Below are 72,089 nucleotides of genomic sequence, written 5' to 3' on the forward strand. Positions count from 1 at the left end.
CCCATCAAGGTGACTCAGACCTGTATTTCAGCTCTGCAGCCCTGGACAGTGGCCGAATGGTATCAGCGGGGAGTGACAATGGGAGCTGTATCTCGCCGAAAAGTCATCTCGACAGACGCGTCCAACACGGGTTGGGGCGCGGTCTGCGAGGGCTCTCCGGTTTTCGGCCTATGGTCAGTTCAGGAAAAGCTCCTTCACATAAATTGTCTGGAAATGATAGCGGTCGAGTATGCGCTCGTGCGCTTTCTCCCGGTCATTCAGGGTCACCACGTCCTGGTCCGTTCGGACAACAGATCTGTGGTATCCTACCTAAACCGTCAGGGCGGTGTCAGATCCAGGAACCTCTTCCATCTGACGAAACGCATACTGAGTTGGTCCCAGTGCCACCTGCGCTCGCTGAGGGCGACGCACGTGCCAGGCCACCTGAACGACGGCCCGGACATACTGTCCAGAGACAATATTCCCCCAGGGGAATGGTCCCTGTACGCTCAAACAGTCCAGACGTTATGGCACCTATTCGGCAGAGCAGAGATAGACCTCTTTGCGTCCAAAGAGAACTCTCACTGCCCAATATTTTTCTCGAAAAGCGAGGACGTGCTGGCCCAGGACTGGCCCAGACGCCCGCTTTACGCCTTCCCTCCCGTCTCGCTATTGCCACAGGTAATGCAGAGGATCAGGGAAACGCATCACTCGGTGCTCCTCATAGCCCCGTGTTGGGAGAATCAGACATGGTTCCCGGAGCTTACGCAGCTGTCACTGACAGCGCCGTGGCCCATCCCAGTGAGAGCAGATTTCCTCTCTCAAGCTCGCGGCACAATTTGGCATCCCCACCCAGAGCGCTGGGCGCTGCATGCGTGGGTGATCAACGACTACCCGTCGCTCTGCCAGGAGTAATAAACACCATCATACACGCTAGAGCCCCTTCCACGAGAAGACTCTATGCGTCAAAATGGTCTGTGTTCTCAAAATGGTTCACCGACCGAGACCTGGACCCGCGGACATGTGGGGTGTCGTCGCTGCTCGTATTTCTACAAGAGCTGCTGGATAAGGGCAGATCCCCATCCACGCTCAAAGTGTATGTGGCGGCCGTTGTGGCGTTCGCTGAACCCCTGCACGGCCAGTCATGGGGTAAAAACGAGTTGGTCATCCGCTTCCTCAGGGGAGCTAGAAGGATGAACCCCCCATCGGTTCCTATCTGGGATCTTTCTATAGTTCTCGAAACTATGAAAGCCCCCCCTTTCGAACCACTTCAATCCGTGGATTTGAAATACCTTTCACTCAAAACCGTTTTTCTGACTGCCCTGTCATCAGTCAAACGTGTGGGAGACCTTCACACGCTGTCTGTCAGCGCTGCGTGTCTTGAGTTTGGACCAAGTGACTCCAAGGTCATTTTAAAGCCTAGACACGGCTATGTTCCCAAGGTGATCGGTACTCCTTTCAGAGCACAGGTCATTTCCCTATCGGCGCTGCCAGCACCCGTTAGCGAACGTGACGCCAATCTCCTTTGCCCGGTCAGAGCACTGAGATTGTATACTGCGCGCTCCGCCGCTTTCAGACGCTCTGAGCAGCGTTTCGTTTCGTTCGGAGGGCGCACCAAAGGTCTCGCCGCATCGAAACAGACACTATCTAGATGGATAGTGGGACGCTATTGCTGCTACATATGCGTCAAAAGACCTGCCATGCCCGTTGGGCATTAGGGCTCACTCCACTAGAGGCATGGCATCCTCGTGGGCATGGTCCAGCAGGATTTCCATTCACGACATATGTGTGGCAGCGGGATGGACTTCCCCCTCCACCTTTGTCAGATTTTACAATATGGAAGTGCCCGCTCTGCAGGCAAAACTACTAGCGGTTTAATACGCTACAGCTCCCCTGGTGAGCTGCACTGATGGGACACATTCCACACAGACCGGCACCGCCGCTCTGTCGTTCCCTTCCCACTATGTGCTTTTGTATTACACAATCAATGACCCGCATTCTTGCCGGCCAAATATTATTTCCCCACTCATAAGGGCTCCCACGGGTCACCCCTTAATTCCCTGGGGCTCATACAGTGGATGCTTGGCACGCACGGCGTTGACAATGGGTTCCTGTAGCGTAAGCTAGCTTACGCAATACGAGAGAACCTCTCGTAAGAGAACGTATCGGTTACCTAACGTAACCTCGGTTCTCTCTAGATGAGGGAACGAGTATTGCGTAGCCGGCCGTGCTCGCGCCACGAGCGACTTTTCGCTTCAGTCAATGAAAACCAGGGTTCCAGCCTACTGAACTACGCTTATATGCACTCTAGTCACGCCCATTTTGGCGGGCTTTGTTGCAGTGAGCGCGCGGACGCCTCTCATTGGATGCGAGTTCGCCCAAGCTTGTCTATAGGCTGCAGCAGTTGCCGCAGAGCAACCTATGAGCTCGCTAGCTAGCCCGCTCAAGGTCTGCAGCTGCCGCACTGCGTTGACAATGGATACAAAAATTAAGGATAATTTTTTGGCTTCAATATCTCAGAAAAGATGAATCTTTCCCGTAGCGTAAGCTAGCTTACGCAATACTCGTTCCCTCATCTAGAGAGAACCGAGGTTACGTTAGGTAACCGATACGTTCTATTTCAAGTTTGGCCTTTTTAATGGCCAGCCTTTTCTCCTCTAGCTGAAGCTGTATAAGGTCCATGTCCATGTCAGTTTTTTAATTTGCCTTAATAGATGGACCTTATACACCTCCTTTGCAGACAACTAGGAAGGCAAAGTAAATAAGATGGTTAAAGAAGAAAATCTGCCACATAGTAACATTATGTAAATAAGGACAACCAGGGACAAGTTCTTACACTGCTAAGATTGTGTAGAGGTAGATGGACCCTCATCTGCATGTACATCTCCAGCTAGATTCTGTCACAGGACAAATGACACATTTTTCACTCCATCTAAAAAGCTATGCATTGTCCAGTATATGCATCATACCTCTGTGGATCTCCCAGCACTGTCTAATTCAGTCACAGCAGATGTGGTCTCTTCATCATCATTCTAGAGTGGAAATATGCAAGGTTACTTTGTCTGGCAGACAAAGTGAAAGATCTAAAAGCAACTGGTTCTTAAAATGCACCACTAACAATTGTGACAGACTGTGTGGTTTCAGGAGGATCCAATAATACAATGCGTCCATCAGCAACTGCAAGAAAAAAAAGATACTCAATGTGTAAATTACTAAAGTATGACAGACACTGAATAAAGGCATTAGGAACATGCAAGAATAAAAAAACAGATTACTGTATACAGCATGTGCTGTAAAATAGAATATGTATGCATAATGCACAAGTGAAACAATGACTGCATTTGGGAAGCATTTAGCCTTCTTCCTAATGACAAGAGTTAATGATCGTTTTGTCCAAACGTATGACTAAATAATCAGAAGTACTAATATGGTATACATTGTACCAAGTCACTTGAGTTGTTGTGGGAGGTAGCAAAGTCTGACGAAGTGCCCTCTGGAATACCATCGACCACAGGGCGACCTTTATTAAGTGAGAGGAGGTGGAGGTGGACCCCCGCCAGTTAGACGGGCCTCAGCCTTCTTTCTATTAGCTACACAGGAAGAATACTGTAAAAGTAACTTAAGACATTGATCTTACAACAGTTAAAATAAAATGTTACCTTTTTGGAGAATGTTTTTGTGTTTCATTTTGACTTGGGAAAGAGTTATTTTGGCTCCAGAAGGATTACACCTTATAAAACAAGAGGCCTAAATATTTCTTGTCAATATACATTGCACTGTATTCTTAAGAAACTGATGTAGAGAAAAGTAAATGCTTGTCGAGTCATGTCACATGCTCAAAAAGACAATTGTTCAACTTTGCAAATTAACAAAAGAAAGGCAAGCATATTTAAAATGTAATAAAAATAAAAAAAACATACGCATTTACTCTGTCAGTTATTTTTTGCCAAGCCAGTTGTCTTTCCCTCGCATATGCAGCATATGTATTTCTTTTTTTAATTATAATGGGCTTGAACTCCTCATAAGCCAACATTAAAACTTCTAACTCCGCTTCGGAGAAGTACGCGGCACATAACTTTTCACCCTTAGTTTCCATGGTGACTCCTGAATTCGGAGTTCCATTGAAAATGCCTTTATATGTTCGCCGTGCGCGCGCATTAACTCGAGGTTATTAGCAGTAGGTTGATTAAACTAACTCGACACAGGTGTTTTGGAACCGACATACCCTGAGTAAGCAGGTTTTGGGTTAATCAACCCATAGTTCAGGGTTAATCTGATGGTAAATTAACCCAGCTTTCTGGAATACACCCCTGGTCTCTTGGGCCAAACCAATCACAGCTTTTTTGCCAAGTATGCTTACACATTCAAGGAATTTGTCTTGGTGACAGGAGCTTCCAGTGCACAACAATACAATAAAGAAACAAGACATAGATAATAATAATAAAAAAAAAAATTGCATGAAAATAAAAATGAAATAGAAAATAAAGTATATACAGAATATACATTAAGACAAATATATATATATATATATATATATATATATATATATATATATATATATATATATATATATACTTATTTTCTGTGATGACAGTAGTGTCGTCTGCAAACTTCAGGAGCTTGACAGAGGGGTCCTTGGCGGTGCAGTCGTTTGTATACAGGGAGAAGAGTAGTGGGGAGGGCACACATCCCTGGGGGGCACCTGTGCTGATTGTACACGTGCTGGAAGTGAATTTCTTCCAGCACCAGGATTAGGTCAAGTACTCGCAAAAGACATGCGCCTTTAGATGTTTCTTGAAGGTGGCTAGAGAACCAGCTGCTTGTAGCGAGTGTAGATGGGGGGTGAGGAGCCAGTTGTTATAGGAGCCCCATTATATGTAGGGAATTAGCGACTTTGTGACAGGTTATATTTACAACCGCAAGCATTCATTACCAATTATATTTAGGGAATTTGCATAATGGTTAGCTTATGGCTTTAAGCTTATGCCTGCATCATTTTCCAATCACTAATATATGGAATTTATCTCAAAGGGAATCTTCATTCGATAAATAATATAATAATTAATTTTTACGTAAGATCAAAGTCTTCTGTTCAAAGACCAAAAACTAGGTGCTGGAATGATCAGGTGGGGCTTTGAAGAAATTACTTCGACATCTTTGGAGAAGTCAGACAGAATGGAGTTTGAAAACTCCCACAACGCTTTGGTTAATTTCCAGGAGGAATTTGTTTGGTTCGATGGATGGGTGATGGAATGAACAGGTAGAGCCCCAGAAGCTCTACCTGGTCTTCCCGGGACAGAGGTCAAAATGTGTGTATGCCATGGAGCAGAGAAGAGAGAGCTGTAGAGTTGATCAGGCTGGTCTTTTAACCCTTTCTGTTTGGTCACACCCTGAAGAGGCTCTGAGCCAATCAGAGGCGTCTTTTCAGAGGGCCTGTGGTCTCCCCTCAAGATAATTAATTTGAGTCTTTGTTCAAGTTTTACCACAAGTTCCAAATGACACCTCCTCAAAAGCCACCACTCTCCCCATCTCCGTGCACCACTCCCAAAATGGGGGCGATCCAGCTGACCTCCAACCCTTCAAAATAATCTGCCTGGCAATCATCACACTGGCCAGAACCCAACTGTCTATGTGTCTATTCCCCACATACTGTAGATGACCGCCCCATCACCCAAAGTCTTGGGCAAAATGAAACCCGAGTGCCCAAAATGTCACACACAAAATTCTGACCCTTCAACCAGAATTCCTGGATCTTAACACACCAGCAAAAAAATGTGCCGTGTCTCCATCCACCGACTGGCATCGCCAGCAGGTGGGTGTGTCTTTAAGACTAAGCCTATACAATCTAGAGGGGATCAAATAAAATCTATGTAAAATCTTGAATTATATAAGGCACACCCTTGCATATCTAGATGCAGACTTGCCATTTTTTAGAATCATAGCCAACACTCCCTCCTCCAATACCAAGTTGAAATCTTTCTCGCATGTGATAGAAGTTAAAGCTACATCCCCAAGATTCTGAATTAGCAGGGAGTAATACACTGATTACTCATGACCTTTTCCAAAAGCAGTAATCACCATTCTGAGTATCTGCCACTTTAAGGAGTTATATGCTACTCCCAGAAATAGTACAGAGCAGGTGACGCAGCTGTAAATACCTACAAAACTGAGATCTGGGAATCCCAAAATGTTGAACCAAATTTTCAAAAAATCTCAACACTTTCTCATATCGGTATAATATATCATACTCGGTCATCGAGTATATTAACCTCCCTCACAATCCACTCTGATCAGCAGAAAGGGGGTTATTAATACATAATTTTAGGATCTGCCATATGCTCTAGGCAACATTACAGAATTAAACACTCTGGACACTTTTGTCCATATCGAGTGCAAAATGTGAGATAACGGGGTGCAACTTAACTTCTCCGATTAGTTTGATATAAAGGCTTTGCAATGGCGAAATAGGGGCCAGAACTTCCTGTTCAATACAAAACCAGGGAGGGGCTCTCTCAGGTGGTAGCGAACAATGAGCCAAATGTCTGATACCAAATGCGTAATAATAATAAAACAAAATCTTGGGTAGGCCTAACCCACCTTTGTCAATCGGCTTATGTAACATATTGAAATGTAATCTGGGATGCTTACCATTCCAAATGAAGGACTTTGCTATGCTATGAAATTGCTTGAAATAAGAGAAAACTCTTTATTAAGGAGTCAAAATTAACTCTAACTAAACCAGACAAATTTGCTGGGAATAAAATGCCCAAATACTTAATGCCCTGTTGGGGCCACTAGAAAGCACATGGCTGAAAAGCCGTTATTGGACAGTACGCTGTCAGAGCCAAAGCTTCAGATTAAGACCAATTTAGACCAATTTAATCTGTATCCTGAGAATGTAGAAAAGGAATTAATAATTTGTGGAAGCAAGACATAGATCTAGAAGGGTCGGAGATGAATAACAAATTATCATTTGCGTAAAGCAGAAGCTTATGTGCCACACCTCCCGCCATCACTCATGATGGAAAATGGAAATTCATCCTCCTTCCTTATCACGGCTGCTAATGGTTCCAGGGCAAGAAAGAACAATAATGGGGAGAAAAAGGCAACACAGCAAGTGACCCAATCCAAAGTAAAAAAATCAGAAATGAATCCATTTCTTTGTACCGCCACTAACGGGTGTCTATAAAGTAACTTAATCGATCCAATAAACATACTCCCAAACCAATACATTTCCAAAATCTTATAAAAAAAAAAATATCAAAAAAGATAATCACATTCTACCATTCAAAAACCTTTTCCACATCAAGTGAGATGGCAGGGACCAGAGTCTGATAATTCGCCACTGACCACATGATATTGATGAAATGCCTAATGCTATAAGCGGCCCCAAATAAAACCCAACTGATCTATATGTAAAAGAGAAGTCATAACTTTAATTAATCGATTAGCCAAAATCTTTGACAATATTTTAACGTCTAGCTGGATCAAGGAAAATGGACGTTAACTCTTACACTTGCTTATATCTTTGTCTTTTTTAAGAATCAGTGCTTGTCTCATGGTTGGTGGAAGATTTCTTTTCTTTAAATATTCTGTGTAAACTTCTAGCAAAAGTGGAGCCATCTGGCCCCAGAGCCTTGCCTGTAGACAAGGCCTTAATTATCTCGCCAAGCTCCTCCAAGGTTATCTCAGAATCAAGAGAATTTCTTTCCTCAGTCATCAGTTTAGGGAGTTCTAATGGTTCCACAAAGTTTCTAATATCTTCATCAGTAGACAAAGATGTGGAACTATAGAGATCAAGATAGAAATCTTTAAAAGCATTATTAATATCAATGGCCAAGGTAAAATGGTAGAGAAAGACGTGATCTGAGACTAAGATGTTTCCAATGGAGCAGTAAACAACAGATAAAATGAGGGACTTAGATTTAAAAAACTAATCTATTCTAGAATAAATCTTATGGACTGATGAAAAGGATGTATAGTCCCTACCAGATGGGTTAAAAAGTCTCCAAATATCTGTAAGACCATGATTTTTACACATCCTTTGAGGTGTCAATGTTACTCTAGAGGGCTTACATGCTTTTGCTTCACTATGATCAAGGACTGAGACCATCAATAGATTAAAGTCTCCTCCCAATATTATACATTGAGGATCCCTTCAAGATATATAAAAAAGCCCTGAACATCAGTGTTAGGTGCGTAAATATTAGCCAAAATCAACCTTTGCCCCTGAATTTCTTCTAAAACAATAATAACTCTTCCTAATTTATCTTTACTCTGTTTGAAACATTAGAATTTTATATGTTTACTTATCAATGTAAATCTTCGGCGACACCGCTGGTGACTTCACCCAGCAGTTTTCGGCGATAAAGAGGCAGACAGAGGCTATTTCTCACATCATGCAGCGGCGCCGCCCCAGCGCAGCCCGCGCCACGTCTGCCCGCTGAGGGCATCCCCCTGCAGCTTCATCAGCCAGACAACAGGCAGCTCTCAGCCCCAGCATCGAGTGCCTCGCAGGCGGCGTACACCCCCCGTCTCCAGGACCCCCTCTAGGACTCGGAAGGCTCCTAAGTGCTCCTGAGACGGAAGACCCAGGCAGTCAGATGTTCGCTCTGGAGCTGGTACCAAGACCACTCTGTCCCCTGGTGGAGGGCCAGGAGGTAAATCCTTATTTGCCTTATTTTCTTTTGCCAAACCTCCTTCGGGCTACGGTAACCACATTGTCAATAAAAGAAGGATTTACACACTTCATTGGTCATCCAGCCGGTGTGCGCCGTTCTTACGGCACCCCGGCACCAAAAAAGCACAGCCCCGGTTCCCCAGACGCAGTTACTTTGCCTCCGGAGCCGCGACTACCCAACCCCGGTGAGCCGGTGCTGACGAGTTCCGAGGACGTCTTCACATGACCTCCTCCTCAGTCTCTAACCCGCCCCCTGCTGGGTGCTTGGAGCAAGGTAAGTGCTTTGAGTCTCTTCTCAGCACCCAGGCCTCGGGACGCGCCTTTGCCTCCTGACGCATTATTACCTGCTCCCCACTGCTAACAAGCCCCACCCTGTATGTCGCACGGTGCTTGGATTCATGGCTTTTGCTATCCAACCCATCTCGCTGGTTGGCCAGGACCATCCGACTCGGCTATGCGATTAAATTCGGCATTAAATTCGTTTCAACGGTATTTTCTCCACTTTGATGCATGGCAAAATTGCCAGCACCCTACGTACAGAGATCACAACTCTGCTACTCAAAGATGCGATAGAGCCTGTCCCTCCAGCTGAGATAACGAAGGGTTTCTACAGACCTTACAACATCATACCCAAAAAAGGCGGTGGGTTGCGGCCAATCTTGGACTTGCGAGTTCTCAACTGGGCTTTACACAAACTCCCGTTTAAAAAGATTGCAGCGGTAGATCTGAAGGATGCGTACTTCCACGATCCTGGGGCATATGGCATCCTTTTCTGTGGTTGCGCCTCTCGGGTTGTCAGTTGCTTCTCAACTGGGTTGGAGTGTCGTGTGCAACAGGCATGCAGCCGCTGGCTCCTGGAGAGGGCCCCCGCTGCGTTGGCACATCAGCTGGCTGTATTCCTTGCCCTGCGGAGGTTACTCCCGCTGATTCGGGGCAAGCATGTCTTGATCCGTTCAGATGGAGTCAGCGGCGCTGCACACCACTCATATGCCGGGCAAACTCAACACGACAGTGGACGCACTGTCGCGACAGGTCTCACTTAGTGGTGAGTGTAGGCTCCACCCCCAGGAGGTCCAGTGGATTTGGGACCTGTTCGGCATGGCACAGATAGATCTCTTTGCCTCCCAAGACAACTCCTACTGCCCGCAAACGCTCTGGCACACAGCTGGCCCCGGGGGCTGCGCAAGTACGCATATCCCCCATTGAGCCTACTAGCACTGGTGCTGTGCAAGGTCAGGGAGGACGGGGAACAAGTCACCTTAGTGGCTCCTTACTGGCTCGTACTTGGTTCTCAGATCTCACGCTCCTCGCAACAGCACCTCCCTGGCAAATTTCCCTGAGGAAGGACCTGCTTTCTCAGGGACAGGGCACCCTCTGAAGATCTGAGTGACCTACCACCTGTGGTCGTAGACACGATCAACCAAGCCAGAGCTCCCTCTACCAGGCAGCTTTACGCCCTAAAGTGGCGCTTGTTCGCAAATTAGTGTTCTTCCCAGTTTGATGACCTGCAGTGATGTGCATTTAGTCAGTATGTCAGTGCTTTCATTCCTGCAAGAGAGGCTGAAGGGAGGCTGTCCCCCTCCAACTTGAAGGTGTATGTAGCCACTATTTCGGCCCACCACGACTCGGTAAGTCCTTGGGCCATCTCCCTGGCCTACCAGACCCAGGCTATGCCCGCCCCTTTGTGGGATTGAGCGCACTCAACAAGAAGTGTGGCATCCTCGTGGGCAAGATGCCTTTTCTCAAATCCAGAGGTGTGTGAGGCTCTCAATAAAGACCCCTTGTGTCACAACATTCAACACATGTCTCGTTCCCTCCATCGGGGAATGGATGTTACAACAGTAACATGACGATTTTTGCCTTACAAGCACACTTTTTTCTGATATTCTCTCCTTTTTCTCCCCAATTTGGAATGCCCAACTACAAATGCACTCTAAGTCCTCGTGGTGGCGTAGTGACTTGCATCAATCCGAGTGGGGGAGGACGAATCTCTGTTGCCTCCGCGTCCTAGACATCAACCTGCGCATCTTATCACGTGACTTGTTGAGCGCGTTACCGTTGAAACGCCATCCACCGTGGCATCCATGCACAACTCATCACGTGCCCCACTGAGAGCGAACCACATTATAGCGACCACGAGGATGTTACCCCATGTGACTCTACCCTCCCTAGCTACCGGGACAATTTGGTTGCTTAGGAGACCTGGCTGGAGTCATTCAGCACACCCTGGGATTCGAACTTGTGAACTCCAGGGGTGGTAGATAGCATCTTTACTCGCTGAGCTACCCAGGCCCCCCTGCCTTACAAGCACACTTTTAAAATATTTTGTCCAAAAATACATTGAATAAACAGAAAAAACTGAGCTAATATGATGAAAATTCAAAAAGTAATGTGATACTTTACTAATTATATTACTTAAAGTAATCTGATTACATAATGCAAAGTTCTTGTAGCTTATTACCCCAACAATGCTGGAGGGTGGAGGGATGACTTGAAGTTTTAAGGATGTCATGGAGTCTATGAAAGGGCCATGATTTTACTTTGTCTGCTGAAGACTGATAGTGTCACAGTGTCCTTAAAAAGTCAGTAATGACTGCGCTATTGCTGCACAGTGTAGGATTACAGGGGGTGGCATGTTGAAAAGAACCTGCATCTCAATAATCTCTGTCCTTACAATGACCTCAATCACAAAAGACTGAGCACCAGGAGACATCATCATGGCTGACTGCTCTTCCATCTTGCTGCTTTTCCTTTACATCTGCCTTCCCTCACTCATATCATTCTTTTCTCCATGGATTGTAGTCAGGGGAACTGTCCCAGAAACAGCACTAGGAGGCCTGATCTCTCTCATCTGTCCTCTCCTGTTTCTCGAAGAAAGTCCAGGTGGACGACTCTAAAATAACTCAGCAGAAGGGCATGCTCTCCCATTTTCTTGTAAAAATGACTGGGCATTCTCCTGGACACCTTGCGTCGAATATCTTTATACCAGTGATATGAGAGCAGGTGATTGTCTTTCAGTGAGATTAATATAGAAATTAAATTAACTCTGGCTTTCATATAACTCACCAAAGCCGTAGTGTGTATGAACACATCCAAGCTTCATCCTAGAATACCTGTCCTCTCACCTCTGTTCACGGCAGAGCTGGGACAGTGCTCAATTGCATATTCATTAGCTCCAGAGAGAACCATATCATTTGAGAATATCCGATGTAAGCTTGTGCTAAAATGAATATTGACATATATTTTAAGTACAAAGGCTGTGACCCTAAAAAGGGGGTGGAGACCTCATTAAAGCTGCCTACTGGGATATATACATATCACAAATGCACTGTAGTCCCCTTTCTTCGCTAAGCATTTCAAACCTAAGACTGTGATCCAGCTGACATTAGTTGCATGACTTTAGTTTAAAGTTTAAAGCAGCTGACTTAAAGTGGATTAAAAAATGTCACAAGAACAGAGTAGATCTCAACAAACTAATTTCCTGTGCTAACCAAACGAAGAGATTGTTATTTGCTAATTTTTATTACTTATGAGTTAATTATAACTATAATTATTTTAATTCACTCTTTTTTTTTACACAATAAGAATAAAGAATAAAGTCAGCTTTGTTTGCTTTAAAGCAGAGCTAATTAAAAAATCTTAAATCTCCTAACAGATTCCCCCACCCAACATTCAAATACAGTTTTAAAGATGGAGGAAGTAATGTACCCTGTTAAAACTACAGGTCCAAATATAAACCACAAGAGGATTTCACCAACACCAACACCAGTCTCAGTCTGACACCAACAGAGAATCTTTCCACAAAAAACTATTCTCTTGATCTTTTGGAAAACCATCTATGAATCCAATACACGAATCTGAGAGATTTCAAGTTGGAGTTGGAAGATGGAAGAGTATTGAACTATCATTAAGTAAAACTAATAAATCTATACATGAAAGGGCATCTAAACAGATCAAGTGTCTACACTAAGATCATTTACAGATAATTATTATAATGACTGCATTAGGATTAGCCATCACTCAGATCCAATACGGCCTCCATGGAGACTACGGCCCCTTTTATCAGGGCTGACAGCTTGTGTAGAGTCCAGGATGATGCTGGAGTGTGACAGATTGCATTAAATGGCCCATGAATCACTGGGGCAGAAATAGCAGGAGAATGCCTGTCAGAATAAACACAGGTTAACAGTCATGACTTCACCAATCCTGAGTTTGAACCCTGTCCATGCATTTGAACTTCGCCCCAATTACAGCTGCTCAGGTATATCAGGGTTGAACAGATTCAGGTTATGTCATGTAGAAGGAATATGACAAAACATGAGTCCCAGTGTCAGAAATTAACCTTGTAATTAAGGGGCAATATTTATTTATCTGAATATATATGGATGTTAATTTTAAATTCAAATCAACATTCAATACATTTTATAATATAATGTAATATATTATAATATAATGCATAAGATATCATCAACACAATAAATACACTACTAGAATACATTTGATATAATTTACCTTTTCACCAATGCAAGTGAATGGTGGCCAAAAGTTTTAAAGTCCATAAAGCAGGTAAAGGCAGTGTAAAAGTAATCCATACGACTCCAGTGGTTAAAATCATATCTTTAAAGTGATATGATAGGTGTGGCTGAGAAACATATTAATATTTAAGTCCTTTTTTACTGAGGGAAATGTTTTATTTTTGGTCGAACTATCCCTTAAAATAGCACCAGTAACAATGATAGTTTTCATCAGTCATTAAAAACATTCATGCATTACATAATGCTTAAAATAATATGAATAGGCACAGTTCTAAAATCTTATTGGATAAATATTTTTCAAAGCGGTTGTAAAATAGCTGATATGCGCACACTTCTAATCATACATCAGTTAAAATTCTCTGTTAATTAGCCAAGTCTATTTTTCTAACAATTTATTGGTGGAATTGTGAGCATAGCACTAGTAATGCTAAGGTCATGGGCTTGATTCCCAGGGAATGCACATAACGATAAACATCTTCCAAATGCATACATCTAATTTCTAAGAATAAATTACAGTTATGACTGTATTATCTGTGCATTGTAACTGTGTCAGTGCTCAAGCTTGACTTCCTCCTTGCTCTTTTAATGGTGAATATTCACCTACCATAATACTGTGGTAATACTGCGTGAGCGCAGCATCCCCCCTCACCCCTCATGGCTAAACAATTGGTTCTCGGGTCAGGGTGCTGCTCACAGGCTGAGTCACTCTCGTCCCGTGTTTTCTCAGGTCCGAGCCGGTAGAACTCGGTAACGTGGAACAACTGACCGGGTGTACCACTTACACCAAAGCGCCTTTGCCCTCCACTGAGACGATCACGTGCGCTTTTATCCCAGGAGATCCCACTAGCTCCCTGGATGACTCCTCCCTAGCCCTCTGGTCCACGAATTCAGCAGAGGAATTCCCCGACCAGACCCACTACGAGTACTGAAACTACTCTGTACTGGAATAGGTACTCCACAGGATGGGACCCCATGTGGATTAATCCCCCTGTGTGTATTTTCCGCGGTACAGTCCCCTTGCGAGCGGACCCGCGTCTCCCTTGGGCAGTCCCTGCTGCCCCTGGTCGCTGTGTTTGTAGCAACCCTTCCCTCTCAGCAGGTAGGATCTACCACCGCGCCATTTCCACATGTGGCCTGAAAATACATGTGATCTTTACCTCCCCCAGCCTGGGCAGGTGGTGGTCTCCGTGGGATCTTTTCCCCCTGAAAGAATAGGAGTTGGAAAAGAACGCCTTCCCTGATGCGTGTGATAACGTTAAGATGGCCCCCATGCGCGGCTTGCTCCCATGCTTGTCACGTCGACTTGTTCCCCCCTTCGGGGTGTTGAGAATCAGAAGGTTATGACAATTTTATGTGGCAGCGGATCAGTGCATGGCATGATTAAATATGGACCCCTAGTGTCGCTGCTTCGACACAATGTTGAAGTGAGCGACAGACGGGGAACATCTAGGTTACTATTGTAACCTCCCTTCCCTGATGGAGGGAACGATACGTTGTGTCCTCCCGGCCATGAGACTGAACAGAGCCACTGTTACGGCCGAACCTCATTCTCGGCTCCTCAGGGCAAAATCCTGAATGGACAGATGCATTTCCCTCCCTTTATACCCGTATGTCCGGGGCGGGACATGCAAATTCTTCCTGCCAATTTCTCATTGGCCTTTTCTCAAGTTCAGAGATGTGCGAGGCTCTCAAGAGAGACCCCTAGTGTCGCTTCTTCGACACAAAGTCTCGTTCCCTCCATCAGGGAACGTAGGTTACAATAGTAACCTAGACATTTCCTCTATCATTTAAAAAAAGGCAGATTGTAATTTGAGCAACTGACAATTTACTGGTACTACTGCAAAAATAAACTGCTAAAAAACAAAACAATGAGTTGCTTTTCGAATGTCAACTTTTGTTTTTAGCCTAATAGCAAATGCCTTGGGTTCAGGTGGCATCGTGATAGTGGTTTTCAAGGAAAATAAGTCATTTACGTACCTGTAGTTGCTTTCTTGCTGTAAGCATTCTCTAGGCACACTTCACAACACAACTTGCAGAGACAGTTTCTTACGAACCTTTCATTATAATCACCAACTCCTAATTACATTTATTCTGATTAATATATTGATGTTTTAGCCCTTTGAACACCAACACGGTTCCTCTAAAGGTTTATTTAGGGAGGAAGATAAATGCGTGTGTGTTCATGTGTAAATGGACGAGTGTACCCACAGAAAGGTCATCAACGGAATTAGCGTTGTAATGAATTATTGCACTTTGTTCCAGAATACAGAACAATATCCCATTTCTCATACTGACAATAACAAACAAAATCAGGGTGATATTCAGAAAGGTTCAGGGCACAGAAGTGAATACACATGGTCATGTAAAAGCTCTCCCAACAATTACACAAACTGACACTCTTTGTTGAGCTGTAGGGCACTGTCTTGTTGAACCCATTGACCAGCATTGAAGAGCTACCCTTTTTATGGGCTCTGATAGCACAGTTTAGTCCGTGTTTTATGTTCATGCCATGTTGAAAAATCCAGCTAATACAGTTTCTGATGGTAGCTGGTTTCTAGGTGGTCGGAGTTGATCATTAGATGGTCCAAGCTGTACTAACATATGGTGGGGCCCAAGGTTGACCTGTTAGGCCATATTGGACAACCTGAATTGGGCTTTTTGGCCACCTTGGCTAAGCTGGTGGGGACCCAGTTGAGTTGGTTAACCATGTTCTAAAACACAGCTTAAACTAGGTGACCAGTTTGACCACTTTAAGCTGGTATGATCTCGGTCCTCCAACAGAGCAACAGTAACCAAAAATAGATTATGAACCTGTGTGCCCCTGGGGCACCAACCTCTTTGAAGGCATCCTCTTGTCACCCCACTAGAGAACTGATGTAGATCTGCAGTATATTGTCATTAATTGCACATATACCTACTTTTATTGTCTGTAAAGCACACATACAGTGTACTTTGTCAGATTTATGATAATTTGTTGAAATATTTCTATTTATTGCCAAGGTCTACTGACAATGTGTTAGTTATGGAAGCCTATTTCAAAAGCATAATAATGGAATAATAAGTCAATATGTTTCGACAACAAAATTACACTGCAAATACAACATTGCAAAAACAACAAATTACTTTGGAAATATAAGAAAGAAAGTTTGATACTGAAATATAACCCTCTATGGTACGATGTATTGTAGACCATATTGTAATTTATTTTCTTTCACTTGTTTACCTTTCAGAAAAAGGAAAACATAATGCACTGTTGAAAATAAAAGGGCAGTCTTTAAAGTAAATTTCTCCAATACATTTTAACACAAGTGCTCCATCTCTGGCTAAATAGTCTCTGTTGGTACACAACTTCAAAGCTGCAAGAAAGTCTTCAGAAGCCACAGTTAGTGCTGATAAGATGCCTGGTCAAGTAACTTTTTCATTTTTTTCGTTGGCACACATTCAAGTGCTGTTTGTCTGTCTATATCAATTTTACATTCTGAGTGCCCTACTTCCAGGTGTCGGGCCACTGCAGGCGTCACAGCTTGAGGCCTCTGGCAGTCAGAGGTCCCGGGGCACTAGCCCCATTGGCCCGAGCTATAAACCCTTCTTGCTGCCAACGTCTGAGCACCGATGGTGTATTGAGTTCACCATTCACACTTAACCCACCATCTCCATCAACTTTCACTTCTGCTTCTCACTTACATGAAAAGAATGAGTTATTTACACCTGGGAACAATGCTAAGCAGAGAAGTGTATATATTAATATTGCAAACAATCATCTGAGGGCAGACTTGCTAGACGATCAGAGGCCATTGACTAAATATGCAGTGGAAGCAATAAATCTCAATCATTTATGTAACAAGCTGCGTGTACAAAGAGAATGTAGTTCATTCTCTTCTGACCTATTTCTCTTTGCCCTGCTCATCAATAATGGATGAAGACAATGAGGCTGCCTGGAATCCATCTGGAGAGGACCAGGCCTGCCTGGGTTCATTGGCTCCACTCATTTAAAAAAAAGAAGAAGAAGAAAGAAATGAAAAATAACAACTTTTTCTCCAGCTTTTTCTGAAGATGATCCAGATACTTGGTTTCATAAGGCGACCATCTCGACAAATTGCGAGACGCCTGTGGCGTAAATCAAAGACTCCATAGTGTTAAATGAGGATATGATGTGTTGCAGCATAGGGTGGTTTGTTTACTCGCTTGCTTGTTTGTTTGTTTAAATATGGCTCGGAAACTCGCTATAGCACGGTTCTCTTTTGTGAGAGCTATAGTGCTTGAGTTTGATCTTTCACGTGGTAATGAATGAGTCACAGACAAGAATAAGACAAAGAGGAGCACATTTTGCTTGGTGCTCATCGTATAATGATGTGAGCTGGTACAGTGTGAGCACTGTCAGGTTTCAGGGACTAAAAGAGATATATTTTATTCAAAGGCTACTTCTTGACAGAGAAAGAGAGGGAGAAACTTATTGAGAGAGTGTGAGGACAGAAAGAGTGGGAAATAAAAATAAAGATAAAGAGAACTAAAGAAAGGGAACAAGAGAAACAGAGAGAGAAGACAGAAAGACATAGTGTGAGAGAGAGAGATAATGATGAATCAGATTGTTGTAACCTGCATTTCCTCAGCTGAGCAGCTCTGTGATGTGTGTGCGTGAAGACAGTTTCCTCCTGTGTACAGTCACTGTTATTTTAAGACATGAAATCATGGCTTTTGTTCTAAAATTGGATGGCCTTAATGTGGGATGATGGCAGAGGACAAATATATACAATCCATGTTTATATTTTATGATCTCAAAAAGAGATATATTTTATTCAAAGGCTACTTCTTGACAGAGAAAAAGAGGGAGAAACTTATTGAGAGAGTGTGAGGACAGAAAGAGTGGGAAATAAAAATAAAGATAAAGAGAACTAAAGAAAGGGAACGAGAAACAGAGAGAGAAGACAGAAAGACATAGTGTGAGAGAGAGAGATAATGATGAAGCAGATTGTTGTAACCTGCATTTCCTCAGCTGAGCAGCTCTGTGATGTGTGTGCATGAAGACAGTTTCCTCCTGTGTACAGTCACTGTTATTTTAAGACATGAAATCATGGCTTTTGTTCTAAAATTGGATGGCCTTAATGTGGGATGATGGCAGAGGACAAATATATACAATCCATGTTTATATTTTATGATCTCAAAAAGTGTTCAGTCTTGGTCAACACTGACATCTCAAGATGTTCGCAAGCAGACCTCTTCTCATTGTATGGACCAGATTATTTTAACCAGAAATCCGTGTCATCAATCTAATATTTCCCCGGACATAACATAAAATGTTTCTCCTGTTTATCCACCTTTTTCCCGACTTCTCCATGGGCGGCGCCATTGTGGTTAGAGACTTCCTCTCAGCGCATGGCACGATTTAATTGGGACCCCTAATGTCGCTTCTTCTAGGTTACGTATGTAACCTCCGTTCCCCGATGGAGGGAACGAGACGTTGTGTCCTCCCTGCCACATCACTGAACCGAGCCATTGTTGTGGCCAGATCATTTCCGGCTCCTCAGAAAAATCCTGAATGAACTCATAGTATTTCCTCGCCTTTATACCCGTATGTCCAGGGGCGGGGTATGCAAATACTATCTGCCAACTTCTCATTGGCCTTTTTTCATAGATCAGAGGCATATTCGGCGCTCAAGAGAGACCCCTAGCGACACAACTTCTCGTTCCCTCCATCAGGGAACGGAGGTTACATACGTAACCTAGACGTTAATGCATCAGGAATCATGAACTAACAATGAATAATATATCTTTGTTTATGTAAGTTCATAAAAATACAAATTTTCATTGTAAGTTCATGTAAATTCATAGTACATGAAATTTTACATCATGGAGGGAATGAGACGTTGTGTTGAATGTAGTGACACAAGGTGTCTTTCTTGAGAACCTCGCGTACCTCTGAACTTGAGAAAAGGCCAATGAGAAATTGGCAGACAGAATTTGCATGTCCCGCCCCCGGACATACGGATATAAAGGGAAGCGGGCGTGCGTCTGTCAGTCAGGTTTTTGCACTGAGGAGCCGAGAATAAGGTATGGCCAATCACAGTGGTAGGTCTATTTTCGTGGCAAAGGGGACACAGGAAACGGAGGTTACAACAGTAACCATGATGTTGCCCTTCTGCCACTCACTCGACATTGTGTCGAATGTAGTGACACAAGGGCTCCCATTTCAAAGCGCCATGCACTAGACCGTGTTACGTGATCTGCTGACACAGGCGCAAGCAGGCAGCTGTGTGCTAGAAACAACTGTATCGGATGCACGTAACCCGCCGCCAGAAAAAGGTGTCATATACAGACCTCAGGTTCCCAGCAGCCCTGAGGGGGGAACAGGCACTACATGACCATCATGGGAGCAAGCACGCTAACCGCTGCCTTTTCACTCATATGTTTCTTGCATAGAGCATAAAGCACCTGGAGCTATCATGTGCATCAGGGAAGGTGGTCTTTCTCGGTCCTATTCTTTCAGGGGGAAAAGCAGAGATCACATCCTCCCCAGACTAGGGGGAGGTGATATGTGGCAAATACACCACATGTGTTGTCAAGCCACATGCGGGAGTGGCGTGGTGGCAGGTCCTACAAACACCGGGGGCAGAGGGTCTGCCCAAGGGAGACGCGCGTACCGTGGAAAATACATCATAGGGAGTTGCCTGAAGTGGGAGCTAAGCCTGAGGAGCCCTACCCCAGTCTCGCAAAGGTTGATGTGTCTACGACCGCAGGTGGTAGGTTACTCAGATCTTCCGCCACATCCAGGGAAGAGTCGTGGAGGGTCCGGGCGCGGATGCCAGAGGGTGCCCCATCCCTGGGAAAGAATGTCCTTCCTCATGGGGATTTGCCAGGGTCATGAGGAGTGTGAGATCCGAGAACCAAGTCCAAATGGGTCAGTAAGGAGCCACTAAGGTGACTGGGAAAATAAATGCCGTATGAGTTCCACCTGTGTGCCATGCTGGTCTCGCATTCCAGTGAGGGACGGTGAGAGTAATCTATCTCTTAAGGATCTATTCTGTTGTAGTTAGTGACTCGATCTAAAATTAATAGTAATTGTTTTGTGTAATTATTAATATTATTGATTCTCTCATTCTGTCTTTTCTCTCTCAAAGGTAATGGAACCTTTGGCCAAGGTTCTGGATGTACTGCAGTCCAATGTAATTGCCTACTCTGGAATTTTAATTCCAAACAACTCAATTCTTCTTGAAAAAATAGAGGAGATGAGGCATAATTCCAGCATACAATGGTGTTACCAGTTGGTGGATTCTATCATTAACGGGATGAGGTGAATATTTGTATACATATTTAAAGACAGAAGGCTGCTCATAGCTAGTGCAGCTCATTCTATGTTTAAACTGAAGTACATCCTCAACAACAAGAAAAATGACATTGTGTCAAACCTGAGGGAGGAGCTGAAACTGTTTCAGACTCAGTCCCTGGATCACCTAGAACCAGAGAGTGAGGACAACTGAGCTGATGATGAGGTAACAGAATACTTAAAAATAAAGAACTATGAAGTGGATACCTTCTTGGAGTCACTGTGTTCATCAGGTTCAACACTGGAGTGCAAGTGCTGCTTGTGAAAAACTCTTTAGTGCAGGAAAATTTATTTTTCGTCCAAAGAGAAACTGAATTTCAGATTAAAATTTGAAGAAACTGTCACTGTTTCGTGTGAACAAGCACCTCTTATTAGAAAGACACACATACCTTATACATATTGTCTTGACATGTTGATTGATTTAACATTTTATTCCTGTTACAGCTGTTTTGTTTTGGCAGTATTCAGTGTTTGTTGCTTAGAGTCAGGTTATATTGTATTTACCTGCCTTTCATAATCACAGACACACACACACAAACATAGAGAGAGAGGGAGAGAGAGAGCGAGAGAGAGAGAGAGAGAGAGAGAGAGAGAGGCTCACATGTTCTATTTATACTCTCTTAAAAACTGTTATATTCTTTTTAGAGCTAGTTATAGGTTTATAGCTATAATGCAGTTATATATCTTGAACTGAAGAGTTCTTTTGTGTGTCATCCTGCTTTATAAACCTGATTGCTACTGTTTTTATGGCTAATAGCAAGGGGTGTGCAGCAGAGCCATTATCTGTATTTGTATCTGTATCAGTTCATATCACAAAATTATCTGTATCCGTATTTGGATAGAACCGAGTGTGGACTGGGCTTATACCTGATATGCATCAAAACTAAATGAAATGCCCATTTTTAAGTATTACTCTCGCATATATAGTTTATATTGATAAAATATGCCTTGCATATGCCTTTTCATAATAATAGCCTAATAATAATAATATACAAATATTATTCTAAAAATATAATTTTATTCTTTTTTTTTTCTTACCAGATGAAGCTGAATTTGTTGGCTACAATAACTGTGGAATATGTTGTGGTTTCTCTGAGTATTTCAGATATTAATATCTGCATGATTTTTGTTTGTGCATGAATAACAACATTATTCTGGAGGCAGGAGGTGTCAAGCAAAATGTGAAATGTCAAGCAAACATTTTGCGGTGAATAATAAATACAAATTCAAACTTAAAATTAAATCAATATAGCCTACAAACAGGTGAAAGTCCCATAAGTCTATAAGGAATTTTTATGATAAGACACCATTATTTAGTTAAATAATAATAATAATGTTGCATTTATATATGTTATGTATACCTTGTCTAGTCTCACTGTTGCCCTTTGTTTGTCATTTTTGTCACTTTTGTAGTTCCTTAGTTTTCACTTTTGTCACCCTTGTAGCTCCATAGTCTTCTTGTTAGCCCTCGTGTTCGCTGTTCATTGTTTTCACCTGCCCTCGTTAGTTTCCCATTGGTTTCGGTTTATCACCTTGTCATCTCGTTTGAGTTCTGTTTGTTCATTGGCTCCCGTTTTCCCATGTCCATGTATTTTTACCTGGTTGTTTTCACTCCCCTCTATCAATCGTTGAATGTTGTCATGCCTGGTATGTGTTCCCTGCCCAAGTTCTCAGTTTTATTTCATCGTGTTTAGTTTCCTGTTTTCCCATTGTGGTTGTTTCTTTTGTGTTTATTCGTTAATAAAGTAAGTTGCATTTAGATCCTCTCTCCTCGTCTGCCTTCGCTGCCTCCATTCTTAACAGAACGATTGACCGCACATGGATCTAGCAGCCTATCCGGCGAATTACCGGCTCCTTTGTCTCGAGCAGGGGGACCGCCCTTTGGAGCACCACGTCCAAGATTTCCTGGAGCTGGCACACATCTCTGACTTCCCTGACCACGCCCTGGTGGCATTCTTCCGGGGTAACTTGCACGAGTCTCTGAGGGAGCGGTTGCCGCTGGCGAATCGTTGCTGGACACTCCTCAATTTCGTGGAGGAGACCCTGCGAGTCAGCGGATCGCCGCTCACTGTGGACGTTCTGGAAGATGACGCTACTGCTCCTCCCACGAAGATACTCCCCCTGTCCGCCACGATTCGTCTCTCCACGCCCGTCCTGACCTACACGCTGCCAACCTCGTCCGCTTCAGAGCCGGTGTGCCCCGCATCCGCGATCCTCAAGCCAGCATGCTCAGCCTCGTCCGGACGAAGGAGGAGGAAGAGAAGACAGGCTTCCGCCTTCCGGCCCACGCCTGCCCCGGTCTGCGAGCCAGAGCCCACACCTGTCACTGTAAGCAAGCCTGCGCCCACGTCAGCCACGGTGAGCGAGCCTGCGCCCACATCAGCCACGGTCAGTGAGCCTGAGCCCTCGTCAGCCACGGTCAGTGAGCCTGAGCCCTCGTCAGCCACGGTCAACGAGCCTGAGCCCTTGTCAGCCCCGGTCAACCAGCCAGAGCCATTAGCCCCCGATGTCAGTGAGCCAGCGCCTGTCGCCTCAGCCGTCAGTGAGCCAGCGCCTGTAACCTCGACGTCCCTGAGCCAGCGCCTGTAGCCTCGACCGTCCCTGAGCCAGCGCCAGTAGCCTCGACCGTCCCTGAGCCAGCGCCAGTAGCCATGACCGTCCAAGAGCCAGCGCCAGTAGACCGTCCAAGAGCCAGCGCCAGTGGTCGTGCCTGTCCTAGAGCCAGCGCCTCTCGAGCCTCCTAGGGCTCCGCCTCTCAAGCCTTCCAGGGCTCCTCCTCCCGAGCCTCCCAGGGCTCCGCCTCTCAAGTCCCTCGAGTCTTCCAGGGCTCCTCCTCCCGAGTCTTCCAGAGCTCCGCCTTCCGAGCCTTCCAGAGCTCCGCCTTCTGAGCTTTCCAGAGATCCGCCTTCCGAGCTTTCCAGAGCTCCACCTTCCGAGCCTTCCAGAGCTCCGCCTTCCGAGATTTCCAGAGCTCCGCCTTCCGAGCTTTCCAGAGGTCCGCCTTCCGAGCTTTCCAGAGCTCCACCTTCCGAGCTTCCTAGAACTCTGCCTTCCGAGCTTCCTGAGCTTTCCAGAGCTCCGCCTCCTGAGCTTTCCAGAGCTCCACCTCTCAAGCCTCTCGAGCCTTCCAGGGCTCCGCTCCTCAAGCCTCTCGAGCCTCCCAGGGCTCTGCCTCTAAAGTCCCTCGAGTCTTCCAGGGCTCCTCCTCCTGAGTCTTCCAGAGCTCCGCCTTCCGAGCCTTCCAGAGCTCTGCCTTCCGAGCCTTCCAGAGCTCCGCCTTCCGAGCTTTCCAGAGCTCTGCCTTCCGAGCTTTCCAGAGCTCCGCCTTCCAGAGCTCCGCCTTCCGAGCTTTCCAGAGCTCCGCCTTACGAGCTTTCCAGAGGTCTGCCTTCCGAGCTTTCCAGAGCTCCAACTTCCGAGCTTCCTAGAACTCTGCCTTCCGAGCTTCTTGAGCTTTCCAGAGCTCCGCCTCCCGAGCCTTCCAGAGCTCCACCTCTCAAGCCTCTCGAGCCTTCCAGGGCTCCGCTTCTAAAGCCTCTCAAGCCTTCCAGGGCTCCACCTCTCAAGCCTCTCGAGCCTTCCAGGGCTCTGCCTCTCGAGCCTTCCAGGGCTCCGCCCCTCAAGCCTCTCGTGCCTTCCAGGGCTCCGCCTCTCGAGCCTCTCGAGCCTCCCAGAGCTCCGCCTCTCGAGTCTCTCAAGCCTCCCAGGGCTCCGCCCCTCAAGCCTCTCGAGCCTCCCAGGGCTCCGCCTCTCGGTCTCTCCAGCCTCCCAGGGCTCCGCCCCTCAAGCCTCTCGAGCCTCCCAGGGCTCCGCCCCTCAAGCCTCTCGAGCCTCCCAGGGCTCCACCCCTCAAGCCTCTCGAGCCTCCCAGGGCTCCGCCTCTCGAGCCTCCCAGGGCTTCGCCTCTCGAGTCTCTCGAGCCTTCCAGGGCTCCGCCTCTCAAGCCTCTCGAGCCTTCCAGGGCTCCGCCTCTCAAGTCTCTCTCGAGCCTTCCTGGGCTCTGCCTCCCGAGCCTCCTATGGCTCCGCCTCCAGAGCCTTCCAGGTCTCCGCCCCTAAAGCCTCCTACGGCGCCCCCTTCCTCGGCTCTGCCTCCTGAGACTTCCTTGGCTCCCCCTCCTGAGCCTTCCTCAGTTCCGTCTCCTGAGCCTCCCTCGGCTCCACCTCCAGAGCCTTCCAGGCCTCCGCCTCTAGAGCCTCCTACGGCGCCACCTCCATCGGCTCCGCCGCCAGAGCCTTCCAGGTCTCCGCCTCTAGAGCCTCCTACGGCGCTACCTCCCTCGGCTCCGCCTCCTGAACCTTCCATGTCTCCGCCTCCCGAGCCCCCCTCTGCTCTGCCTCCTGAGCCTCCCATGGCTCCGCCCCCTGAGCCTCCCTCAGCTCCGCCTCTTGAGCCTCTAGAGCCTCCCTCAGCTCCGCCTTCTGAACCTCCAGAACCTCCTTCAGCTCCCCCTCCTGGGCCTCCCGCAGCTCCGCCTCCTGAGCCTCCAGGGCTTCCCTCGTCTATGCCTTCTACGGCTCCGCCCTCCGGACTGGTCCCTATCCTGCGGCCACCTCCCAGGTCCACCAAGCCAATCCACATCCCGTGGTCAACTTCCTGGCCCCCAGGACTGGCCCCTGTCCTTCGACTGCCTCCCAGGCCCCCCAAACCTGTCCTTGCCCTGTGGCCAGCTCCCAGGCCTCCTGAACCTATCCTTGCCCTGTGGCCAGCTCCCAGGCCGCCTGAGCCTGTCCTTGCCCTGAGGCCAGCTCCCAGGCCTCCTGAATCTGTCCTTGCCCTGTGGCCAGCTCCCAGGCCCCCTGAACCGGTCCCTGTCCTGTGGCCACCTCCCAGGCCCCCTGACCCAGTCCCCTCTGTACCCCCCTTGGACTGCCGGTCTGCCCTTTGTGCCCCCTTGGACTTCCTGCCTGCCCTCTGTGCCCCCTTGGACTGCCTTCTTGCTCTCGTGCCCCCCCCGGTCTGCCCGTCTGCTCCTGGTGCCTTCTTTTATTTGTTTCTTTCTATTATTTAGGATCGTCTGGAATCTGATTCTTTGAGGGGGGGGGGCTCTGTTATGTATACCTTGTCTAGTCTCACTGTTGCCCTTTGTTTGTCATTTTTGTCACTTTTGTAGTTGTGACAAAAATGTGGTTGTTTCTTTTGTGTTTATTCGTTAATAAAGTAAGTTGCATTTAGATCCTCTCTCCTCGTCTGCCTTCGCTGCCTCCATTCTTAACAATATAGCACCTTTCCAGAGTTCAAAAACACGTTTCATTCTCAAATTTAGCACAGAAGAAAGAAGAAAATCATTTTTCAGTTTCTTTGTTTTACATATGAAGGAATATTTTCTGAATACTCTATTAATTAATTAATTAATTTATGAATATGACTATGAAGATGAACACTCTATGGAGCATTTAAACCTTTATGGAACATTAACTTTTTGGGGAAAAAGTCTTTACCAGTTAATTACTTTAATCACTGATGTGAATATAAATGTGGTCAAGTTAAAGAGACAGCTAGATGAGCTCCGATGTGAAATCACTTCAGGTCAGGAATTTAACCTCGTGCTCAGGTTTAGGCTATACACGATTACTTGAGAATGACAACAAAGACATTTTAAGATGCGGAAAGTGTATATGTTGTTGTATCTTAGTTATACACTCGATACACTGCATGTAAAGTCTTACGTAAGTTAGGACGTAAAGTTCACACTAAGGGCTTAGTAACTACTAGTTAGTTTGTTACTAAGTCAGTGCTTAATTTGGTTGCACCACCTGTTCTTAAGGCAAGAATTAACTAGTAGGTCGTAAGCTCTCCATAAATTAATGCGTAGTCAATCTCCATAAATTAATGCATAATATAACATTTACCTGTAGGCTATTATCCAATAAACAGCCTTCAAATTTGTACACAAAAGTGTTAAAAAGCCGTGAACTTCAATTTGATCTTGTTACGGTTGATCCTCAAACCTTGTTTGCTCACTGTAATAAATTAAATGTGTATTAAATGCAAACAGCATGAATAGCTGATCTCTTACTGAAACACAGTGACTTCATAATCAGAGTAGAACACTGTGTAATATAAAATTGAAATAAATTGCACTTGAAGTGAGAGTTATATGTATTACTATACGTAGAATCGATTAGTTAAAAGTTTCACAATAAAGGTCCCTGTTAAACGAGATCCTGTTTTTACTCTCATTAGGCCTTATTTGCTTGTGTTGGCATTGCTTGGAATTTTTCACTGCACTTGGGTTTCTTATGGAAATAATTTTCAGTAGATCTTTGGGACATCTAGTATGCATGTCCTGTAATTGCCTTCATTAGGAATATTGATACTGTGGGGGGGTGGGGCTGGGGGGTAAAATAAAAAGCTTTTTTATGACTAAGACTGCAACAGAAGTACTGTTATTGATAGTCTTTGCCTAGCCAGATGAACATTAAATAGCATGTTTGTGTGCTTGTCTTTTGTTTTGTTTGACGTGCATTATAGACAATGTTTTTGTTACAAAGCTTTATAGTGACACATCATTATGATAAATCTGTTATTTGCTGAGTAAATGAATTGCACTTGGAAAAACAAATGAATTCTCTTTTCCCTGCCACACCAACAAACAAACACACACACACACACACACACACACACACATGTTTGGTTTCCATGTTTTATGGGGACTTTCCATAGACATAATGGTTTTTATACTGTACAAACTTTATATTCTATCCCCTAAACCTAACCCTACCCCTAAACCTAACCCTCACAGAAAACATTCTGCATTTTTACATTTTCAAAAAACATAATTTAGTATGATTTATAAGCTGTTTTCCTCATGGGGACTGACAAAATGTCCCCACAAGGTCAAAAATTTCGTGTTTTACTATCCTTATGGGGACATTTGGTCCCCACAAAGTGATAAATACACGCTCACACACACACACACACACACACACACATACACACACACACACACACACACACACACACACACACACACATATTGACCTTGGTTTGTGACCAAGATGGATTGCTGTCAAAGGGACAGACACAATAAATAAACAAACAGCAATAACAGGCTATTTCCATGCAGATCTGAATACATCCATCAGTAATCACCTGAACATCCACAGGCAGGACTTACCAGTGTGATGTCTCAGTGTGGCGGTACATAGCTTTATGAATGTAGTTGTCTTTGTAATCTATCAAAGCGCAGTTTTAACTGCAGTCTGTCTCTGTGGGAGCCAGGAGACGAATGACAAATGCTGCATTTTACCACTCATCAAGTAGGCCCTACAACTATTGAACTAATGTGCTACAAAAAGAGCTTAGCGACTACTTCCTGTTCTGTCTCCCTTTAGTTGTTGAGATGGGTTTACTCCACACAGTGAGTTTTTGATTTATGATTTTTTATTTTTTTTATTTGCGAGTGCACATCTGCCTTTATGCTAATTAACTGTGTTTACATTAGGGTGGCATTCACAAAGACTTGCATCGGAAGTCAGTTCCCCTCAAGTTCACACAGGTCACCGCATACAAAATTACTTCAGACCCTGCATCAAATATGGGTAAAAGGATATGATGTCACGCTCTAGGGATCCTGTCTTTAATTAATAATAAATTATAATGAACAAATTATCATAAATACTTCACATAGAATATGCTAGTGTTTTTACACTCTCCCGCATTCAGATGCATTGAATGGAAGTGTACAGGCCACAAAGTGTAGTGTATTCACTCCTTTAGTATGACAAACAAAAAAAGTGTCAAATAATTTTGGGGCCACTGCACTGTTCGGACTAACTTTAGTAATACCACACAAACGTTTCATATGCAATCCAAAATTTTCAAAATGTTCAGTTTGAAAATACATTATGAAGAAAACTAATAACAATAACCTCTGCCACTTAAATGATAGGATTTGTACTTTTTATCCCAAACCTAAAATTTAAATAGTTGTTTCCAGTCATGTATAATCATGCAAAGTGCCAATGGTCGTTTTGAGAAAAACACTTTTTCTTTCTCAGGCTTTCACTTGGATTAAATTAAGTCAGACATTGGCTTCAAGTCTTTAAAACCCAGAAAAAGTGTCCTGTGAATTCTAAATGAACTTAATTAAATAACCCATGACTGTAGGTCAGACAAGAACTATTGTTTGCTCAAACCCAGCAGATTGGAGAGACATATGGAGCTATGAAAACATCCAGTCAGTCAGTGTGTCAGCCAGTCTACATTATCCAGGTTTATTTCTGCTCTGTGATTATTATAAATCCTTCAAATACAGGAAAATATTTACCCGGTTACCACTGACAGTACCATCCTTACATTATCTTAGAAATTTAGAGCATCTGCAGCTTACAAAAAAGGTCCCGCAATTACAGCTCAATAAATTTGCTCAATGAAAGAGGTCACTCAAAATTTTTATTCTGTCATCATTTACAGTACTTATTCTCATGTCATTCCAAACCCATATGATTTTTTTTCTCCATTAGAACAGAAAATAAATTAAGCAGAATTTCTAAGCTGCTTTTTTTAAATTTGTGCGAAGGAAATTCGGAGCTGTGGCAGAATGCAAAATTTTCAGTGAATAATACATTTAAGGATTAGTTCACCCAAAAATTATAATTCTCTCATGATATACTCACCTTTAAGCCATCCCATATGTGTATGTCTTTTCTTCCTCAGCAGAACCGAAATGAAGATTTTTATAAGCACATTTGCACTGTGTGCCCATACAATGAATGTGAATGGGTGCCATGAGGATGGTGGCTGTTTGACGGACCAAAAGGCATATTTAGGCAGCATAAAATAATCCCCATGAAGACAATCAATGTCTTCTGAAGCAAATCGATAGGTTTATGTAAAAGATCAATCTATAATTAAAACTTCATTAACTTTTAAAAAACGCTTCCTACTGTCACGGTTTTGTGTCGTCCGCACCATGTTTCGTGTCGTCCGCACCATGTTTCGTGTCGTCTGCACCGTGTTTTCGGTTTTGCCGATCAGGTTCCATGTCACGTTCCCTTGTTGTCCGCCCCATGTTTCCCGTTTTGCCGATCTCGCTCCCTGTCATGTCTTCCTTGTTGTCTGCCCGTGTTTCACTGTCTTTGTGAAAACTACACTTCCCTTCTTCCCGTCGTTTCCGGCCCTGTCAGTGTGTTATTGTCCGCACCTATCTGTCATTTTGTCATTACCGTGTCTCTTTATTTAAACCCCGCTGTTTTCCCATCCCGTTGTCGTGCGTTGACGTTTCCTGTTCGTCGCCCATGTCTATGCTCGTTACCCTTACTTTGTTCTCTATTCATGTTTCTCCTGTCTGTGATTACGTCCGAGGATTTCTCTCATGGACCTGCCTTCCCTCTGTTGATGTTCGCTACCTACACCCTGCCTGTTCACCCCAGTAACCCCTCTGACTGTTGGTTAACACCTTAGTTTGCTTTTTCCCATCGTGGACCTTTTATTTGTTCCTGTGTTTGTTTATTTTTTCAATACTGTAATAAAACTGCGCTTGGATCTGACCCACCTGTCTGCCTGATCCTGCTTCCCACACACTCGTTACACCTACCTGCATTGAAATAACAATGGTGTATTCAGTCAGAAGCACACACTTTGTATCCAGCAGAGGAACGAACAACACACGAGTTCAGTAATTTCAAACAACAATACAGCAGTGGGTGGAAGCAACGATTTAGTTAAAACAATTTTAATTAGTGATTTGTTTCTTACACAAACCTATTGATTTGCTTCAGAAGGCATTCATTCATCGACTGGATTCGTGTGGATTACTTTTATGCTGCTTAAATATGCCTTTTGGAACTTCAGCCAGCAGCCTCACGGCACCCATTCACTTTATTGTATGGACAAACAGAGCACAAATGTGCTTACGAAAATCTTAATTTCGGTTCTGCCGAAGAAGGAAAGACATACACATCTTGGGTGGCTTAAAGGTGAGTAAATTGTGAGAGAATTATAATTTTTGGGTGAACTAATCCTTTACATTTCAGCCTGTTTCTCACACAGCTATCGTATGGCTTCAGAACACTTGAAACTTATCACTCGAGTCACATGGACTTCTTCAAAAGTTCTAATTTTGTGTTCCCATATGAAAGAAAGCCATACGAGGGTGAGAAAATCATGATAGAATTTTCTATTTCTTTAAGTATACTTACATTTACATTTATGCATTTGGCAGATGCTTTTATCCAAAGCGACTTACAGTGCACTTATTACAGGGACAATCCCCCTGGAGCAACCTGGAGTTAAGTGCCTTGCTCAAGGGCCCAACAGTGGCATCTTGGTGGTGCTGGGGCTTGAACCCCCAACCTTCTGGTCAGTAACCCTGAGCCTCAACCACTGAGCCACCACTGCCCCCATACTTATATAATGTAGGACATGTGATGCATATACATAAAACAAAGTCTTTCTAGCAAATCAGTCCACTGTCGGCCATCTTTGGAATGTTCTCTGTAGTTTATATCTACTTGAATGGGCAAACACAGAAATCTCAAAAATGGTTGGTCAAGATTATGATCAAAGAACATATTTAAAATCAAGTCAAGTAATTTTTATTTGTAAAGCGCTTTTCACAACACACATCATTTCAAAGCAGCTTTACAGGAAATCATGCATTAGCAAACGAAAACAAAAACTGAAACTGTAATATCTATAAAGTCTTAGAGTGATCATTGTGTAGTTTGATTAATTATGATTGTAAATTGTGTATAGAAGTATAAATTAAATAAATAGTAATTTTATTTAGAACCCCTGTGAGCAAGCTGAAGGCAGCTGTGGCAAGGAACACAAAACTTGGTTAATGGAGGAAAATAACCTTGGGAGAAACCAGGCTCACTGTGGGGGCCAGTTCACCTCTGACTAAACAACATGAATATAATGTCAATATTAGTTATTTGTGTGCAGTGCAAGTCATGGTTTTATATATTTAAATTAAGTAAGCGTTAAGGTCCAGTGTTTTAAAAAAAGAAAAGGAAATGTAGATCATTCGAGTAGATGATCTTGAATACACATTTCTACCACTGCATCAGGACACTTTAAGAGACCGTACTTGTTACGAGCTTATGTAATATACGTGCTTACGCTCACATAATGCCTGGCACATGGTGGTTGCACATTGACACAGTGTGTGTGTATCACATGTAGTGCTCTCTGTATGACTAATAAATTATCAGTTCTCATTTACATGGTGGTTGACAACATCATTGACAGAATTTTTTTTTAATGAATTTTATATTAATGACTAATGTCTTTGAAGTCCATCCTGGATTAACTTTAGAAGTTCACATAGATGCAATGTCCTTTATTAGTTGGCCGATGAAGGCTTTGGTTGCCAATGAAATTATAGTATATGTATTCCATTTCAAGAGTGTAGTACGTCAAAAGACAAAGGTGATGCAGGCAGAGATTAATGAAGTGCAACGCAGTTCAACCTGCAGGTCATTTCAGTGACATTCGCTGGGGTTCATCCTAAGTCCAAGTTTCAGGCAGTGGCATATAAAGTAGCTGATATCTTACAGTTGTAGCTGGCATCAGTTCATACTGTTCATGTCTGGCTTGCACCGGCTGTAATTTGTCGTCTCTCAGCGACATGTAGCAGTGGAGTCCGACACCAGGCAGGAACAGAGCTGGATTTGGTTGGCTCTGGTATCCTCGGGATATGAATGCCGAGGTTGAGATATGGAAACAAATAGAATAATATTAGCGTAGATGCCATAACATTGTATGTAGAGATATAGATCATGATGGATGTTTCTGATTCCGGCAGATCTAACTAAAGCAGTCTAATTGGGAGTCGAAGGATAAATTAGGTGTATGCCTGACTAAATAGATGAGTCTTTAGTCTAGACTTAATCCTTGTGTAATCTTAACATTCTGTATACTCCCCTTGTCCTAAGGGTCAAAAATGACCCACCTTCACCAAACCCCTAAAATAAAGCAGCTTAATTTAATTTTAAACCCCAAATCTATTTTGTATGAAGAAACAACCTGTCGTTCATCACAAACTTTGTGAATATGTGGGCTTTACCTCTTCACAGTGCAGAAAGACTCTATCAGAAATTAAATAGCAGAAATTTAATCAGTGGACAGCACTCGTTTTTATTAACACACACCTGTCATAATTGTTTTTTGTACTAAATTAGAGGTTTATTATTATTATTATTATTGCTAAAGGTACTGCATAGGTGTAAATAAGATAGCACTTGTATAGCCTAAGAAAGTAGCAGAAATGTGCAGAAAGTAGTTTTGAATGCATTTTATTGAAGGGAAACAATAACAGTCTTGAACCCATTTTTTAACCATTGCCCTCACCCACAAGTTGTATAAACAACAACAATAAATAAGAATAAAATAAGATAATAGATACAAAACAAAAACGTGATGAACATAAATCAATAAACTCTAATTAGCACATGTAGAACAGTATGCAAGTGTGTGCGCATGGACTTTGCAGATATATTTCTCACATGTGCAGCACATATTATTTGTTTTAAAGTGTTTCTTTGAGGGGCAGAATTGGCATCTCCTCCTCTTGCCTGCCCCAGCTGCAGCCTCAGGTGGATCAGGACAAGATTCAGCCCCCTGAACAGCTTTCACAAGCACTGCAGAGGCTACTGTGCGGGGGATGCGCTCCCTTCATTGAATGTGTGGGGTTACAACTGCCTTTCCCAGCTGCTCCAGGAACACCCTCCTCTTTTTCCACTTATCAGGCATCCAGGTAGGGTTGATCTTGTTCTATATCACGAAGGTATTGTATGAGGACACATCAATGATGTTATGGAAGATGACCAGGGGCCAGCGGGCAGTCATCCTCCTGCAGCTGTAAGTTCCAATCACCTTGTCCAGGTTGTCCACACCTCCTTTGTTGTGGTTGTAGTCCAGAATGATGGCTGGGTTCCTGTCCTCACGATCACTGATCTCAGCCGTTTTGTGCAGTGTGCTCAGGAGGACCACATACTTGTTCCTCTTTGGAAGGTAAGAAACTAGAGTGGTGGTGGCATTTTGATGAGAAGGCCTCTCTCCCCCTTGTTGCAAGGAGTGCAGGGAGGAGCTCTGGCTTGTTCTTTCTAACTGGGTCAGCCATGGTAAACTTCCTCTTCAGGAGCTGCTGGCTGAGTTCATAAGAGGTGAAGAAATTGTCACATGTGACATTGTGCCCCCTCAGTCAATCTGTCACATCAAGCACAACCTGCATCCCCTGGTTCTTCTCCGGGCCTCCACTGGTTGGCTTCCCTGTGTAGACTTGCATCTTTCAAGCGTAGCTGGATTGTGCATCACAGGCCACCCATATCTTGATGCCATACTTTGCCAGCTTGCTGGGCATATACTGCTGGAAAGGACAGTGAACATTTGACAAAAGAGATTTCTATCAGTAATTAGTATCTGTGTCACAGAAAACAATCACATAAATCAATGATATTACAGCAATACATAATACAATTAACAGTGAAAATCACTTACATTACAAATTTACCTCTTAAATGGAACCAGTTGCTCATCCACTGTTACTTCCGGCCCAGGGTTGTAGAGGTATGGCAGATGCTCCAACCACTTCTCCCAGACCTCTCTTATGGCCGCCAGTTTTTCTCTCACATGTCTTGCAGGTCTTGACTCACGGTTTTCAAATTGTAGCATTCTTGAGAAAGTGTGAAAGACTTTCAGTGGCATCGTGGCACAGAAAATCGCCCTTCCACTCTCTGCATCCCAGAGACTACATGTAGCCTCACATCGGGACCAATACACACCCTTTAAGATTAGCAGCCCTATGTAGGAACGCAGGTCAATCTCATCCATCCTTTTCTAGTTGTCTCCATATTTACGGAAACCCTCCAAATTTTTAATCTCTAGGATTATTTTTTGATGGATGGTGTGATGAACATGTAGAATGTTGAGGTGATGTCCTGGGCATGGGCAACTGCATGTCTTGTGGGCCCTGGGGTCATCCTTATCACATTTTGTGCTGCCATCCTGCCCTGGTTGTCATATGGTGACAAGGACCATATGTCTCTCTTTCAGCTTGGGGGATTTCTTCTTCATCTGAATATGATGTATTGTGCTCTGGGTTGTATTCTTCCCCATCATCTTCTTCAGATACCTCCTCCTCTTCTAAATCATTCTTCTCTTGTTTCTCCTGGACATCTGAAAAAATCAGATCTATGACCTGTTGGGCACTGAAACGTGCACTCATGGTTTCAGCAAAGAGAGAACTGGGGTAATGTCATTTGCAGTATCTTGATAGCCTCTGACTGCATTCCCCTTTAGTAAACAATGCTTTCAAGAAATGTTTATTTTGTCTGAAATGTAGTTTGTTTTGTCTGAAATTGTTTTTATTTTGTCTGTGAACTTGAGTCGTGTGTGTGTGGGGGGCGGGGGTTTGGGGGGCTGCACATGCACAAGAAAGTTTTAGTTTTGTCTGAGTTCAATCAGTACCACACATAATCTCAATTTCTCATTGTGTGTGTGTGTGTGTGTCTCATTGTGGTTTTTGTGGTGTGTAAATTATTTTATACCTGCTGACACTAAGACAATCTTTGTACACTGGTGATGTACAGCTTTCATGGAAATATGAACAAAGGCAATGTTTCACTTTTTCTAATGTTGGGGACACTCTAGGAAAAGACATCAAAACAATTTTTTTACCTGGTTTTCTCTGCTGGTAAACATAGTGGTGAGTCATTTTGAGTGTGGTTTAATCCCGAACAGTGTTAGGGAGACTGTTCCATAGTTTAGGAGCCAAGTAGAAAAATGATCTACCTCCTTTTGTGGATTTTGATATTCTTGGAATTATTAATAAGCCAGAATTTTGTGACCGTATTGAACATGACGGAATATAGCGTGTCAGAATATCACTTAATTACTGTGGAGCTGCACCATTCAAAGCCTTGTATGTAGTTAACAAAATGTTTATATTAATACGAAATTTAAAAACTAGCTAATGTAATGATGATAACATTGGGCTATGATGATCATATTTCTTGGTTCTATTCAGCACTCTGGCAGCTGCATTTTCAACCAATTGAAGTTTATTTATTGAACTTGCAGGACATCCTCTCAGTAATGCATTATAATAATCATCTCAGTTACTGTCGTAACCTCCGTTCCCTGATGGAGGGAATGAGATGTGTCGATGTAGTGACACTAGGGGTCTTTCTTGAGAGCCTTGGTTACTTCTATCTTTGAGAAAAGGCTAATGAGAATTGGTGAACAGAATTTGCATGCCCCTTCCCCGGACATACGGGTGTAAAGGGAGGGAAATATGCATCTGTCCATTCAGGTTTTGCACTCAGGAGCCGAGAATGAGGTTCAGCCATAACAGTGGTTCGGTTCAGCATCAGGGAATGGAGGTTACAACAGTAACCTAGATGTTCCCGTCTGTGTAGTACCTGTTCCAGTACAGGCAAGTCGGTGCCTGCGGTGGGTCTGGCTGTGAACTTCCTCCGCTGAATTTGGAGCCAGAGGGCTAGGGAGGAAGGACACCCAGGGTAAGTGACTTGTGGACTTGACTGGGAGAGTAGAGCGCACATCTTCACCTCAGGGGAGGGGAAAGGCGCTATGCGCAAGTGATACACCTGCCAGCTATACCGTATTACCGAATTCTACGTGTTCGGACCTGTCAAAACACTGGACGAGACTGGCTCAACCTGGAGATTGTAAAATCTCGTGAAGGTATTGGGTGTTGCCCAGCCCGCCACTATGCAGATGTCTGCTAGAGAGGTGCCATTGGCCAGTGCCCACAAGGATGCGACACTCCTTGTAGAGTGTGCTCGAACCCGCAAGGGGGTGTGCACGGCCTGGTTCTGGTAGGCCAATTCAAAGGGATATGCCTGGGATATGAGTGGCGTGCAGCAACCTCAGATGCTGCTGACTCCAAAGAAGGAGATGGCGGGCGATTAGCGACATGAGACGAGATCGAACGCCGCCTTAGCGATTTAATATGCTACTGTCGCTGTGTTGTTTGAGCGAATCAAGGGGACAGGGACAGACTGAAGGGGAGGACCTTGTACTGATATGCCTGGCCGTCGAAAGCAAACTGTAGAAAGGGTCTGTAACAAGGTAATATTGAGACATGAAATTATGCGTCCTTCAGGTCTACCGCCGCTAACCAATCTTGATGCCAGATGAATGTCAGAATACGTTTCTGCATCAGCATCTTGAACGGGAGTTAACCCACCACCTCTCTTGGTTAAGATGAAGTAAGGGCAGTAGAATCCCTTCTCCATCTCGGCTGGAGGGACAGGCTCTATCGCATCCTTGCGTAGAAGGGTTGCGATCTCCGCACGCAGGGTGGAGCCGTTTTCGCCCTGCACTGAGGTAAAGCGGACGCCGCTGAACCGGGGTGGGCGCCTGGCAAACTGAATCGCGTAGCAAAGTTGGATGGTCCTGGAAAGCCACCGAGACGGATAGAAAGCGTAAGCCACGCATCCAAGCTCTGGGCGAAGGGCACTAAGGGGATGATCACATGTGATGTACCTGAAGTTGAGGATTCGTGGCAGGGGAGATCAGGCGACGTCACGTCGAGGAGCGTTGCTTCATCCTGAGGTGGTTGTGCTGAGGAGAAGCTCGAAGCACTTACCTCCCTACGTGTGCCTGGCCTGAGGCAGGTAGACAACAGAGGAGTAGGTTCTGTAGCGACGACTTCTAAACTCGTCAGCACCTGCCGGCCTGAGGTGTGAGTGTGGTGCAGTTGGGCACATGAAGGAGGAAGGGCCTTGCTAAATAGTCTCTGATATAAACTCAAACGTTTGTGTACCATAATTTGATGATGTTTACAGCATACAGTATGTGTGGAATGTGTAATATTATATAATATTGTGAGCCCTGACCTGACCCTAAATGCAACGGTTATTGACTTGTAGTGGCTCGTAGCCCTCTGTGGTTATAGGGTTCAATGGGTAATCTCTATGCAGATCTTCCTTGTGATACAATTAGATTTGGGACTCATTAATACTAAATGAACTATTATTGAATAAGCTGTTTTATGCAGAGAAGTCACACACTGCTATCAAGTCAAGGTTCACAACTTTATGCACATGCATATGCAACGTATGCACAGAGCACACCCACGTATGCACACGCACACACACACACACACACACACACACACACACACACACACACACACAGTGGTGCAGCTGTGCTTACTTTTTGGATGAAAATCCCCCAGCAAAATGGGCGCTGTGTTTTTACACATGACAAAGTGCTGGAGGAGAGGGCTTGGAACAGGGATTGATTTTTGAATTGGAGAGTGCAGCAGTGGCTATGTATCATCGTCTCTCTCTTACCCTCTTCTCTCTAGCTCCCCTCCTCTCTGTCTTCTCTAATATTGGCGTTTAACGTGTGCATGTGTGTGTGCTTTAGTGCATCTCTTGCAGAGAAACTCAGAGGGAAAGTGGGTCACACTCGGCTCGCCTCAAGACTAAGACCAGATATCCTATGCACTCACGCTTAAACACAACGCACCTACACATACAAAAATCCCCCTTCACATAAAAATACACATCATATTGCACCTAATCCTCTGCAGAGAGGATCTCAGACTTGAGACTTGAGTTATTTGAGTGGACAGTTCACTATTCAGAAGAGTGAATTACCCTGCAGCTTTTAAATGGAGAATAGGACAGTTTGTGAGGACTTACCTCTCCCTCACTCCCCTCCTTATATATTCTGCACTCAAAAAAATTATTCTTTAAACTTACTTAATTTAATTATGGACAGTGGTTCCACACAAGCAAATTGCTTTTTATTAACATTAATGGAATTTTTTGAATCTATGTAAACTCCTTGTGTTGGGACAACACAACTGAATGGGGAAGAATCTATGGAGCCAGAACAGTGACTTTAAAATTTGGCATCAAAAATTAAAATTGGTATTGAAAACAAAAGCAGAACTGAAAAAGGAAACATTGGCATTGAAACATTTGTATTGTAAACAGTTGTGTTGGCATTGAAACAAGTATTGGCACTGAAAAAATTAAAAAAATTAAAATCTTACAAATATTATTTTATTTTATTGGGATTTATTTGTATTTTTCGATGACAATCTTAAGATTTTTTCATCATGTCACTCTTTTTCAGTGACAGGTTTTTTTACAATGTCAGTTTTTTTCAGTGTCACTGATTTTCAGTTTCAACTTTCTGTCACTGTTTTGGCGTGGAGAGTGGGAGGAGTCTGAGGGAGGGGTAAGTAGAGCATAGTTTGCATATAATTTGCATATAGGCATACTGAAGAAGTAGGCCTGCGTCACTTTTCTGGAACCCGCGCCGTCTGCTCTGAAGGCTCTTGTATGGTGGCGTTATAAAAAATAAAAATAAAAAAAATGTCTAGTTTACCTGGAACTTCCAAACCACAAGTAAGTCTGTTTTTCCCCTGCCATTTACATGTTTATTCACGTGCAACCTGGCCGGTTTGGTTAACTTTTAACGGCAGTTATGCTGTTTTTTAGACGTCGACTGGAACATGTAATACATATTACTGCTTTTCTCAGTTTACCTGCCACTGGCAGATGAGCCAGAGCGTTTATATGGACCCATGCGTCTGAAATAAAGAATGAACTAACTAACTAAATGGGGACGATGGGTAAATGGTAGCTAATGTTAAGTGTCCAGTCCTTTGATGTCTTCTTTCTTCTTCTTTAGGAGTTGGAGGCCAGTGTTATTGCTGCTGCACAAGGCCTCATAAACGTGCTAACACAAAACATTCAGCAGCATCACACCCCTGCACAGTAGAATCCATTGCGGTCACATGAGCACCAGAGTCGACAGCAAGCAGGTCAAGGGAGGTGTTGCTGAAATTGAGAGAGATGGCAGATTCGCGACCCCAACAGAGGACTGTAAGTTAATAATCAAAATATGTTTGCCTATTATTAGGTTTTATATATTTGGCTTTTTGCTCTGACGATCCAAGGAAATGACAAGTTTATTTTTAATACATATTTTGTTATCTCATGAATTGCACTGAGTTCTGCTTGGCTCTCTATAACAATGTGAAATTAAAATTTAAAGTTTTGCATTTGCTCATATCTGGAATGAGTGGTTTCTAACATTAAATTATTTGATTTAAATGTAGTTCATATTTAATGAAATGTGCGCCAATTCAGCATTACCTTAGATCTGCCATACAGCTATCGAAGAGTAGCTTGTCATGGCAACTTGAGCACTGATACATGTCATCACATTAGAGTTTTATAATGTTAATTACAGGAACCTTTGATTGTGAGGCAGTTCATGGAGAGAATGCTGAGAAGGCTTCAGGAAGTTCTGCGACGTCAGCCTGTGGATTTGGATTATTTACACTTTGTTTTAAGTCATGAAGTGGGACTTGTACGCTCTTTTGCCAATGTTGTAGAAGTGCCTCAAGATGTTGATCGTGCTTTATCTGACTTATTAAGACTTCTTCGTTTACAAGAGGAGAGTTATCCAGCTCATACCTATGCTGAGGTTCTGGTTGGTGATAGGGGACAGCCAAAACTTGTAATTTCTAAAGAATGTCTTCAAAACCTAATCGATATGCAGTTGCCCATCCCCTGTGTAGCTAAGCTCCTGGGTGTCTGCAAAGGACAGTGTACCGGCGGATGCGTGAGTATGGACTATCAGTTACGGGATCATACAGCAATCTCACAGATGAGGAGCTGGACAATCTTGTGCGCTCAGTTAAATTGAAGATGCCGCATATAGGTTATAGAATGATGAAGGGTGAACTGCAAGCGATGGGACACCGTGTCAGATGGGACCAGGTTTCAGCATCCATGCACAGGGTGGATTCTGCAGGGATCTTGGAGAGAATGGCACGTTTAGGCTGTGTTGCTAGAAGAACATATTCTGTCAAGGGTCCCCACTCACTGTTCCACGTGGACACAAACCACAAACTTATCAGGTGTGTTTGTGTGTGTGTGTGTGTGTAGTGTGTGTGTGTTTCACAAGAATATTGTTATATGTTCATATATTTATATTCATAAATGTTTGTTGAAATAGTTTGCAGAGTGAGTCTCTTAATTGAGCTTTTACAACGTTTGAAGGATGCGGGTAGATTTTGTATGCCATTACAACATGGGCTATAGATTGCTGGAGCTGTATTTCAATAAAAACCTTTTTAATACAGTTTATTAATGAAGCTGCACATAGAGTTAGTTTGTGCCGCCATTCTATAAAATTCCAACATGTGAATGGGTATCTATTTTATGATTTGTGCTAGTGACTCTTAATCCATTCCACGCTGTGGATCAGTGTGCATGCTGTAAATTAAAAACATTCCTCAAGAAGGCTTGATTATTTTTGCATGGTTCTTTAGCGTTAGGCAGTAAATGCATTGGTTTACCATTAAAAAAAACAGGATGAGGATGACATACAGTCAGGAAAAAATCTGCTGTTGCTAAACATAATGGCTATGTGTACAACATTGGTTTGACTGTTACATGAAATAAAGAAGAGAAAAACAGTAATATATACACTGAGGCTTGCTTAATTTCTCATATTATAGGAGGATGTCCCATCTAAAGTGCAGCTTTTACAAATAAAGATTGTAAAGGTTACATGGGTTCATGGTTAATAAAATCTGAATTGACCATCTTTATAATTTGTGTACACAATGTAGAGCTATTATAATTTTAAGAGGTGATACACTTTCTGAAAATGAATTTTTCCTTTCAGATATGGAATTGTTATCTTTGCTGGGATTGATGGGTATTCACGAAAGGTAAACATTTGACACTTTCAAAACAATGTGGCTGAGCCTAGTATTACTATATTCTATTTAGTATGGCACATTCACATAAGTATTTTGTTACTATGATCCAGATAATGTACCTGGGTTCTGCAAATAATAACAAGGCATCAACAGCACTTGGTTTCTTCATGAGCTCAGTTGAAAAGTTTGGCTTTCCATTAAGGTAAGAAAACAGCAAGAGCATGATTGTCTTTTTATCAAAATTCATTGACCAAAAACATTTGACTTTGTCTCTGTTTCTTATGTGATTATTTAGAGTTAGAGGAGACCAAGGGTCGAAAATGTCGGCATTGCTCAATGCATGTTCACTGTTCATGGCTGTGGCAGAGCAAGCTACATGTCGGGAAAAAGTGTGCATAATCAAAGGTAAATATCAAAGTTATGTTTCTTTTAGGTAACCCTAACACATACCCCACCCCCATCAGTCACTGAACACTTTTGTTTCACACAAAAGACAATGGAGGTGAATGTGCTTTTTATTTTTGATGCTCAAAGCATTACTGTAACACCAACATCTCTGTCCTAGTAAATTTGGATAATCCAGTAAATAGTCTTCACCAGAAATTATTTCATTAAAAATGATAAAAGTAAAAATTAATTCATTCTTATTCAAAATCATTCATTCTTATTGATGCCCAGCCAGGGAGATTGGCAACAGCAATACAGTGAACACTGTGTAGTACCAAATCTTAAGGATACATCCTCACAGGAAGCATTAATCCTTCCTACGTCTAAAGAGATGCAGTGTCCAAATAAGGTTATTGTTCACGACTCTATACATGTGGGGAGACTGAGTCTTGTATATTTGTTCAAATCAAGAACATTGACTGAAAATTAGTGCTTACCTACGTTAACCTGAGTAAATGTTTCCCACACATGGACTTTACTTGGGCGGGCCACCCAGGTAGCCTGGGTATATTTGGCAACCCCAGAGAAACATCCTATTACATTACAATAAATTCAACACTTTCTACAGAGTCTATCTGTAATGAAACAAAATATAGATGATTTCAACCTTTTGTTTCCTAGGTAATGGATGGCAGTGAACCCCTGGCTGCGATTGTACTTTTTAATCTGGTGCACTTTTTGTATTTTTGATCTCAAAGGGTGGAGCTTATGGCGTGACGTGTGGATGGCAGTAACAAGGGTATATTATGAGTTACTTCATGGTCTTGAAGAGGAGTGCCTGCTTGATCCCTCCAACAGCCTTCAGCTATTCTGTGCCCAGTACATATTTGTACCACGCCTCCAAATGGACCTCGACACTTTTACAGCCGGGTGGGATAACCATCCTCTGCGAACGGAACAAAACCTGACTCCCAATCAACTTTGGACCATTGGATTGCTCCAGTATCCTGTGGCTGCTCCAGAGAATCTAGAGGTAGACCTCAAAAATGTTGAATCCAAGCTATTTTTAATCAGGTTTACCCATTGTCTCCTATTTTTGCATTATTTGTCACAATTGTTTCAATCTTAAAATGTATCAAATCAGAAGTCTAAATACATTTTAACGGCAATTCAATATTTTTGTATTATAAACAAATTATAAGTAATTATTTGAAGATCAAATGTGTAAAGTACACAAGGCAATTGCAAAGTGTTAACAAAATTACTTGCCATTTATAGGATTTGCAAGATCACTTCTTGGATTTCAACCCTGACAGACAAGAAGCTGCTGCTGCTAGTGGAGTAGTTCTACCACCCATCCAGTGCCCTCTGGGGCCACAGGCTATGGCTGGACTGAGGGAAGCCATCAATCCTATCAGTCCCTCCCAGGACAATGGAAAAGACATTTACAAGGCTGCGCTTGACTATGTAACACATCATTCAAACTTGGCAGGATAACATGCAGTCTGTAATATAAATGTTCAATGTTTTTTGTGACTTAAATGTTTTATCTGAAATTATTGTGGGGACGGTGTTGGATATGTTTTACTATGCAGTATATAAACAACTCAGTCTGCCATGGTAAAGATATCTAGTTTTATTCTGCCGTTACTTGTTTTAAACAACCAAATGAACCTCCCACAACTTTCAACAGTTTTTATTTGTTAAACATAAATCTAGTGTATGTAGATATTTCTAATCTGGCGTCTTAAATAGCATTAGACAGATCAACTCAACTCAACATGCTATGTTTGATGTCTTGGTAATGAAGAATTTAAAATAAAACTAGATTTGTACACTTTGATCTTCAGTGAAATGCATTTTTTAAAAGTGGAAAACTCATCAGTTCCCCTTTACAGTATAATGCTTTAGTTTAGAGTTTAGACACTCAAGGAAAACATTTCAGTTAATATTCACAATGAAAAGAAAAATGATAAAGGCCATAGGCATTATGTTCATTTATTGTTTTGACATCAACCAAGTTAATTTTTGCTGCCGATTTAGTAAATGTAAACCCCACACATTTGATTCCACTTGGATGACATGAATTTGCCCCATATACATGTTGAAACTAATGTGTATGTGGTAAACTGAACAATTTCAACTTTTCAATAGTACAAGTAACACTGAATTGAAGAACATCACATTTCAAGGTTTATATTACATGTACATTTGTCAGTGCTCTGTAAACAAAATGCAAATACAGAGTTCTTAAGACCTTTTTCGAATAAAGGGTCAGCAGTGGTCCCAACTTAAAACAATGGAAGAACCAAACACTAATGTTGAGCCATTTTTATGGTTTGATTTGTGCTAGCTGTCTTTTTTTTGTTAAGACTCTCACAGAATAATAAATAGCTCACTGAACACATTTAACAAAAATGCCATTAGAAATGCCAAAAATTCACAATACTGCCTGATTTGGAGAAGTACACATCAGTGGTCAAAAAATGACCTCTAAACTCGCCCAAAGTCTCTACCCATTCTGATTGCTACTGTCAATATATCTCTGAACTCCTTGTATGTTTTCATATGTTCAACGGGAATAGTTATTGTATTTGTGCAGGCACTTACAAGTGGGAAACAAATTTGGTGACCTGGCATTTTTTCATTACAGTGGTGTTCAAATCTTAGATTTATTTTAAAATCGGCCCTCTCTGATGGAAGAAGGGGCTTGTGCCTTTGTCCAGTTAACCACTGCATCACTGTCGGGACAGACAGGCTCACGTGTGTTTGTTGATTCCAGTGCCCTTCTTGACTAAGCAGCTCCTCTTGGGTCAGAGGCTCACACATTTGCTGGTCTTCATTCTGACCTGCATGATAAAACAAATCAGAGTAGTTGAGTACAATGATGTAAAAATCAAACACTGCAAGAAGCCAACCCTATTTACCAATCTACATGATTTATCCCAAAGGCCTATTTCAACTAACCTTGCTGCATTCATTTCTATTTAATATAAAAAACAAAACAATGATAGGAATAGTTCTAGAATAATGTTATCCAAAAGAATTCCAGATATACAGTATGACATCTTTTGACTACATTTGTAGTATATACTATGTTGTCACTACAGGCATATGTTTCCATTCAACATTGGAGGGACACATTAATCTTAAACAATATTCCTGTATTCTGGGAATTTATGGTGGAAATATCTTTCTTAAGAAACATGTATTTTGATTGTAACTTATGTCTTTGGGATGTGGAGGGCAAAGTCCAGAAAGTCTCTAGTGAAGTTCAAAACCTGGACCATTTTTCCATAAGCATTGCCCACCCACCACTAACCACAACATTAATGTTTCTAAAAGGAAATATATTGATGGTCCTTTTTGTGGAGTGCTAATATTCAGCTCCCTAATCAAAGATGGAGAACAAATTTGTATAGTACTTCAACATGTGATAAAGACAGTTTAAATCAAACCTGTGATTTCCAGGTCTTGTAGAAAGTCCTGGAGGAAGTTGATGATTGCATTTTCTCTTGCTTGCCTTGGACTTCCCTTCTCACTCAGCTCAGGGACTAGGATACTCATTATGTAATCAGCATCCGGCTGGGGTGGTGGGGCAAAAGGAAAAAAAGAGGTGGGTTGACTACACAGAAATACCACAGTCCACTTTACATGACTTTGTATTCTTCCAAAACAAAAAAGGTTAAGAAAAGCAATAACAGTCACAAAAATATAATAGTATCAATCATAAAGAGATACAGCTCTACTACTACAACCTGTAGGGTTTCTAAGATTATAATCAAGTACATAGCAGTAAAGCAAATCAGGATGATTTAATGTCCAGCATCCTTACTCTGTCATCATCCTCTTTGGGGACAAACAGGTTTGAGCAGAGAGTTTGATGCTTCCCAATCACATCCAGAAGGTTGTATACCTTCATCCCATTTCTAATTTGCTGAAGCATAGGAGTCAGACGCATTGTAGCATGCAAAACAATGGCTCTATCGAGAACAGGGAACAAAGTTTTGCAGAAGACTCATAAATAAAAGGGAAATATGCTATTTTCCACACAACTAAATTAAGACTAAGACAAGGCTGTACAAATTTATATTTTAAATTCAAATGCATTTCTAAAAACAGTAATAACACTATACTGTTAAAGTGGCTACTGATGCGGTGTGCATCAAAATTAATTATATAAAAATTGTTTCTCTGGAAAATAAATGCCGACCTTATGATACTGTCCTTTTGGTCCAACTTAAGCAAACCTGTGTAACCACAACTCACGATTTCATCTGTGAACTGTGTCAGATCAGTTGCTGACTCCACCTAAAATTACAACAAACACATTAATAGTAAAGCAATGAAATGTACATTAAGAAAAAGCCTTTAATGGTTTTGCAGATGTACTCGCCCTTTCTATGAGTAAAGCATATTCAAGATCATCCAAGTCATCTTTGGTCAGCTGCAGATCATCAAAGTCCCCTGTTGTAAGAAACTGGTAACACCAATTTCTGAAGAAGCATGGTGCTGGGCCACCCTGAGCTAGGCTGACAGAAAATATTTCTCCTGCAGTTCTGCAAGTCATCAACAAACAGTGCAGACATTGTAATTGCACTTTTTTACTTTTGTATAAATTGCATAATGTAGGACAACTTTAAAACAATGCTAGCCTGTAGAAACCATTTTCTAGGTCACAAATCGAGTAGACAAGACTCTTTCCCTTCTTGCCACTACCCTCAAACAGTCGCCTCTCAATACCATGCATCATTTCTAAATAATTGATGACAGAAAACACAGTTCAGTAAATAAAAAATACTGCACCTATGAACCTGATTTCAGTAGTGTTTGGTGCCAGAGGTTGTCCTAAATATACATTACCAGTCAAAAATTCTTTACTTAATGCTCCAGTGTCGATTCCAGCTTCGCCAATAAAAGTCACATTGAGTTTGTTAACAGGTGAGCCCTTCTTCTGTCTCTGCCACTGAATTAGGCCTCTTTGGAAAAGGTTGTCCCGGGTGATGCAGATCTTAAAATCTTTGCTTGCATCTACTTGGCTTGCAAGCCACTGGAGTACATCATCATCACTATTAAAAAGCAGCAAAAAATAAAAATTACTTAACTTTGAATTTAATGACATCTTAAGCAAATGACTGATGAAAAAAGAAGTAATTAGCCAAATTTCACCTAGACATGTCGGCCATAGATAAGCTTCCCTCGTGTAGCACACAGCTGTCTGAACTGTAGTTCAACGTGTCTTGTAGACTGAAAAGGGTCAACAAAAACACATTAAAACTTTCAATTTTCAATAATAATACATCAATGTTTATATTTCAGCACACCTGAAAAACAATGGCATTCTACTGATGTTATTTTGGCATTCTAAAAGGCATTCTACTGATGTTATTTTGGACCTATTTGTAAACCTAGATGCCCATTGAGTGACCCTGCCATTGCAATCTTGTGCTATCACAGTGTTTCTTGTGCATTATGAAGGATAAGACAAAACAAAGATGCAAATTATATTTAAATTAATCTGAAATTTCGGATGTAGTGCATTGTAGATTATTATATTATCTTACAAGGAGACACCGCTTTAACAGACAATATGTTGTGAAATAAAATGTATATGATAACATGATATAATGGCAAACCTTTCACCACACAGGCTTGCATGCAGAACAATTTCATCTGATGGAAAGCAGGCACAACATATAGGGCATTCCTTTCTATCCTGTAGTAGACAACATATATTCAAATCAATTTCATCAGGTCTCTCTGCAATTTCACATATTTTTCAAGATATCAGCTCAAAATTATTACCTGGTCACAATCTCTGGACTCCTTGTTAGGGTGAACAGGTGGTGAGTTTGTGACAGAAAGAACCTGGACCTCATTTTGACAGTCCTGTAAAGTAACAGACAGCTGTACCATAAATGCATAGGAGAAATAATCAATGCTACGACATGGATACCTTAAGATAAAAATTTACAGACACTTTTTTGCAAGCAGAATATGATCTCGATTGTCTTAAAAACAGAGAAACAGAAAGCACTTTATGAAGTTATCTTACTACGGTACAGGGTTTAATTCTTGCTTCCTAACGTCAAAATCGAATTTAGCATCATTAGTATATTTTATTCTTCACTTACACACATATATTGAGGTTTTATGTGTTAGGACATAGTGTTACCATAGACAAAAACAATATGATGATATTTTACCATATACATGTATTGTTTTGCAATATCTTCTCTGTTATATGCATTAACATCATCATCATCTGCTGCAGACTCCATACAATCCTCGATGTGCAATGCTAGGATATGCAGAGGCATGTTTTCTTTGCACACTTGGCATGCAGCCTTAGGCATTTTTTGAAATTCAGTGGCATCAGATGGCAGTGGAGTAAGATCAAGGTCCTGCTGCAGTGGAACAATGTACATGGTCGTCTTCCCAGCACCCGAAACACTGCGAATAAGTCTACCAGTATAACCATCTATATCAGGAGGAATGGCAAGCAATTTCCTTCTACCGTGGCCACCTGCACCACAGAAAGTGAGAGAAAGAATTTTGAATGTTAGTGTTCCTGCACCATCAAAATGAAAGGTGTTTGAAAATGGTATACACCTGAAGCCTTGTAGAACAACCACCCTTCCACCCCCTCCATTTTGGGATATTCTTCAATGAGAATTTTATTTACCTGAGAAATAATAACAGAATGGGAAAAGGAGGTTTAAAAAAGGACAGTATAAAAAACAAAACAAATAACAGTATAATACTTTAAATTGTTTTGTATAGTAATAGCATCATAATAACTATATTGACAAGTTTATTAATAACAATAATAATAATAATAATAATAATAATGTGTTACTGTAATGCCAAAAAGAAGATTAATTTCAATTAAAAGAGTGGTTGTAATACCATTTCATGGCTCATATCATCCGTCAAAGTGAGGGACCTCTTCCCCAACCCTGCTTGGCTCAACTCCAGCTCTTCAGCTGCAGAAGGTGTGCTGGTACAGCCCTTATTCACCAAATATACATACACACTGAATATCTTACAGACTTTCGGCTTCCCTGGAGTGGTTTGTAAGGGTGAAAAGCGGTTTTGCCTTTCTTTTTGGTAAAGAAGCCAGGAAATGACCTGCATGTTTAGGAGGTTAACAGTAAGTGTATAAATCAACATTATGAAATACAACTCTCCATCAAATAAGTCAAACATATGATCACAAATAAGTTAAATGACACCTGGTCATCTCCTCCTGCACAGTTTGTTTTGTTGTTTGTGCTTGCTGTCGACTCTGGTGCTCATGCAATGGATTCTGCTGTGCTGGGGTGTGATGCTGCTGAATGTTTTGTGTTAGCACGTTTATGAGGCCTTGTGCAGCAGCAATAACACTGGCCTCCAACTCCTAAAGAAGAAGAAAGAAGACATCAAAGGACTGGACACTTAACATTAGCTACCATTTACCCATCGTCCCCATTTAGTTAGTTAGTTCATTCTTTATTTCAGACGCATGGGTCCATATAAACGCTCTGGCTCATCTGCCAGTGGCAGGTAAACTGAGAAAAGCAGTAATATGTATTACATGTTCCAGTCGACGTCTAAAAAAACAGCATAACTGCCGTTAAAAGTTAACCAAACCGGCCAGGTTGCACGTGAATAAACATGTAAATGGCAGGGGGAAAAACAGACTTACTTGTGGTTTGGAAGTTCCAGGTAAACTAGACATTTTTTTTATTTTTATTTTTTTATAACGCCACCATACAAGAGCCTTCAGAGCAGACGGCGCGGGTTCCAGAAAAGTGACGCAGGCCTACTTCTTCAGTATGCCTATATGCAAATTATATGCAAACTATGCTCTACTTACCCCTCCCTCAGACTCCTCCCACTCTCCACGCCAAAACAGTGACAGAAAGTTGAAACTGAAAATCAGTGACACTGAAAAAAACTGACATTGTAAAAAAACCTGTCACTGAAAAAGAGTGACATGATGAAAAAATCTTAAGATTGTCATCGAAAAATACAAATAAATCCCAATAAAATAAAATAATATTTGTAAGATTTTAATTTTTTCAGTGCCAATACTTGTTTCAATGCCAACACAACTGTTTACAATACAAATGTTTCAATGCCAATGTTTCCTTTTTCAGTTCTGCTTTTGTTTTCAATACCAATTTTAATTTTTGATGCCAAATTTTAAAGTCACTGTTCTGGCTCCATACTATGGAGGCTCCATAAGAATCTATGTGAAATATTAATGTTGAACTAACTCAATGGAATTGCTTCCCTGTAACTTAAATCGGTTAAGTGAACATGCAGTAGTTTATTTAAAACTGTCCAAATAGGTTACATTCAACAAACACAAGGAGATTTGTTTCAAATAACTCATTTAAATTATGGACAGTGGTTCCATCCAATTAGTTCTTGTTACTTTAACTCAGTAGTATCTATTTAAAGTTACTCCTTTCAAAGCAGCATTTGTTTGTCTGTGATTGTTTTGTAGAGTCATAAAAAGACAAGATATGTAACAAATTATCAAACTGTATTTGTTCAACAGTTGCAATAAACAGTTTTTAACAGCCTGCTCACCCATACATTCAACTCTTTAAACTTGTGCAAATGTATTAACATCATCAAAAATTACTTTTACACATTGTTCAAAAAAATTCAAAAGACTTCTGCAAATTCAGTGTAAATTAAAATTCTATAAAACTTGGTAAAAGAAATACAACTTTTTTCTTTTTTTTAACAAATTCACACAATACAATAATATAAAAAAATCCTCCATGCAACCAAAACGTCCAGATGGCAATGTGTCTAACGATACGTTTAACAATTATCAAATGACATATAACTGCTAAAATGTACTAGACATCTTTCACAGAAAATAACAGATGCACCAAGCACCAAATAGGCAGCTTGCAACTAAGTTCAACAATTTTGAACATTGAAAATACAAGTGTAACCTGCAATAGAAAATCAGAATATTGCCCTTTTTTAACATTAAGGACTGTTCCTGGAATGCCAGAATGTTAGAGTCCTTACTCAAACACATCAGAGAAGAGCTTTGTCTTCAGTGTTTGGACTTTATTGGACAACTTGTTGCCATCTAGCTCCAGAATTATTTTTTGAAGGACTTCGAATGTGTACCTTAGTTCAGGAGGGTAGCTCAGGTTCAGTCCATAAATCAGTCCCAGCAACATGGCTGCTGCATATGGGACACTGGTAAGGTCCTGAAGAACCTTTTGACCCTCTAATACCACTCCAAGATCTGCTGGGCTGTCTTCCATGTCTGCACCTTCATGTCTTATGACATAAATTCCCATAACAGTCTTCTGGATCACCTCCTCAGTGCTGGCAATGTCTGTATCCTAGAAGGGATATTAAAAAAAAAAAAAAAAAAAAAAAGTACTCTTAAATTCCTGTGTATTAACTTTAACAAAACATTAAAGGGTTAGTTCACCCAAAAATGAAAATAATGTCATTAATGACTCACCCGAGAATACTTTTTGTGCGCAAAAAGTAAACAAAAATAACGACTTTATTCCACTATTCATTTCCTTCTCTCTGGGCCTCGAGTGAGTTCACGTAGTGTAATAGCGTAGCATGTCTGTGTTGTACGTCGCACGTAGGCTCACTATTGGCTGACGCTGGTCATGTGTGTGATGCGTGTGTACAACACAGATGCGCTACGCTATTACACTACGTGAACTCACTCGAGGCCCAGAGAGAAGGAAATGAATAGTGGAATAAAGTCGTTATTTTGTTTACTTTCTGAACAAAAGTATTCTCGTCGCTTGATAAACTTAAGATTGAGCCACTGTAGTCACATGGACTACTTTGATGATGTCTTTATTGCCTTTCTGGACATGGATAGTATACCGTACATACATTTTCAATGGATGGACAGAAAGCTCTCGGACTAAATCTAAAATATCTTAAACTGTGTTCCGAAGATGAACGGAGGTCTTACGGGCTTGGAGCGACATGAGGGTGAGTCATTAATGACATAATTTCCATTTTGGGTGAACTAACCTTTAAAGGGGTGGTTCAGGATTTGACATCGGACCTCATTTTCAAGTGAGCCTGGTTGTTATTTATCAGTGGAGACAGTTTTAAAAAAAAATTCATCCAGTCCTTACTTTTGGATAGTTCGCCGGTGCTAGGCTAGCACGAGTCAACGGTGCACGTTAGCCTGCCATTAAAACAGTTTTACCCACTCCACAGTACACCAAAAGCAAATAAATTATAACGCCAGACTATCGTTGTAAATGTCTGTTTAGAGAATAATGTTAGAAATCAAAGTACTCTTGCATCTCAATTATCGCATTACATTTACAATACACTTGCGTGATTGTTATGTGGACCGGCTCTCTCGGTTTCCTAGGTAACCAAATATAACTCCGCCGCTGCTGTAGACTGCTTATAAATACAGGGAACAAATTATAACTAATGTAATGTGATGAAAGGGTAGTTTGATTTCTAACATTATTCTCTCAACAGACATTTACATCGATAGTCTGGCGTTATAATTTATTTGCTTTTGGTGTACTGTGGAGTGGGTAAAACTGTTTTTAATGGCAGGCTAACGTGCACCGCTGACTCGCGCTAGCCTAGCACCAGTACTAAAGTCACGGTAAGTACAATATTTGATACCAGATAATGTGCAAATATCAAGTATTAGATGTATAATCTAGGATTTACAAGCTATATTTAAAAATAGAATAGTTAAGCACTGTAACAATGAAATAAGCAGCAAATTGTATATGAAATAATTGAGATCTTTGGTATCAAGGAATGTGCAGGTATAATATACATTTTGACATTCAACTTACACATGACAACAAGTGGGAATAAATATAATTAACAGCAGAAAATCTGGCTGTAGAGAACACAGCCAATCAGAATGTCTGGAGAGGTTGGGGACTTCTGGGCTAAGAATCACCGGTTTTCCCCGACCTCCAGAATGAGGCAGTGCAAATTGGCATACCTTCAGTGATTCCTCGTGCGCCTGTATAAAAGGACAAACCATCCCATATTCATCCAAGGAGCTGCCCTCAAAGCAGGGTCACGAGAAAAAAAAAAAAAAAAAGAGCAATTTCCACAGTGAACAGTGTGGATTGGGTGAGTGTAGTCTGACACTTTTAGCAGGCTTTTTAGGGGTCTTGATGTTACTGACTGCAGGATAAAGAAAGGGTTCCAGTTGTCAGTGATGCTGGGGTGTCAGTAGTCAGCCTAGGTTTAAGGGGTCGGCTGTGGGTCCCTCTCAGCTGTGCGGCGCCTTTTTCCACCTTCATGTTCAGATGCTCCTTTCAGGTAACGCGTAACGTTAACCTGGATCGCCTCATCAGTGGCATCCTGTGTTGCCGGGTTCTTCCGGATGGCTCCTGTAGAAAATAAAGATTGGTTATTCCATTTGAATGGCATAAGGTCATACACATCTACTTAAATATAAAAAAAATATCCAACTTACTTTGAACAATGTCTTCAGGAACATGTCTCTAAAACATGCTTTATCCCCTACACCAGTCCAGGTTGTATTGATGGAAAGGTGATTAGAGAAGATACTCTGAAGCATTCGCCACACGGTTGTCTTTAGGTCCCTCCCACATTTGATTGCCAAAAACCGAAGCTGAAAATACAAAAAAAACATGTTACAAATTACATTTCTCTGAAGCTTCTCATAAATTTAAAATGTGACAGGCTGTGGATTCAGACTGTAGAATATGCAGTGTACGATCTTAATTGTACTTTTTAGATTACCCTATAACGTTATAAACGAAATCGGCACACTTACAAATCGTTGCTGGAGCTCTTTATCCTGCCTCAAACTGTTGTCAAGCAACGGCAAATCTTCCTGGGTGTCTAGGGGGGAGTAACAGATCCCCTGTCAGGGATAACTCTCCAACAGACACATTGGCACTGAAACGTTGCAGCATAGCATTTTGTCGTCCATGCTACGCACAACATCGCCAAACTCCCAAGACGTCGCAGCATTAGGGTTTGATCTGCACCTACTGGGGTTCCCAGAATAAAAGAATAAAGTAGTCAGTCCTGGACCTTCAAATACTAAACTATGACATTTATATCTAGGTCTACTACATGTACAGGTGGCCCCAGTGGGAATTAAACCAACAACCACAGGTGTTGTTTGCAAGTTGTACCCGATTGCCCAGTCGCGAGCAAATGTCTTCAACATTGTCCCAACTTGCTTCACCTGCTCTTGAAGCGAGCAGCTGTCATCTGGGAAGTAACAATATATTGATTAGCAATACACTAAATATAATAGTAATATAATATAACCACAATTATCATACCAGTAACTTTCCCTGTAATTTCTATCCACAGTATGTTATGCATGGCATACAAGTTCATAATGAAGAACCCTTATGATAACATCAATTTAATTTTTTTTCTTTGAAGCAGAATATTTGTTTGTAAAAGGGGAGGAAAAAAGAAAATGAAATATTGGTATACAGATTTTGGTTGATATATCACACTGTACAGTGAAATGTGCTATTGTTATATCCCTACTCACCTGAAGGACGGATAGATCAGGCAAATCTCCAGTCAGGCCTTTGTAGAGTGTGTGCTCCTGCATATCCACAGGTATTTTAATTCAAACATGCAACATATTGTAATAAATCTACAATATTCAGCCTTTACCTTACACCCTCGGTTGTTGCTCTACACTTATTATATTAAATACTTATTTATATAGCTTGCTCACTGTATAATCATGATAGCCTAATACTTATAACACAAGATTGCATCTTAAACGAATGACTGAGTTGAAAACTTGAATAAGAACGCATTTTACACAGAGGGACCAGCTAGGGAAACTTACCTGCCTACAATAACTGTTTTCATTTGAGTTACATTAATCATGAATAACCTTAGCCAAGTCCCCAGGAACATCGGGCTATTAAAGTAACAAGCCTATAACTGCGGTCTTATTAATTCTAGCTTCACCATACACTCAAACTGTGAGGTTTATCTGCTTTCCTTATGGACCTGCTTTCCTTATGGACCTGAAGCACAATGCCCTGACAGTGACTTCACCGGTGTCCTGATCTTTATTAGAAACTGAGAGGAGACCAAGTTAATATAATTGATATCACAATTATCACAAAAATTAACAAACAGTCTGCTTTAAAACTAAGAAAAAACAAGCTTCTATACTAACGTTACATTAAAAATGAACACGTGGCGAACTAGCTTAGCCGCTATATGCCGGCACACCACATTAAATTAAAATACTTACCCTTGTAGTTGTGCAGATAACTCGATATGTAGAGTTTAAAGCCCTTGTCCCTCTTGCTTGTCGGAGCAGGGGACCAGGCATCAACAATGCGATGAACATCGCTGACGCGTATTTTCGGAAGATTCTGGAGACGTTGAGTAAAAACAGACATTTTGGGCGACGCGCAAGTAAACCGGAAACAGATTTGCCTACAGCGGAACTTCACTGTTCAGTCTTTGTCATGTGTTTTAGCAATACATTTTTAACATTTATAATGCGTTTAGATTTTTTTTATTACCTTTACAGGGACTTTAACACTTTCTTAAACATTTGTACAGGTCAAATTGCAAAACCTGTAAAAGGTAAAATAACAAAAAAAATCGAGGTTGGAAAAAATGTAGACATAAACGAAATTTCTGCGCAACTGTGAAACCAGAGGATAATTTCGCTTTTTCATTGAGTTTATCCTTCACGTCAAAACAGGGATTTTCATGTTTATGATAGATATCACCATGGTTGCAAATTAATAAAAAATAATTAAAGTATAGGCTACCTGATATTTTGGCCATGTTGCAGATGTCTTTCATTGTTCACTGATACAGGCATTGGTGAAAAGTCTAACTTCATCAATTTATTCTGCTAAATTGTTCATACCCTGTATTAAATATCTATTTTAAAACCTAATCAGAATCAGAAAGATATTTATTGCCAAGTAAGTTTTACAAAAAGGAATTATTTTTGGTTTATTGGTGCATGTCTCAATGTGCATCAATCAAATAAATGTAAACAATTTTCACCTGTTTTAAATAATTCAATATATTTTACATATATTACTGTATAATCGCTTCAGAGTTTCAAAGTAATTTAAATGTCATTTCCTAAACCTTACCTTATCATGGAATCAAGAGTCAAGAATCTGTTATAAACCCTAATGGCTTTGGAGCAAAAAATAATAATAGCCAACATGGCTGGTCGATTTTGAGAGTCTAAGCTGTCCTCGTATTTCAAAGCGGCTTGCCGCCGGCCGGCCGCGGTCGATTGCCGCGAGGCAACCGCCAGAGAAAATGAAGCGGGCGGCCCGCCGTCTGAACGCACCTATAGCCGACAGCTTGGGGACGGCGGCAAAACGAAGCCGTGCGGACATTTTTTGCTATCTGGGATACTAACCATACTACACTAATAAAGCATACTATGTACAGAAAAGCAAATTTACTCACAGGTTATAAATGCTTAAGCTGGCTAAATACTTAATACTGAGAATTTAATATTAAAAGATCAAATTCACTCACAGGTTATAAATGCTTAAGCTGGCTAAATACTTAATACTGAGAATTTAATATTAAAAGATCAAATTCTGTAACATTACGTTACATACCTTATTAATAAACTACAGACTGACGTTATAAACAGATTAACCCAGAATATGAACTAAACGCGTTGCATTCATATGCTGGGTTCATCTGTTTATCTGCACATTGTAAGGTTTATCTCATATATATATATATATATATATATATTATTAGATGTGTATAATATCACTGTTAGCCACATTAAACATCTTGAATGTCCCTCGTTAGTCATTTCATTACTTCGACTGAAAACCATTTTGAATTATTGTAAAATAATTTGCTCCACGAGCACACATACATATTAAGTATTACACGACAGAGAATCATGCGTTTTCCACAACCACAATTAAATTCGCATCTTTTTAATCGAATGCAATCACCAATTAATACCGTAATCAACACATTCAACACAATATTTGATAGTTCAACAATATTAAAAGCATCCCAGAACAGACTTAACGAAACACTAAAAGATATTAAACACTTTGCATTCGGAATAACTTTATAATTAACTTTTCTTATCTGGATGATACTGACACCATGCACCTCGTTGTCACCTCGTTCGCGCGCGCCGTCTTCATCCAAACGTTGGAAATCGTCACATCCGGTTTTTTTGAATCGCGAAATCAAACCACTTACGTTAGTTTAACGCTTGATAATTAAGTATAGTGGACCATTACACAACTTAAGTTACTTAAACGCAATACAATAGTGTTTTGATGGGAAAATAAATATATGTGGGTTATTTTAACAAAAAACATTTGGGTAGAACGAACAGTGCCACAAAACCATTTTTTTGAGTGGGGTGGATTAAACCAGTGTCTCTTTCATCCTCATTTGGCAGTATGAGCTCTTCTCTGAGTCATGCTCTGGGTTCTGCTGAGCTGTTGGGTATGTAAAATCTGTGCAGGCGAGAAAACTGTATCACCTGGGAATACATAACTGTACCATTCTGTCACAATATTTTACAGCATGGTGAGCATTTTAGCCATTTAGTGTGTTTAGGATGTTTCTATACAGCTAGTACTTTAAATGCCTATATTTTACATATAATACATGTTTTATATCAAAACTATCTATATGATAATAAGCATCCCATTGGAAAGATAAATCACAAATGAGTTCACTTTAACATCTTCTTTCTCCTTGACAGCAATGAGATTAAATGTTTAAATGAAGTCTAAATGAGAAGGGGCAGGGAGGAGAATATATAGTAAAAATAAAAATACATAAATGTCTGTCTTTTACCCAAACCTATCATATCACTCCTGAAGTCATGGCTCTAACCACTGGAATCTTATGGATTACTTTTATGCTGTCTTTTTGTATTTTTTGGAGCTTCAACATTTTGGTACCCATTCCCTTTGAATTGTATGGACCTACAGAACTGGAAAATATTCTTTTAAAACCTTAATTTGTGTTCAGCAGAAGAATGAAAGTCATACACATCTGGGATGGCATAAGAGTGATTAAATAATGAAATAATTTTTATTTTTGGGTGAACTATTCTTTTAACTAATTATAATCAACATGGCATGCATAGCATAGCCACATTTTCCAGTAATATTTAAATCAGACCTATCATGTCACCACTCTTGCATTCTACAATGGTATCATCCACTGCTTTGTGGTTTTGAACTTTGGTACTATTGAACTTTAGAGTGATGAAATGCAATTTAATTATGTGTGGCATTCTTGCATAATTTTTGCATATAGCACAAATGTCAAAACAAGCAGTGCACTGTTGGCCTTATGTTTGGTCAATACCTTGTATGTGTGTGTGCTTGTGTCTGTGTGAATATTTCTGCACCACAAAGTGCATTGGCATGGGCTAATTAACTACTCAGTGCTAGACAGCAACAGTGAGACTTACTGAGTGTGGAAAAGATGCCACACTCAGTGAATAATTTCTTTATTGATTTCAGCATTTAAATGCAGTCTTGATAGAGGAATTCGCTCTAACGGAAAGGAATGGGTGCGGTATCAAAGACTTAGGCTATTGCATCTGGGAGACTGCGGGACTGGAAAATATTTCTGAATGACTCTTGGAGTGCTTGGGGGAGCATGAGAGAAACATAAAGAAAGGGATAGAAAAGAAATAGAAAAAGATCAGCATAGCTGGTGTTTTGTATGCTAGAAGGCTGGTATAATAATAAATCATCATTAACTCACATTCATGTTGCTCCAAACCCATAGGACTTTTGCAATAAAAAAAAAAAAAAGGAGATATTTGGAAGAATGGAAACCTCAGTCACCACTCACTTTTATTCTATGGACATACTGGTGACTAATCTCCTTTTGTGTTCCACAGAGGAAAGAAAGCAATGCATGTTTGGAACAACGTGAGTGTGACACGTCACTAGCTTTCTTCTTAAGGAGGAAGCAGGAGCTGGTTAAAAAACTCCAAATTTTTATTTTCCACACTCTTTTCCTGTAAAACACACACTAATGGCTTTTCAGCACAATCACACACAGTCAGCTTCATGTGTCATTCTCTTTTTCGGTCTGGACTGCCCATTTTTATCTCTCTCCGCTCTCACTGCAAAACACAAACAGCTGTTAGAGATTATGCCAACAGGTGGGACTCCTTACTATTATCTCCATCCGGCCTGCCCACAACCCCCCCATTTCTAGAGAGGAAGTCAGTGACTTCAGAGGCGCTAAAACATAGCTGAACAAACCGAAAGGAAGGGTGACAAATCGGTGTAAGCCGAACGGTATGTAAAATGCAGTTTTTTTCATGGGACATAAGATTTAAGTGGATCTGCCAATATCCCTACATCAAATACAGTGTCGAATAAAAGTGATGCAAGCCTAACTGATTGAGCAGTTCATAAATACGAGGCATTGGGTATGCATCAACTTTAGACACCACATTGACTTTTCTATAACCATTTGTTGCAGGGCGGAGGGCGGGGCCAGGCCGTGATGCTGCACACCCGGCCACTAATCAGGCTGATCAAGCCTGAGAGGGATAAAGGTGACCGTAGGCAGCAGCTCGAGAGAGAGAGAGAATTACAGGCAAATATTATTATTTTCTGAAGTAGAGCTGAATTATGCCTCCCCAGCCAGTGAATCGCACACAACACACCGAGACACTTTGTTACAGGACCCATCCACACAAATTTACCTCAAAGCAGTAAAGGCAGGCCAATTCATATCTGAAATTAGTGGATGGATTAGGCGGGGACTGATCGTCACCTCTACACTATGCTTTTGTCCCCGAAATTTAATGATGACCGTCACTAACGTGTAATCATGAAAATCCCCTTACACACACCTCACCTTCACCTGCCTACCTGTATCCAATGCCTCAGATTAAATCAAGCTCTGGTGAATGAAGGATTGATTACAGCCAGAATCCACCAAGGCCTGATATGTACCCCACTTTGTACTCACAATTATCCGGTACATGAGCACGATGTCTGGGTGGATGCGTTGACCATCAATCACTTTCACTTTATCATAGGCATGCCAAAGGGTCTCATCTTGCATCTGCTCCAGAGGGAAATCCCCTGCAGGGAATCCTTTAAGGGCTGGGGAAGCTGAGACTTCCTCTTCCCTTACATCATTCTGACGCAGAGCTGATGTAGACAGCCCCGGCTCCACCTCCATAGCCAGTGAATTGCACACAACACACCGATACACTTTGTTACATGACCCATCCACACATATTTCCCTCAATAAAGCAGTAAATGCCAGCCAATTCATATCTGAAATTAGTGGATGGGTGAGGCGGGGACTAACTGCCTTTTGTCCCTGAAATTGAATGATGACCGTCACTAATGGGCAGGGTTGGGAGGGTTACTTTTGAGATGTATTCCACTACAGATTACAGAATACATGCTGTAAAATATCATTTGTAATGTATTCCGTTAGATTACTCAAGGTGAGTAACGTATTCTAAATACTTTGGATTACTTCTTCAGCACTGGTAGATTTTTTCACTTGTTTTGACTATAAAAACTCTGCCAGACAAAATACAAATGTAAGACAAAATACACATGATAAAAATACATTCTCTGAAAAACCTAAATATCTTATGTTGTATTGTTTCTAAAAGAAAATTAATCAAATTGATCTTGATTTAAATATTTTTACAGGAAAACAATACAAAAATGATTATCAAGAATATGAATTTTGCCCTAATATCAAAGATCTTGGTAGAAAAAATTAATTATTATTTTCTAATGTGAATTTTCTTGAAAAAAGATGATTGTGCCTGGTAACATGCATGAAATGGCTAGAAATAGCATTTTAGCTTAGCGTAAAGCTGACAATTTACACAAGCTTTATTTCTATTTCTTGAGCTCCAAACTTACTTCAAACTAACTTTTTACAAACTTACAAACTTATCATAGTAGCGTATCCTTCCTCCCTAGCACCAGTGTGACATATCACTAGCTTACTTCTTAAGGAGGAAGCAGGACCCGGTTAAACAATCCAAATAAGTTTTTGTTTTCCACACTCTCTTGCTGTAACACACACAAATGGCTTTTCAGTGCAATCACACGTAGTCAGCTTCATGTGTCATTCTCTCTCCCCTTTTTTGGTCTGTATTGCCCCTTTTTATCACTCTCTGCAAAACACAAATATCTAGGTTATTGTTGTAACCTCCATTCCCTGATGGAGGGAAAGAGACGTTGTGTCAAAGAAGCGACACTCTTGAGAGCCTCGCACATCTCTGAACTTAAGAAAAGGCCAATGAGAAATTGGAAGACAGAATTTGCATGTCACTCCCCCAGACATACGGGTATAAAGGGAGGGAAATATGCATCTGTCCATTCAGGTTTTGCACTCAGGAGCCGAGAATGAGGTTCAGCCATAACAGTGGCTCGGTTCAGCATCAGGGAATGGAGGTTACAACAGTAACCTAGACGTTCCCCGTCTGTCGCTCACTTCGATGTTGTGTTGAAGAATCGACACTAGGGGTCCATATTCAATCACACAATGCGCTGATGCAGGCTGAATTCGCAGACAAGAGGGCTCATCCAGGGAGCCAAGTTAGTGGGATCTCCTGGGAAAAGAGCGCATGTGATCGCCTCAGTGGAGGGGAAAGGTGCAAGCGGTACACCCGGTCAGATGTTCCACGTTACCGAGTTCTACCGGCTCGGACCTGAGAAAACATGAGACGAGACCAACTCAACCCTGAGATTGTAAAATCTTGTAAAGGCGACTGCTCTGCATATGTCTGCTAGGGAGGTGCCATTGCCAGTGCCCACGAGGATGCCACCCTTCTCGTCGAGTGTGCACGGACCCACAAGGGGGCGGGCATGGCCTGGGTTTGATAGGCAAATGCTATGACACCAACAACCCAGTGGGAAAGCCTCTATTTGGAGACAGCATTCCGTTGCCACTGTCCACCAAAGCAGACAAAGAGCGTCTAAAGCTCTGCGTGCGGTCCACATAAGTATGCAAACCACGCACCGGACACAGCAACGAAAAGGATCACTACTTGGTCCCTGAAAGGGGTCGTAGGAACCTTCGGCAGGTAGCCAGGTCGTGGACTTAGGACAACATGAGTGTCTGGCTGACCAAACTCCAGTCAGATGTCACTGACAGAGAATGCTTGCAGGTCCCCAACCCTCTTGATGGAAGTGAGCGCGAGCAGGAGGGCTGTCTTCAAGGAGAGGGCTTTGAGCTCGACTGATTCTAGCATCTCGAAGGGGTCTCTGAAGGCCCGAGAGGACCACTGAGAGATCCCAGGAGGGGAACAGGCTTGGCCGGGTAGGGTTCAACCTCTGGGCCCACTAAGGAACCTGATAATCAAGTCGTGCTTACCCAAGGACTTGTCGTCCACTGCGTCGTGGTAGGCCACGATAGCGGCTACATATACCTTCAAGGTGGAGGGGACAGCCTCCCCTCCAACGTCTCCTGCAGAAATGAGAGCACTGACCTGACTGCACACCTCTGTGTGTCTTCGGACTGGGAAGAACACCAATTTGCGAACAAGCACCACTTTAGGGCATAAAGTTTCCTGGTAGAGGGAGCTCTGGCTTGGTTGATCATGTCTACGACGGCAGATGATAGGGCACTTAAATCTTCCGCATCCCGTCCAGGGGCCAGATGTGGAGGTTCCAGAGGTCTTGGCACAGATGTCAGAGGGTGCCCCGTCCCTGAGCAAGAAGGTCCTTCCTCAGGGGAATTCGCCAGGGAGGGGCTGTCATGAGGAGCACGAGATCCAAGAAGCAAGTCTGTGTGGGCCAGAAGGGGGCCACCAGAGTGACTTGTTCCTCATCCTCCCTGTGCCAGCGCATCTGTCCCGAGGGGAGTCTCTGTTAGGGAATACCAGAGTGGGCAATGGGAAGTCTCCTGGGAAGCAAACAGGTCTATCTGTGCTTTGCCAAACCGTTCCCAAATCAGCTGGACCACATGGGGGTGGAGCCTCCACTCTCCGTTGAGCTTACCTTGTCATGACCGAGCGTCCGCTGCCATGTTGACGTTGCCCAGGATGTGAGTGGCACGCAGTGAGGGGCGACTTGAGTCCAAAAGTCCAAAGGAGGAGATGGAGGGCGAGTTGTGACATATGACGAGAGCACATGCCGGCTTGGCGATTTATGTACGCTACCACACATAATGTATCGGTGCTGTCTGAGCGAATTAAGATGTGTTTGCCCCAAATTAGCGGGAGAAACTTCTGCAGGGCAAGGAATATAGCCAGCAACTCTAAACAGTTGATGTGCCAACACAGCGGGGGCCCTTTCCAGGAGCCAGTGACTGCATGCCCATTGCACACAGCACCCCAACCCTATTTGGAGGCGTCTGTGGTGATCAGAATGCGTCGGGACTCCTGTCCGCAGAAAACAGAGGACTGTTCAGGGGTTGAAAGTCTGGCAGCAGGTGGGGGTGATGAACACACTGTGCGTGCCACTGGAACTCGGGACTCAAGTCTGAAGCCAGTGCTGAAGAAGTTTCATATGCATCAACCCCAGTGGCGTGACCGCCACAGAGGATGCCATATGCCCCAGGAGCCTCTGGAATTGTTTTAGAGGAACTGCTGTGCCTGGCTTGAAAAAATTCAGCACTGACTGCACGCTCGTTGGTGACATTGAGACTGAGTCTGATGCCCACTTCCCTTAGCGGGACAAGGGCTGCCTCTGTGGCCTTTGTGAAGACACAAGGGAACAGGGACATGCCAAAGGGGAGGACCTTGTACTGATACGCCTGGCCGTTGAACACAAACCATAGAAAGGGTCGGTGTCAAGGCAAGATAGAGACATGGAAGTACGCATCCTTCAGGTCTACCGCTGGAAGCCGAGGAGGACGTCTTCAGACAGAGCACGGCCCACACTGGTGGAGCGGAGGGGCATGATGTGAGAAATGGCCTACGTCTGTTTCTTCACCGCTGAGAACTGCTGGGTGAAGTCCTCCACGGTGTCGCAGAAGAAACCAAACTGGGAGACAGGGGCATTGAGGAAGCGTGCTTTTTCCACGTCCCGCGTCTCGACCAGGTTCAGCCAAAGATGACGTTCCTGGACCACGAGGGTGCCCATCGCCTGCCCGAGTGTCTGTGCTGTGACCTTTGTGGCCCTGAGGGTGAGGTCAGTCGCTGAGTGCAGTTCCTGCAACACGTCGCGGTCAGGACTACCAAAGTGCAGATCTTTGAGTGCCTTGGCCTGGTGAACTTGCAGGAGGGCCATGGCATACAGGGTGGAGGCGGCCTGTCCAGCAGCACTGTAGGCTTTGGAGGTCAGTGATGACATCATCCTACAGGCCTTGGAGGGGAGCACCGGGCAATCGTACTCAGGACACAGGTGAATCGCAACCACTCTGTCCGCCTGGGGGACCGCTGAGTACCCGTGAGCTGCTCTTCCATCGAGGGTATTGAGAGCAGATGAGTGAGTAGGTCGTTGTGGGCAGTGAAAGGTGCCCTCTATGACCTGGTCAGCTCATCATGCACCTCCTGGGCAAGCATGTCGGCCATCTGGGCATCACCCTCAGACTGGGTATGCCGATCCGAGGGTCCAATTGAGTCTTCTGTGTCAGACGCCGGAACGCTCTATGATGCAGCGGTGAACTCATCAACCAGCTCAGGGGGCTCGAGGGGGTAAGCAAACTGGACGTGAGGCGAGCCGCCGTTACCCCAAGCCAGGACGGAAGTCAACAAGCGTGCAAGGGGATGGGTGGTTCCTGGGGATCTACCCGGCGAAACCGAGCCAGCTGCTATCCACAAATCGCCTCCATCTCCAGCCCAGTCGTCCTCAGTCCCATGGGAAGGAGCGACGTGGGTGTTGGATGGAGTGGCGTTCCTGTTTAAGAAGGAAAGCCACGACCACAACGTTGCTATGGTAAGGATATCGCAGTGAGAACCACAAATGCTGCCTCGGTGTGATTGCTGCCCAGACACACGAGGCAGCGTCTGTGACTGTCAGGAACGGAGAGCATAATATTCTCTTTTAGAAGCGCTGTCTAAGGGCCCAGGGGCAAAGTTGCACGCTGATATATTCCGCAGATCCAACAGTATACGCTCTGTAGAGATGAGTGGAACAGTCAGTGAATGTAGCTCACTGATCCCACAACCGCTCGGCTCCGAAGAAAAAATCTGAATGGACAGACGTATATTTCCCTCCATTTATACCCGTATGTCCGGGGGAGGGACATGCAAATTCTGTCTGCCAATTTCTCATTGGCCTATTCTCAAGTTCAGAGATGCGCAAGGCTCTTAAGAGAGACCCCTAGTGTCGCTGCTTTAACACAACGTCGAAGTGAATGACAGACGGGGAACAGCTGTTAGAGATAATACCCACAGGTGGGACTCCTTACCATTTTCATCTCAGGATCTTGCTCTCTCACAAATCGGCACTCAAACACGCCCCCACCTCCACAATGAGTATGAGTAAATTAATTTTACTTTCTAGGTGAACTATTCCTTTTAACTACCGTAATTTCCGGACTATAAGCCGCAACTTTGTTCCCACGCTTTGAACCTCGCGGCTTATACAATGACGCGGCTAATATATGGATTTTTCCCGCTTTCAAATTTTATAAAAAAAATTAAAAAAAAAAAACATTCTGTGACGTGCTCAGTTTTTTGGCGGCGTGAAGCTTTCATTAGACCAATGAAATTGCCGAACGGGTTAAGGTCAAAACAACTTTTTTTGTTTACTGTTTAGATTAAATCGAGCGCGCTCAAACTTCCCATCATTCTGATTACGGTAGTAATTTTGTCAACCTCACCATGGCAAAGACATGGAGAAACGCATATGATGCTGCTTTCAAGTTGAAGGCGATTGATCTGGCTGTTGGAAAAGGAAATAGAGCTGCTGCACGGGAGCTTGGTCTTAATGAATCGATGATAAGACGTTGGAAACAGCAGCGTGAGGAATTGACTCAGTGCAAAAAGACAACTAAATCTGAGGTTATTCAACTCTGACACCGAAGGAGATGACTTCAGTGGTTTCAGTGCACAGGACGAGGAAGATAGTGACCAATGACTTTCTTGGTAGGCTACTGTTTACTGCAAATGTTTTATTACAAGCCGTGTGAGGCAGCGGGGGCGTGGTCAAGCGCCCATCCGGGAGAGAAAAGCTGTAAGGGCGCTTACACCTGCGCTAAATTATGTCTAACACCGGTGTCTAATTTCAAGTGCCCTGCTTCACGTGTCCTTCTTGGGAAAACTGTCACAAGGGCACCAGTGTGACAGTTTTCAGCAGGGCACTTGACGTTCCAGGTAAGGCTTTTAATGGCCACGGCAATGTTTACAATCAATTTTATAAAGTTTCTCAATTCTTCTATGCGCCAACACTAGACTGACGTGTGTCACTCTCTCAGCTCTGTGCCTGCTGCCTTTTTATACCGCTCTCCCCATGCTTACTGAAATTAGACACGGTGTTAGACATAATTTAGCTCAGGTGTAAGCGCCCTTACCGCTTTTCTCTCCGGACGGGCGCTTGACCACGCCCGCTGCCACACCGTGTTTCGTTAAACCCTATTTATTTTTGTTACAAGCCTGAGTAAAGTTCATTTGTTTCAATGTACCGGTAGGCACCTGCGGCTTATAGACAGGTGCGGCTTATTTATGTTCAAAATAATATTTTATTTAAAAATCAGTGGGTGCGGCTTATATTCAGGTGCGCTCAATAGTCCGGAAATTACGGTAGCTTAACCAGAAAGACAGTGCTGGTTGAACATTGATCCACCAGCCAGACCAGCTATTATTTCTGGTTTAACATGGTATTTTCATCATTTAAATGTTATTGTTTTTCTGTACATTTCTTCCAGTACAACAGTCATATTTAACCAAATTGTAGCACCTGCCTCACAGTTTATATGGCAAAAATCTGTGTCCTCCTGATCACAAAACACGTCGACCACACAATAACTGCAGCATGTGTCACTGTTCATGATTCGTTCCCATGTGAGTAACACGCAAGATGACGTGGGTTTGTTCATTGGCTTTTCCCGGCAAAATACTATACATTATATTTTTCAATGCCGTTAAAGTTCTGCTCAAATGCATGTAAAAAGATGTCACTTTGCTGTATGCACCAAGCATTGCTAAATGATGTATGCACTTGAAGCTGTTTTTTCCACTCAGCCTGTTTGAACGAGAGCACCATAAATGATTTAATGCGGAGTGCAACACTCTGTGCTTGATCTGCAGGCCGCTTTCCTACACACTTACAGAAGATTATATATTACACATACCGTGTAATTTATAGACGGTACATTGGGTGCTACATCAGATGTAGAAAGGGCAAAGTAAAAGGGCTGTGTAACATACTCAGAGATTCGTCATTCACAGTTATTCACTATATATATTCAAATTCATAGGGGTGGAAGGACTGAGAAAGCCTCATGGGTCTGTCAAGGAATATGAGACTGCACATATTCAATTCAATAGTGATTTTATGAGTTGCTGCATATCTGCAGAAACGACTTCCATGGTAGCAGCATCAGAAAAATTGGTGGCAACCTTTCTTTCCATCTCTCTGTGATATAAGATGAGACACAAGAAAAGGAGAGAGATAGAGATAGAGAAAGAGAAGAGAGAGAGAGAGAGAGAGAGAGAGAGAGACTGGGAGCGTGGGTAGAGTCTCATGCTGCCACAGTAGGGGTAAATTATCCATAATCAGGGCATCAGTGTGGATGGGTCCATCGGAACCTAACGCTTATACCCCATAATCAGCACCTCCTTGTCAACCAATCGCTTATAGCGGCACAAATTGCCACCATTTCAGCTCCCACACAGTCTATATTACAGATGTGTTTGATCATGTGTGCATGTGTGTATTAGTGCACACAGCCTCTTCATATTAAAGAAGTCAAATTCTCAGAAAAAAGGAAAAGGAAAATAAGAGAATATGTTTAGAAAGAATGATTAGATTGTTGCCTTTCAAAGCTGGTTAAATCACCTTCCTTCTTTCAGATGGGGACCCAGTAAATTGCCCTCTAATCTTCAAATTATCATCACAGCCAGAAGACAGACATTGACAGAGACCATTCAAAAAATGTATACTTTTCTGCAATGCTCAAATTTCCAGCCACAATAAAGCTCTGACCTGGATTTGTCAGCACTACTTTTGAGTAAGGACTCTCAGCTCTGAACATAAACCGCATCCTTATGTGATGTGCTTAAATTGGGGCTCTCAGAGCTCTGTTAGATATAGTCTAACATGACCTATTCCTATTATTTCTTAACCTCTGCTGAAAAAAAAAAAGCATACACTCTGTATGCATGCAACTTCCAGAAAACTTAACAGTTCTGCCCTCTCATTTAGTTACATATAGTCCACATATATAAGATACACATCATCTGTCATGTTGTAGGGTGCACAGGTTGGTTAGATCAGTTTTACTATCAGATATCATTAATAATTAATGTTTATTCTTTATTAATGAATAATTAAATTAAATTATATAATTTAATTTGTTAAATTCTATCCTCGGGGCACCACTCTTTGACAAGAGAAAAATGATAGTAAGTGACTCATAAAATTCTACCCTGAAGATTGAGTGTTTTGATTGATAATCAAAATAATCAAAAAGGGAAGAAGCTATTTGAATTATTGCCATACGAATCCAACAGTAATCTGCTACAGTTGGCTTCTAACAACAACAATTTAACAATACTGAAGTAATACAGGAGTTCTTCATGTGGCAGAGGCTGGCTTCAACACAATGTTCAAACAAACCACTAGGAGTACTTAATATAACAAGATTTATTATAATCAAACAGCAATGAACACTGCCAATACTAGATGAATATAACACAGAAACATAGTGGAAATCCTAACTAAATGGTGGAGCTATATGCTAGTGACTCGATTCGGTAATAAAGACACAAAATGGCGGACTAAACTCCACGTGTGGAAACTAGTTCAAAATGGAGGACTAGGTCGGAAAGGGCGGAGCCAACGATTATTTGAATGTGTAGGGAAAGCACAATGGAGCTAATACCACATGTGGGTGACAATGAGCACACACAAAGGAATTGAACTAAACAGGTGGGAGAATTTGAAAAACACCAGCCTGATTTGTACATAAACCGCGGTGCTGCTCGCTCGGTGAATTTCAGTGTGTGTGTGAGAGAGAGAGAGCGAACAAACAGGGGTTCATGCAATTTAACAGAGGATACATGCTGGTAACAGAGCGATTGAACCGTTAATTCAAATCACTCAATAAAATAACATTTCCCCAAAAATGACGATCTCACAAATCAAAACAGCAATCAGCGATCGTGGTTAAATGTACAATTGTAAACAAAACATCAAACGTTCAGTGAACGTAGTTAAAACATACAATGGTAATCAAAACATCAAACATTCAGCAATCAAATATATATGATCTAGTCAGAGCCGGCCCAAGGCATAAGCGAACTAAGCGGCTGCTTAGGGCCCTGGTGGCCACCAGGGGGCCCCCCAAGAGCACATTAATTTTTTTATTTTTTTTTCACATTCCCTGAAAAACCTGATGGCCGCTTCCACTACACCTACAGAAAGTTCATTAATGGGGGAAAAAATGTAAGTGGAGCTGCTCACTTATTCAAAGTGAGCAGCTCCACTTATGTCTACAGCTTCTGCTGCAAATTGTTCTCTAGGAAGTACACAAAACTGGTAACAGAGGATCAACAGGATTGGGTAAATATAGGTGTGCTACTGTTACATTTAAAACCGTAGAAGGGTAAAATCATGCCAGGCAGACATTGGTATGTTGTAAGCAACACAGCTACAACTAATAAAATTGATAAGTGTTAGATTTATAGTGTGCGAATAATCAAGCATTGACAATATTCAATCATATTGGCGGCACCGAGGGGCCCCCAAATCAAATTCTGCTTAGGGCCCCATAAAGGCTTGGGCCGGCCCTGGATCTAGTTATATAAGAAAAGTCACAGTTTCTAAACTAAATCTGCCCAGATATCAAGCCTTACTTGTGAAATCCTGTGTGATTTCTGCAGGGTTGTCTGTTGAATTCCTGTTGCATTGACCGGTCAGGAGAACACTATCTGGATTCGGTCCTTTGTCTTATGCTCGTCAGTTAGAAGACACATCTCTGCGTTGTTTCTCGGGTCCGGTGATCAAGAGAAACGCGGGAGGTAGTCATCGTTGATAGAAAACGATTGAGAAGGGAAGCTGGTCGCCTTTTCCGGTTTCTAAATAAATTAACTGTTGTCTTGCAGTGAAAATGAAATGAACTGGTTCCAAATAAGTACACTACACATCTGGAACAAGCTAAGTTAATCTTACTCTACTGTGGCCAAATGGTGAGGTTTAGAAAAATGTGGTCTCTCTTTGTCCATAAGGAGGGAAATTCCTTTGTGTAGATATGGGTCTCTTTAAAGTGCAGCGAGGCTGGAAGCAGAGAGAGAGAAATCAAATCTGAGCACTGGTTTTGTTAAGATAATGATGTCATCGGTCATAGGCCGCTTTTGACCAATGATGTTTGAGATTGAGTCCATGGGTGGGATTTCCCGTTCGGCTGTGAAGCATTCTGGGAAACGAGTTCAATGTCTCCCCTTTAATCATAGAACAAAGGGCCATGCAGTCTCTGCTGCCATTTTTAGTGGGGCAACGCCATACATCCCCCCTTTTGGTCTTAAAGTTGGGGTTCCTACCACAGTCCTTGAGAGCAAACCAACAGTTGAACAGTTCCCAAGTCCCTGAGAGCAACCCGAAAGTTGTTTGGTCCATGTGTCCTGAGTTCGCAAGAGCTTAGTTCCTGGAAGTATTATCCATTCATAAAGACTTTTGTCATCTGGAAGTCATAGTAGACAACATCTGGGCAGATGAATTCTAACTAGGCTAACTAACATAACTTTATCACAACATAGCATTTTTGCATCGGTAACACATCAAACGTTGCAACAACTCGTTATCCCTGAGTTTTCAATGATTATGAAAAGGAAGCTGGAAGAGATTGTTACTGTTAGTTAAGGCTGTTCTTGGGAAGAGTTAGGAACAGTTAGTGGTAGAGGGGTAGACAGGTGTTTGAAACGCTGTGGAATGAGTGTCATTGCATCCAGTCTAGTGTGTAGTATTTGGATGTGTGCAATACCTGCCATGATGTTCCAACCACTAAAGGAGGAGCCCGAGGGCGATTAAACCGATGTAGTGTTCTTGGAACGATGACGATTTGCTTATGACTATGAAATATAGTGGTCAAGCCACTTTACTAATTTCATCCCTTCAGCATGGAGCTGCTGTTGAAGGGTGTCATGGTGAGGTTGTGACCTCTAGGGGTGTCCATGATCTCAATTTCTATGTCATGTTTGTCGACGTTGAGATGATGGAGGACAATATCGTCAATGTGCATGGTGGTTCCTTTGGGAACCTTTCAGAACCCAGTTTGGTAGCCTTAGTTAAGTGGCTGTATCATGGTGGTCATATGACAGTAGGATTTCAGTGGCTGGTTTGTTGACAAGCCATCGACTATCAGCTCCTTCTACCCTAGTTTTTGTTCCTTTGTAATGGGTAAGTTAAGGATAAATCCTAATTTTGGTCACTGCCAAGGCTGTATGCCAGATGTATTTGAAAAGATTGCACAAATGGTGGTAGTGGTAGATCTAAGGATTTGTTCAGCCATGTTAACGAGAACCAAGTAGGATGGGATCCTTCCACCACAAAGTGCTGATTTCCCTCACAAGGTCATGCATTAGATCTCTTACCACTTACACACATGTTATGTCTGATCTCACCACTTCTGACAAGGCATCCAGTACATGCAAAGTGTTATTCAGAATAGCATAATGCATGTTTACAGTGAGTATGTTACCCGGCAGGGTTTTGCCCAGACCCTGTAATTGTTCTTGTTGGAACAGGAGTTTCATTACCTTGTGTTAAGTGGTATTAGTGTTAGTGCATGCTAATGTCGTGAGTAAAGCATGCTATGCTTATCTATGGTGGACACTATTGTGGTGAGTCCACCCCCTTTGGAGTGCAGACTGTTCAAAGGGTTTGGTCTGGTTTGACTGGACCCACTTGTACAGTGGTGTCTGTGTACATCGGTCACGTACTGATGTGCAGTATATGCGGTTGCAAAACTGACGTCTTCCGGGCGGTACAGCATCAATGGCCAGCATGCAACCTGTTGGAGGGTGTGGTGGGTAGCTTTGTAGCTCCTGTGACCTCCAATGGGAGCATCGTGGGCATGTAGCAGCATCACCCCACCTATGGCCGGTTGGAACGACCCACCAGGGTGGATCTGGACCATGGGAAACATGGATCAAAAAGGACTTTCTCAAGTTTCAGTTGTTGTTGTACCTGACAGAGAGCTTTTAGCTCTTTTGAGTCCTGTAGAGAGGGTGGTAGAACCTTGTGGACAAGGTCTCCCAAAATTTAAATAGCGGAGCATGGGTTTTGGGCATGACTGCCACTGGGAGTATTGGAGTCTTCCCTGTGTTCTTCCCCCAGCCTACAAAGTAGACTTTTGCGGTTGAGGGGGGAAGGGTCTGGCCTAGTCATGTTGGTGGATTGTCACTATTGGCCCCTTTGT

At 42.5% G+C, this 72,089-nt stretch overlaps 2 protein-coding genes, 1 long non-coding RNA gene and 1 pseudogene across 3 annotated transcripts; 1 reads left to right on the top strand and 3 right to left on the bottom strand.

Moving 5' to 3' along the window:
• Positions 1-32,527: 32,527 nt before the first annotated feature.
• On the bottom strand, positions 32,528-34,691 carry LOC127654571 (piggyBac transposable element-derived protein 4-like; annotated as a pseudogene).
• Positions 34,692-40,074: 5,383 nt separating this feature from the next.
• Positions 40,075-43,392, top strand: LOC127654572 (uncharacterized). The gene is made up of 6 exons (XM_052141776.1): positions 40,075-40,376; positions 41,150-41,195; positions 41,297-41,388; positions 41,482-41,591; positions 42,332-42,606; positions 42,852-43,392. The coding sequence occupies exons 1-6, from the start codon at positions 40,075-40,077 to the stop codon at positions 43,068-43,070; spliced, it is 1,044 nt and encodes a 347-aa protein (XP_051997736.1). The 3' UTR covers positions 43,071-43,392.
• A 674-nt stretch (positions 43,393-44,066) lies between these two features.
• LOC127654573 (uncharacterized) lies at positions 44,067-49,348 on the bottom strand. Its single transcript, XM_052141777.1, has 15 exons — positions 49,261-49,348; positions 48,809-48,972; positions 48,483-48,704; positions 48,186-48,258; positions 47,780-48,099; positions 47,379-47,462; positions 47,210-47,289; positions 46,743-46,820; positions 46,437-46,642; positions 46,229-46,328; positions 45,970-46,132; positions 45,787-45,884; positions 45,409-45,556; positions 45,032-45,158; positions 44,067-44,422 (listed from the first exon to the last, which is right to left on the bottom strand). Exons 3-15 carry the CDS (start codon positions 48,495-48,497, stop codon positions 44,067-44,069), a joined length of 1,848 nt encoding a protein of 615 aa, XP_051997737.1. The 5' UTR covers positions 48,498-48,704; positions 48,809-48,972; positions 49,261-49,348.
• Positions 49,349-52,729: 3,381 nt separating this feature from the next.
• On the bottom strand, positions 52,730-53,573 carry LOC127654999 (uncharacterized). The gene is made up of 3 exons (XR_007971998.1): positions 53,362-53,573; positions 53,038-53,196; positions 52,730-52,951 (listed from the first exon to the last, which is right to left on the bottom strand). It is a non-coding gene; the product is annotated as an uncharacterized LOC127654999 (long non-coding RNA).
• Positions 53,574-72,089: the final 18,516 nt, after the last annotated feature.

This window comes from Xyrauchen texanus, chromosome 14, assembly GCF_025860055.1.
Source record: "Xyrauchen texanus isolate HMW12.3.18 chromosome 14, RBS_HiC_50CHRs, whole genome shotgun sequence".
Lineage (NCBI taxonomy): Eukaryota > Metazoa > Chordata > Actinopteri > Cypriniformes > Catostomidae > Xyrauchen > Xyrauchen texanus.

Coding starts and splice junctions, on each gene's coding strand:
- LOC127654572 (XM_052141776.1), top strand. CDS start 40,075: ATGCGTGAGTATGGACTATCAGTTACGGGATCATACAGCAATCTCACA. Junction 41,389..41,481: donor AAGTTTGGCTTTCCATTAAG/GTAAGAAAACAG, acceptor GTGATTATTTAG/AGTTAGAGGAGACCAAGGGT. Junction 42,607..42,851: donor CTGCTCCAGAGAATCTAGAG/GTAGACCTCAAA, acceptor TGCCATTTATAG/GATTTGCAAGATCACTTCTT.
- LOC127654573 (XM_052141777.1), bottom strand. Junction 48,100..48,185: donor GTTGTTCTACAAGGCTTCAG/GTGTATACCATT, acceptor TCTGTGGTGCAG/GTGGCCACGGTAGAAGGAAA. Junction 46,329..46,436: donor AAGTAAAGAATTTTTGACTG/GTAATGTATATT, acceptor TCAATTATTTAG/AAATGATGCATGGTATTGAG.